The sequence below is a fragment of the Oncorhynchus kisutch genome, linkage group LG3 (genome assembly GCF_002021735.2).
Source record: "Oncorhynchus kisutch isolate 150728-3 linkage group LG3, Okis_V2, whole genome shotgun sequence".
NCBI lineage: Eukaryota > Metazoa > Chordata > Actinopteri > Salmoniformes > Salmonidae > Oncorhynchus > Oncorhynchus kisutch.
The window spans coordinates 811,724-883,812 of NC_034176.2; the positions used below are offsets into that span (position 1 = coordinate 811,724).

A 72,089-nucleotide genomic window follows, 5' to 3' on the forward strand; every position below is an offset into this window, starting at 1 on the left:
GCATCCTTCTAGCATGGACATGTCTTACTGCATCCTTCTAGCATGGACATGTCTTACTGCATCCTTCTAGCATGGACATGTCTTACTGCATCCTTCTAGCATGGACATGTCTTACTGCATCCTTCTAGCATGGACATGTCTTACTGCATCCTTCTAGCATGGACATGTCTTACTGCATCCTTCTAGCATGGACATGTCTTACTGCATCCTTCTAGCATGGACATGTCTTACTGCATCCTTCTAGCATGGACATGTCTTACTGCATCCTTCTAGCATGGACATGTCTTACTGCATCCTTCTAGCATGGACATGTCTTACTGCATCCTTCTAGTCATGGACATGTCTTACTGCATCCTTCTAGCATGGACATGTCTTACTGCATCCTTCTAGCATGGACATGTCTTACTGCATCCTTCTAGCATGGACATGTCTTACTGCATCCTTCTAGCATGGACATGTCTTACTGCATCCTTCTAGCATGGACATGTCTTACTGCATCCTTCTAGCATGGACATGTCTTACTGCATCCTTCTAGCATGGACATGTCTTACTGCATCCTTCTAGCATGGACATGTCTTACTGCATCCTTCTAGCATGGACATGTCTTACTGCATCCTTCTAGCATGGACATGTCTTACTGCATCCTTCTAGCATGGACATGTCTTACTGCATCCTTCTAGCATGGACATGTCTTACTGCATCCTTCTAGCCATGGACATGTCTTACTGCATCCTTCTAGCATGGACATGTCTTACTGCATCCTTCTAGCATGGACATGTCTTACTGCATCCTTCTAGCATGGACATGTCTTACTGCATCCTTCTAGCATGGACATGTCTTACTGCATCCTTCTAGCATGGACATGTCTTACTGCATCCTTCTAGCATGGACATGTCTTACTGCATCCTTCTAGTATGGACATGTCTTACTGCATCCTTCTAGCATGGACATGTTACGTGCACCTTCTAGCATGGACATGTCTACTGCATCCTTCTAGCATGGACATGTCTTACTGCATCCTTCTAGCATGGACATGTCTTACTGCATCCTTCTAGCATGGACATGTCTTACTGCATCCTTCTAGCATGGACATGTCTTACTGCATCCTTCTAGCATGGACATGTCTTACTGCATCCTTCTAGCATGGACATGTCTTACTGCATCCTTCTAGCATGGACATGTCTTACTGCATCCTTCTAGCATGGACATGTCTTACTGCATCCTTCTAGCATGGACATGTCTTACTGCATCCTTCTAGCATGGACATGTCTTACTGCATCCTTCTAGCATGGACATGTCTTACTGCATCCTTCTAGCATGGACATGTCTTACTGCATCCTTCTAGTATGGACATGTCTTACTGCATCCTTCTAGCATGGACATGTCTTACTGCATCCTTCTAGCATGGACATGTCTTACTGCATCCTTCTAGCATGGACATGTCTTACTGCATCCTTCTAGCATGGACATGTCTTACTGCATCCTTCTAGCATGGACATGTCTACTGATCCTTCTAGCTGCATTCTTACTGCATCCTTTTAGCATGGACATGTCTTACTGCATCCTTCTAGCATTGAACTTCTGTCTTAGAAAGTCCAGACACACACAAAATAATAAAATGCAAATTAATGACTTAAAAATCATACAATGTGATTTTCTGGATTTTTGTTTTAGATTCCGTCTCCCACAGTTGAAGTGTACCTATGATAAAAATGACAGACCTCTACATGCTTTGTAAGTAGGAAAACCTGCAAAATCAGCAGTGTATCAAATACTTGTTCTCCCCACTGTACATATCCGTCTGTCTGTGCCCAAAGGTTTGCTTCCACTCTATACCCTTCTCTACTCTCCCCCTGTACTGCCATCACAAATATAACCTCGGCGTTCAGCCATGCTGCTGGAATGAGGTTGACCTTCTCTGTTAACAGCTGCTCTCTCCCTCTCTCTCACACACACACAGCCTGACCCTCTCACTCACTCATACACCTCTCACAGACACAGTCGTGCTTCTCTACCCAGGAGTATCAGCCTAACCCGGACCCAACGAGGTAGGACCCCAACACGGCTACAACATGTCGGATAATAGCTCTAAGATCGACACGGACGTGTGGACCCTAACTCGGTTTGTGATGGAGACGGGGCGCCAGGTCAAGGGGTCAACAGGAGAGCTGACCCAACTGATTAACAGTCTGCTGACATCCATCAAAGCTATCTCCTGCGCCGTGCGTAAGGCCGGACTCGCACACCTGTAAGTACTGCACTGTCTCCCTGACTACAGCACACCTGTAAGTACTACACTGTCTCCCTGACTACAGCAGACCTGTAAGTACTACACTGTCTCCCTGACTACAGCACACCTGTAAGTACTACACTGTCTCTCTGACTACAGCACACCTGTAAGTACTACACTGTCTCTCTGACTACAGCACACCTGTAAGTACTACACTGTCTCCCTGACTACAGCACACCTGTAAGTACTACACTGTCTCCCTGACTACAGCACACATGTAAGTACTACACTGTCTCTCTGCACCTCCACCTGTAAGTACTACACTGTCTCTCTGACTACAGCACACCTGTAAGTACTACACTGTCTCTCTGACTACAGCACACCTGTAAGTACTACACTGTCTCTCTGACTACAGCACACCTGTAAGTACTACACTGACTCTCTGACTACAGCACACCTGTAAGTACTACACTGTCTCTCTGACTACAGCACACCTGTAAGTACTACACTGTCTCTCTGACTACAGCACACCTGTAAGTACTACACTGTCTCTCTGACTACAGCACACCTGTAAGTACTACACTGTCTCTCTGACTACAGCACACCTGTAAGTACTACACTGTCTCCCTGACTACAGCACACCTGTAAGTACTACACTGTCTCCCTGACTACAGCACACATGTAAGTACTACACTGTCTCTCTGCACCTCCACCTGTAAGTACTACACTGTCTCTCTGACTACAGCACACCTGTAAGTACTACACTGTCTCTCTGACTACAGCACACCTGTAAGTACTACACTGTCTCTCTGACTACAGCACACCTGTAAGTACTACACTGACTCTCTGACTACAGCACACCTGTAAGTACTACACTGTCTCTCTGACTACAGCACACCTGTAAGTACTACACTGTCTCTCTGACTACAGCACACCTGTAAGTACTACACTGTCTCCCTGACTACAGCACACCTGTAAATACTACACTGTCTCTCTGACTACAGCACACCTGTAAGTACTACACTGTCTCTCTGCACCTCAACCTGTACCTTTGAAACATAATTCAAAAGTTATTGGAAAGTCCTGATTGAAAGTTATGAACCATTTTCAATTCATTCATGCAACATGGATGGCAGAAGAGATTGACAGACAGACAGTGTTTGTAATAGAGACAGTATATAGTGTTAATTAAGGACGTTCCCCTCTGCAGTGTGACATGTTTCTACAGTACTCCCCTCTCAGTTGAATCAGAGCAACAGGATGTTAAAGTTATTTAGCTAACTACTGGTTGAGAGTAACCTACAGGCTGCAGCATGTGAATGAAATGGGTGTGGTGAGTTGAATGCATTGGGACACATGCTTCTGCCATGACCTGTGATATTTAAGGCTGAATGTACTGTATGCTCCAGCAGGAGATAGCTGTTCTCTGGGACAGTACAGGATGTTCTATTCAGTAGGAGATAGCATTTTTAAAGCCCTTTTTTGCATCAGCCGATGTCACAAAGTGCTATTCAGAAACCCAGCCTAAAACCCCAAACAGCAAGCAATGCAGATGTAGAAGCCTGGTGGCTAGGAAAAACTCCCTAGAAAGGCAGGAACTTAGGAAGAAATCTAGAGAGGAACCAGGGGCTGAGGGGTGGCCAGTGCTCTTCTGGCTGTGCCGGGTGGAGATTATAAAAGTACATGGCCAAGATGTTCATAGATGACCAGCAGGGTAAAATAATAATATTCACAGTGGTTGTAGAGGGGGCAACAGGTCAACACCTCATGAGTAAATGTCAGTTGGCTTTTCATAGCTGATCATTCAGAGTTAGAGACAGCAGACGCAGTAGAGAGAGAGTCGGAAACAGCAGGTCTGGGACAGGTAGCACGTCCGGTGAACAGGTCAGGGTTCCATAGCCACAGGCAAAACAGTTGAAACTGGAGCAGCAGCACGACCAGGTAGACTGGGGACAGGAGTCATCATGCCAGGTAGTCCTGAGGCATGGTCCTAGGGCTCAGGTCCTCTGAGAGAAGAGAGAAAAGAGAGAAAGAGAGAAAGAAAGAGAATTAGAGAGCATACTTAAATTCACACAGGACACCAGATAAGACAAGAGAAATACTCCAGATATAACAGACTGACCCTAGCCCCCCGACACATAAACTACTGCAGCATAAATACTGGAGGCTGAGACAGGAGGGGACTGGAGGCACTGTGGCCTCGTCCGACGATACCCACAGGACAGGGCCAACCAGGCAGAATATAACCCCACCTACTTTGCCAAAGCACATCCCCCACACCACTAGAGGGATATCTTCAAACCACCAACTTACTACCCTGAGATAAGGCTGAGTATAGCCCACGAAGATCTCCCCCACAGCAGGAACCCGAGGGGGGCGCCAACCCGGACAGGAAGATCACATCATTGACTCAAACCACTCACCCCTCCAAGTTACAGCATGGAAGAGCACCAGTAAGCCCGTGACTCAGCCTCTGTAATAAGGTTAGAGGCAGAGAATCCCGGTGGAGAGAGGGGAACCATCCAGGCAGACACAGCAAGGGCGAATCGTTGCTCTAGTGCCTTTCCGTTCACCTTCACACCCCTGGACCAGACTACACTCAATCATATGATCCACTGAAGAGATGTCTTCAATAAAGACTTAAAGGTTGAGACCGAGTCTGCGTCTCTCACATGGATAGGCAGATCATTCCATAAAAATGTAGCTCTATAGGAGAAAGCCCTAGCTCAAGCTGTTTGCTTTGAAGGTTAGCAGTAAAACCTTGAAATCAGCCCTTGCCTTAACAGGAAGCCAGTGTAGAGAGGCTAGCACTGGAGTAATATGATCACATTTTTTGGTTCTAGTCAAGATTCTAGCAGCCGTGTTTAGAACTTGTTTAGATCTTATTGTTTATTGGGATGTAGAACATCTCTGTTTTGTTAGAGTTTAAAAGTAGCACATGTTCCTTATGTCTGAAACACATGCTTCTAGGGAGGGCAACTTTAGGGCTTCACCATGTTTCATCGAAATGTACAGCTGTGTATCATCCGCATAGCAGTGAAAGTTAACATTGTTTCCAAATGACATCACCAAGAGGTAAAATATATAATGAAAACAATAGTGGTCCTAAAACGGAACCTTGAGGAACACCGACATTTACAGTTGATTTGTCAGAGGACAAACCATCCACAGAGACAAACTGATATCAAAAGCAGCATTAAGGTCTAGGAGCACAATGACAGATGCAGAGCCTCGGTCTGACGCCATTAAAAGGTCATTTACCACCTTCACGACTGCAGTCTCAGTGCTATGATGGGGTCTAAAACCAGACTGAAGCATTTTGTATACATTGTTTGTCTTCAGGAAGGCAATGAGTTGCTGCGCAACAGCTTTTTCAAGAATGTTTGAGAGGAATTGGAGATTCGATATAGGCCGATAGTTTTTATATTTTCTCGTCAAGGTTTGGCTTTTTCAAGAGAGGCTTTATTACTGCCACTTTTAGTGAGTTTGGTACACCTTCGGTGGATAGAGAGACGTTTATTATGTACAACATAGGAGGACCAAGCACAGTAGCAGCTCTTTCCGTAGTTTAGTTGGAATAGGGTCCAGTATGCAGCTTGAAGGTTTTGAGGCCATGATTATTTTCATCAATGTGTCAAGAGATATAGTACTAAAACACTTGAGTGTTTCCCTTGATCCTAGGTCCTGGCAGTGTTGTGCAGACTCAGGACAACTGAGCTTTGGAGGAATACGCAGATTTAAAGAGGAGTCCGCAATTTGCTTCCTAATGATCATGATCTTTGTGAAAGCCATCCTCTCTTGGGGAATGCTGTTTTTAGTTAGCTTTGCTACAGCAACAAACATTTATTTTGGATTGTTCTTATACTCCTCAATTAAGTTGGAAAAATAGAATGATGGAGCAGCAGTGAGGGCTCTTCGATAACTCACGGTACTGTCTTTCCAAGCTAATTGGAAGACTTCCAGTTTGGTGCAGCGCCATTTCCTTTCCAATTTTCTGGAAGCTTGCTTCAGGGCTTGGGTTTTTCTGTATACCAGGGAGCTAGTTTTTATGACAAATGTTTTAGGGGTGCGACTGCATCTAGGCTATTACGCAAGGTTACATTTAATTCCTCAGTTAGGTGGTTAACCAATTTTTGGTTAGGTGGAGGGAGTCTGAAAGGGCATCTAGGAATCTTTGGGTTGTCTGAGAATTTGTATCCGGTGGGTAGGGAGGCGTTCATTATATTGAACATAGGAGGGCCAAGCACAGGAAGCAGCCAGTTAGGTGGTTAACCGATTTTATAGCACCGCTTTTTCCCTGGTTGGGGTCTGAGCAGATTATTTGTTGCGATTGCAAACATAAAAAAATGGTGGTCCAACAGTCCAGGATTATGAGGAAAAACATTAAGATCCACAATATTTATTCCACTGGACAAAACTAGGTCCAGACTGTGGCAGTGAGTCGGTCTGGAGACATGTTGGACAAAACTAGATCCACTTTTCCATGTGAATATTAAAGTCACCAAAAGTCACCAAAAATGTTTATATTATCTGCCATGACAAGGTTCGATAGGAATTCAGGGAACTCAGTGAGGAATGCTGTATACAGCCCAGGAGGCCTGTAAACAGTAGCTGTAACAAGTGTTTGATTAGGCTGCATAGATTTCATGACTAGAAGCTCAAACCGAAAACGCAGCTTCATTAACTAACCTCAAACACGAGGCCAGCATCCCGCAGTCGCCTCTTCACTGTTGACGTTGAGACTGGACAGAGGAACTCTGCCTAGAAGGCCAGCATCCCGCAGTCGCCTCTTCACTGTTGACGTTGAGACTGGACAGAGGAACTCTGCCTAGAAGGTCAGCATCCCGCAGTCGCCTCTTCACTGTTGACGTTGAGACTGGACAGAGGAACTCTGCCTAGAAGGCCAGCATCCCGCAGTCGCCTCTTCACTGTTGACGTTGAGACTGGACAGAGGAACTCTGCCTAGAAGGCCAGCATCCCGCAGTCGCCTCTTCACTGTTGACGTTGAGACTGGACAGAGGAACTCTGCCTAGAAGGCCAGCATCCCGCAGTCGCCTCTTCACTGTTGACGTTGAGACTGGACAGAGGAACTCTGCCTAGAAGGCCAGCATCCCGCAGTCGCCTCTTCACTGTTGACGTTGAGACTGGACAGAGGAACTCTGCCTAGAAGGCCAGCATCCCGCAGTCGCCTCTTCACTGTTGACGTTGAGACTGGACAGAGGAACTCTGCCTAGAAGGCCAGCATCCCGCAGTCGCCTCTTCACTGTTGACGTTGAGACTGGACAGAGGAACTCTGCCTAGAAGGCCAGCATCCCGCAGTCGCCTCTTCACTGTTGACGTTGAGACTGGACAGAGGAACTCTGCCTAGAAGGCCAGCATCCCGCAGTCGCCTCTTCACTGTTGACGTTGAGACTGGTGTTTTGCGGGTACTATTTAATGAAGCTGCCAGTTGAGGACTTGTGAGGCGTCTGTTCTCAAACTAGACACTCTAATATACTTGTCCTCTTGTTCAGTTGTGCACTCTTTCTATTCTCCCACTCTTTCTATTCTGGTTAGATCCAGTTCACGCAGTTCTGTGAAGGGAGTTGTACACAGCACTGTACGGGATCTGCAGTTTCTTGGCAATTTCTCACATGGAATAGCCTTCATTTCTCAGAACAAGAATAGACTGACGAGTTTCAAAAGAAAGTCCTTTGTTTCTGTCCATTTTGACCCACAAATGCTGATGCTCCAGATACTCAACTAGTCTAAAGAAGGCCAGTTTTATTACTTCTTTAAATCAGAACAACAGTTTTCAGCTGTGCTAACATAATTGCAAAAGGGTTTTCTAATGATCAACCAGCCTTTTAAAATTATCAACTTGGATTAGCTAACACAACGTGCCATTGGAACACAGCAGTGATGGTTGCTGATAATGGGCCTCTTTACGCCTATGTAGATATTCCATAAAAAATCTGCCGTTTCCAGCTACAATAGTCATTTACAACATTAACAATGTTACACTGTATTTCTGATCAATTTGCTCTTATTGTAATGGACAGAAAATGCTTTCCGTTCAAAAACAAAGACATTTCTAAGTTGAACAGTAGTCTAGATGTCCTGGTCAGCCCCATTGATGTACTGGGCCGTACGCACCACCGTCTGAACAGTAGTCTAGATGTCCTGGTCAGCAGGGAGCCCCATTGATGTACTGGGCCGTACGCACCACCGTCTGAACAGTAGTCTAGATGTCCTGTTCAGCAGGGAGCCCCATTGATGTACTGGGCCGTACGCACCACCGTCTGAACAGTAGTCTAGATGTCCTGGTTAGCAGGGAGCCCCATTGATGTACTGGGCCGTACGCACCACCGTCTGAACAGTAGTCTAGATGTCCTGGTCAGCAGGGAGCCCCATTGATGTACTGGGCCGTACGCACCACCGTCTGAACAGTAGTCTAGATGTCCTGGTCAGCAGGGAGCCCCATTGATGTACTGGGCCGTACGCACCACCGTCTGAACAGTAGTCTAGATGTCCTGGTCAGCAGGGAGCCCCATTGATGTACTGGGCCGTACGCACCACCGTCTGAACAGTAGTCTAGATGTCCTGGTCAGCAGGGAGCCCCATTGATGTACTGGGCCGTACGCACCACCGTCTGAACAGTAGTCTAGATGTCCTGGTCAGCAGGGAGCCCCATTGATGTACTGGGCCGTACGCACCACCGTCTGAACAGTAGTCTAGATGTCCTGGTCAGCAGGGAGCCCCATTGATGTACTGGGCCGTACGCACCACCGTCTGTAGCGCCTGGTTAGATGCCAAGCAGTTGCCGTACCAAGAGGTGGTGCAGCCAGTCAAGATGCTCTCAATGGTGCAGCTCTAGAACTTTTTGAAGATCTGAGATCAGAAAATGTTTCAGCCTCCTGAGGGAGAAGAGGTGTTGTCGTGCCTTCACATGTGGCGAATACAACGTGAAATCCGTGTGTGGATATAAAGATATATATTATAATTCCTTAGTGATGGAAGGAGGGAGGGAGAGAAGAGAGGGGGAGAGGAGAGAGAGAGGGGGAGGGAAGAGAGAGAGGGGGAGAGAGAGAGAGAGATTCAGATTTCGAAAACTTTAATGTCCTCAAAGAGGCAATTCATCTTGCAGCAGTCATAAAATATAAAACATCTAAAAATCTTAAATAAATAGCAAAGGATATTTACAAACAAATAAGCAGGGCAAGTGCAATTAGTCCAACATTTGTTAAGTTGCAGAATTGCATTTGGAATAAAAGAGAACTTGGCACTTTTTTAACGTTAGGTAGTCTGTACCTGCAACCAGAGGGAAGGAGCTGGAATTCAGGGTGGAGTGGATGGGAAGAGTCAACCTCTATTGTATTTGTCTGGTGAGGACCTGTCTTACAACAGGCCTACAAGCCCTCAGTCTCTCTCAGCCTATTGCGGACAGTCTGAGCACTGATGGAGGGATTGTGCTTTCCTGGTGTAACTCGGGCAGTTGTTGTTGCCATCCTGTACCTGTCCCGCAGGTGTGATGTTCGGATGTACCGATCCTGTGCAGGTGTTGTTACACGTGGTCTGCCACTGCGAGGATGATCAGCTGTCCGTCCTGTCTCCCTGTTGCGGTGTCTTAGGCGTCTCACAGTATGGACATTGCGATTTATTGCCCTGGCCACATCTGCAGTCCTCATGCCTCCTTGCAGCATGCCTAAGGCACGTTCACGCAGATGAGCAGGGACCCTGGGCATCTTTCTTTTGGTGTTTTTCAGAATCAGTAGAAGGCCTCTTTAGTGCCCTAGGTTTTCATGACTGTGACCTTAATTGCCTACTGTCTGTAAGCTGTTAATGTCTTAACGACCGTTCAGCAGATGCATGTTCATTAAATGTTTTATGGTTCATTGAACAATTATGGGAAACAGTGTTTAAACCCTTTACAATGAATCTTTATGAATGATCTTGGAAAGACAGGGTCCTGAAAAAGGGACGTTTCTTTTTTTGCTGAGTTTATTTAATATTAGATGGGATGACTCACACCAGACAGTAAAATCATTCAGAGCCAGTCCGTGCGCCGTCTCATCCCCTTCGAGAAGACTGACCAAAGCAGTATGGCCAGCATATTTGATCAGCTGTCGCCCTGGGAACCCGACTCCGGCAGCTGTCTATATACAGTATGTATAGTATTGGTGAAAGAACACTGCCCTGTGGGGTTCCAACTGAAGCAGTGCACACCTCAGAGAGTGTATTGCCAACTTGTACCAGCTGAGACCTATCAGTTAGGAAGTTGGTGATCCATGTGATGAGCATCAAGTCCCAAGTCTCCTCTCAGTCTGTCCGCGAGGACCAACGGATTGAATGTGTTAAATGCCGAGGCGAAATCTGCAAATATAATACGCACATGGGTTTTACTGCCCTCCAAATGATTGATACGCACATGGGTTTTACTGCCCTCAAAATGATTGATACACACGTGGGTTTTACTGCCCTCAAAATGATTGATACACACATGGGTTTTACTGCCCTCAAAATGATTGATATACACATGGGTTTTACTGCATGTTCACCAGATGTAAGACTGAGAGGATGGCATCATCTGTCCCTCTCTGACCAGTATGCAAATTGGAGGGGATCAACAAGGTGACTGGTGGTGTTGATGATGTATGCAGATTGGAGGGGTCAACAAGGTGACTGGTAGTGTTGATGATGTATGCAGATTTGAGGGGGTCAACAAGGTGACTGGTGGTGTTGAGGATGTATGCAGATTGGAGGGGTCAACAAGATGACTGGTAGTGTTGAGGATGTATGCAGATTGGGTCAACAAGGTGACTGGTAGTGTTGATGATGTATGCAGATTGGAGGGGGTCAACAAGGTGACTGGTGGTGTTGAGGATGTATGCCTTGATGATCTTTTCAAGAGATTTAATCAAGAGAGAGGTCATAGTGACAGGTCTGTAATCATTTGATGCAGATGGATGATAGGTTTTTGGGACAGGTACAACAATAGATTGTTTGAAATGTATCCAGGGACCACTGAAAGAGGGAGCAGAAGACACCTCTCAGCTGAACAGTGTTTCAAGACACGACCACTGATGTTATCAGGCTCTTTCGTGCTCCAATGCTTTTGAACACTCGTTGTACGACTTCCTCATTGATGATAAGTGCGCTCTTGGTTGCCATGACATCCTCCTCAAGACAGGCCAGGGGAGCGGGGGCGACCCCTGTTTCAACGCGGGTGAAAAACTTGTTTAGTTCATTGGCTGTAGAGGGGCACACCCTCTCGTCCAGGCAGGGATCGACATGTTGCCTCCCTTTGAAGGGGGCGTTTGCCATATTCTTAATTCCCAACCAGGCAGACAGTCTCCCTGTAACATTGTCTGTTACACCTTATCCTGTACTGGAGAGTCTCCCTGTAACATTATCGGTTACACCTTATCCTAGTACTGGAGAGTCTCCCTGTAACATTGTCTGTTACACCTTATCCTGTACTGGAGAGACTGTCTGTAACATTGTCTGTTACACCTTATCCTGTACTGGAGAGTCTCCCTGTAACATTGTCTGTTACACTTTATCCTGTACTGGAGAATCTCCCTGTAACATTGTCTGTTACACCTTATCCTGTACTGGAGAGTCTCCCTGTAACATTGTCTGTTACACCTTATCCTGTACTGGAGAGTCTCCCTGTAACATTGTCTGTTACACCTTATCCTGTACTGGAGAGTCTCCCTGTAACATTATCTGTTACACCTTATCCTGTACTGGAGAGTCTCCCTGTAACAGTGTCTGTTACACCTTATCCTGTACTGGAGAGTCTCCCTGTAACATTGTCTGTTACACCTTATCCTGTACTGGAGAGTCTCCCTGTAACATTGTTTATGACAAATCCTTCATGGATTTAAACCACAGCATCTTTGACTGACTGACAGCTAATGTTGCATGTCGCTCTGCACGGACACCCACAGACACAGAAGGCATCTGCTCCAGCAGGTAGACTTCTCACAGTGCAGTGAAGGTGGCAGGAGACGTGGTAACAAGGGTGTGTGTGTGTGTGTGTGTTCCAGCCAGGGCATTGCAGGGACAGTGAACACGACAGGTGATGACCAGAAGAAGCTGGACATCCTCTCTAATGACCTGGTCATTAATATGCTGAGGTCTTCATACGGAACCTGCTGCATGGTGTCAGAGGAGAACGAACATGCCATCATCACACCCAAGGAAAAGAGGGTATCTTTTCATCTTCTCTCTAATTGTTTAGATAAAAGTTTGGAAGACTATTCTCTTTCACAGTTAATCTTTCATCGATTCCTCACATTCACTCTCCTTGCCTCTTCTAAAGGCCATTGAGGCTCCTTGGACCTTCTCCTCCAACACGGGTGACGAGGAGGCAAAAAGATGGGATTTGAGGAGTCGCAGAAAGACAAATTGAGAAAGAGACATAAAAATGTGCTAGAAGCCTACAGTACAGTCCCTAACAGCCTTCGAACACGCATTTAATGACCCTGGTGGGAAGTCATGTAATTTAATAACCCTGGTGGGAAGTCATGTAATTTAATGACCCAGATGGGAAGTCATGTAATTGAATAACCCTGGTGGGAAGTCATGTCATTTAATGACCCAGATGGGAAGTCATGTAATTTAATGACCCTGATGGAAATCATGTAATTTAATAACCCTGGTGGGAAGTCATGTAATATTAGTGTAGCAATATACATGTCCCCTTACCTCTACCCTCAGTTGGCCCCCCTGGTCTCTCCTCCAGGGTAAATATATGGTGTGTTTTGACCCTCTGGTCTCTCCTCCAGGGTAAATACGTGGTGTGTTTTGACCCTCTGGTCTCTCCTCCAGGGTAAATACATAATGTGTTTTGACCCTCTGGTCTCTCCTCCAGGGTAAATACGTGGTGTGTTTTGACCCTCTGGTCTCTCCTCCAGGGTAAATACGTGGTGTGTGTTGACTCCTCTGGTCTCTCCTCCAGGGTAAATACGTGGTGTGTTTTGACCCTCTGGTCTCTCCTCCAGGGTAAATACGTGGTGTGTTTTGACTCCTCTGGTCTCTCCTCCAGGGTAAATACGTGGTGTGTTTTGACTCCCCTGGTCTCTCCTCCAGGGTAAATACGTGGTGTGTTTTGACTCCCCTGGTCTCTCCTCCAGGGTAAATACGTGGTGTGTTTTGACTCCTCTGGTCTCTCCTCCAGGGTAAATACGTGGTGTGTTTTGACCCTCTGGTCTCTCCTCCAGGGTAAATACGTGGTGTGTGTTGACTCCTCTGGTCTCTCCTCCAGGGTAAATACGTGGTGTGTTTTGACCCTCTGGTCTCTCCTCCAGGGTAAATACGTGGTGTGTTTTGACTCCCCTGGTCTCTCCTCCAGGGTAAATACGTGGTGTGTTTTGACTCCCCTGGTCTCTCCTCCAGGGTAAATACGTGGTGTGTTTTGACTCCCCTGGTCTCTCCTCCAGGGTAAATACGTGGTGTGTTTTGACTCCCCTGGTCTCTCCTCCAGGGTAAATACGTGGTGTGTTTTGACTCCCCTGGTCTCTCCTCCAGGGTAAATACGTGGTGTGTTCTGACTCCCCTGGTCTCTCCTCCAGGGTAAATACGTGGTGTGTTTTGTCTCTCCTCCAGGGTAAATATGTGGTGTGTTTTGACTCCCCTGGTCTCTCCTCCAGGGTAAATACGTGGTGTGTTTTGACTCCCCTGGTCTCTCCTCCAGGGTAAATACGTGGTGTGTTTTGACTCCCCTGGTCTCTCCTCCAGGGTAAATACGTGGTGTGTTTTGACTCCCCTGGTCTCTCCTCCAGGGTAAATACGTGGTGTGTTTTGACTCCCCTGGTCTCCCCTCCAGGGTAAATACGTGGTGTGTTTTGATCCTCTGGATGGCTCCTCTAACATCGACTGCTTGGCTTCCATCGGCACCATCTTCGCAATCTACAAAAGGGTGAGTATGTCTGTCGTACAGTACACAGCATGTCAACACATTAAATCGTTTTTAGACATTTGTGTGTTCAACTATACAGTATGGAAATACTTTTTAAGAAACAGATATTCCTGACAGAAGTGTAGAAACAGATCAAATCAAATCAAATGTTATAGGTCACATACACATGGTTAGCAGATGTTAGTACTTCTAGTTCCGACAGCACAGCAATATCTAATAAGTAATCTAACAATTCCACAACAACTGCCTAATATGCTTCTGTCAGGTATATCTGTTTCTACACTTCTGTCAGGTATATCTGTTTCTACACTTCTGTTAGGTATATCTGTTTCTACACTTCTGTTAGGTATATCTGTTTCTACACTTCTGTTAGGTATATCTGTTTCTACACTTCTGTTAGGTATATCTGTTTCTACACTTCTGTTAGGTATATGTGTATTTCTTTGTTATCTGTGATTGTTTTGTTTGTCTTGTTTAGTTTTTTAATCATTGTACCTAAACTGTATGTGTAAACATGTATACGCAGGGCCCAGCTGTAAAAGAGACCTTGGTCTCAGTCTGTGTTCCTTGTTGAAATAAAGGTATAATAAGACTAAATCTAAAGAGATGGAATATATAAATATTTGGATGGGCCCTGACCTAGCAGCATAGACAAGATGCAATAGATGGTATAAAATACAGTATATACATCTGGGATGAGTAGTGAAAGATATGTAAACATCATTATTAAAGTGGCATTAATAAAGTGACTAGTGATCCATTTATAAAAGTGGCCAATGATTTCAAGTATGTATGTAGGCAGCAGCTTCTCTGTGCTAGTGATGGCTGTTTAACAGTCTGATGGCCTTGAGATAGAAGCTATTTTTCAGTCTCTCAGTCCCTGCTTTGATGCACCTGTACTGACCTCGCCTTCTGAATGGTAGTGAGGTGAACAGGCAGCGGCTCGGGTGGTTGATGTCCTTGATGATCTTTTTGACCTCCTGTGACATCGGGTGCTGTAGGTGTCCTGGAGGGCAGGTAGTTTTCCTCCGTTGATGCGTTGTGCAGACCACACCACCCTCTGGAGAGCCTTGTGGTTGTGGGCGGTGCAGTTGCCGTACCAGGCGGTGATACAGCCCAACAGGATGCTCTCAATTGTGTATCTATATAAGTTTGTGAGGGATTTAGGTGACAAGCCAAATATTTTCAGCCTCCTGGCGCTGTTGCACCTTCTTCACCACACAGTCTGTGTGGGTGGACCATTTCAGTTTGTCCATGATGTGTATGCCGAGTAGCAGAAGTGTAGAAACAGATATGCCTCACAGAAGTGTAGTGTATTTGTGACATTCAATACATGCTGAGTGGCAATTTAGTATGGGTAAATCTGTTGTTCATATGCACTCTGTCTGTGTCTGTTCTCTGACGTGTGTCTCCTTGTGTCTCTCTCCATGTGCCTCTCCAGATTGACGAGGTAACAGCCCCACTTATCACCAGCCTGATCATATGCACCAGCTAAGCTATGGAATTATATTATGGAACTGTTAAAGCTAGGATTGACACATTCCTTAGACATTAGACACTAGCATGAACACATTCTTTAGACATTAGTCATTAGGATTGACACATTCCTTAGACATTAGAATGAACACATTCTTTAGACATTAGTCATTAGGATTGACACATTCCTTAGACATTAGTCACTAGCATGAACACATTCTTTAGACATTAGTCATTAGGATTGACACATTCCTTAGACATTAGACACTAGCATGAACACATTCTTTAGACATTAGTCATTAGGATTGACACATTCCTTAGACATTAGTCACTAGCATGAACACATTCTTTAGACATTAGTCATTAGGGTTGACACATTCCTTAGACATTAGACACTAGCATGAACACATTCTTTAGACATTAGTCATTAGGATTGACACATTCTTTAGACATTAGTCATTAGGATTGACACATTCTTTAGACATTAGTCATTAGGATTGACACATTCTTTAGACATTAGTCGTTAGGATTGACACATTCTTTAGACATTAGTCGTTAGGATTGACACATTCTTTAGACATTAGTCATTAGGATTGACACATTCTTTAGACACTAGTTAGGATTGACACATTCTTTAGACGTATCAGGACTCAGGCTAAGACACAGATCCAGACACAGGAGGTGGATTGTACAAGCCTCAGAGTTTATTATAGTACAAGGGGCAGGCAAAAGGTAAGTCAAGGCAGGCAAAGAGTTGAGATCCAAATCAGAGTCAGGCAGGATCAGGACAGGCAGAAAGGTCAGAACTGGGAAGACTAAGAAAAACAAAAACACAGGAACACGCTGTTAGGACATGACAAAACGAACTTGGAACAGACAAACAGAAAACGTAGGTATTAATACACAGGAGAGAATGGGGACAAATGGGAGACACCTGGTGGGGGGTGGAGACACCTGGTGGGGGGTGTCAAGCACAAGACAGGTGAAACAGATCAGGGTGTGACAAGACATTAGACACAAGGATTGACACATTCTTTAGACATTAGACACTAACAACATGATTCTTAGTATCATAGTATCAGACATAGTATTAGTATCAGACATGCATAATTGACAGAGATATTCAGTCCAAGCTGTGGTTGAGTTGAAGGAGCTACAACAGATGAAGGATCCATCCATGCTCCAGCACCAGCAGGCTTAGAAGACCGCAGTTACAATAACCAACAATAGAGGGTGCTGTTGTTGCACAGACCTGACATGCAATAATCATATCACGCTCAACATTTACACAAATACTTTATTTTATGGTAGTAGTAGATTTTATTTCACTGACTCAAGTTAGCATGTTATATCCAGTGTGTATAGCTCTATCAGGGGGATATTCAGCTGGCCATAGTTAGCATGTTAGCATGTTATATCCAGTGTGTATAGCTCTATCAGGGGGATATTCAGCTGGCCATAGTTAGCATGTTAGCATGTTATATCCAGTGTGTATAGCTCTATCAGGGGGAATATCCAGCTGGCCATAGTTAGCATGTTAGCATGTTATATCCAGTGTGTATAGCTCTATCAGGGGGATATTCAGCTGGCCCATGTAATATCCAGTGTGTATAGGTCTATTAGGGGGAATATCCAGCTGGCCATAGTTAGCATGTTAGCATGTTATATCCAGTGTGTATAGCTCTATCAGGGGGATATTCAGCTGGCCCATGTAATATCCAGTGTGTATAGGTCTATTAGGGGGAATATCCAGCTGGCCATAGTTAGCATGTTAGCATGTTATATCCAGTGTGTATAGGTCTATCAGGGAGGAATATCCAGCTTGCCCATGTTCTATCCAGTTCGTATAGGTCTATTAGGGGGAATATCCAGCTGGCCATAGTTAGCATGTTAGCATGTTATATCCAGTGTGTATAGCTCTATCAGGGGGATATTCAGCTGGCCCATGTAATATCCAGTGTGTATAGGTCTATTAGGGGGAATATCCAGCTGGCCATAGTTAGCATGTTAGCATGTTATATCCAGTGTGTATAGGTCTATCAGGGAGGAATATCCAGCTTGCCCATGTTCTATCCAGTGTGTATAGGTCTATTAGGGGGAATATCCAGCTGGCCCATGTAATATCCAGTGTGTATAGGTCTATTAGGGGGAATATCCAGATGACCCATGTTAGCATGTTATATCCAGTGTGTATAGCTCTATTAGGGGGATTATCCAGCTGGCCCATATTCTATCCAGTGTGTATAGGTCTAGCCAATATAGGTCTAGCCAGTGGACACAGCCAGTGTGTAGTTTATGTTCTAATTCATGTCTACTTGGCAGAATCACAATCATGAAAATTTAGACTGTTCTCAGGGCAGGTCTGATTGTAGCTAGATATGTTCGAGCCGTGTCAGGAACAATTTTAGCTAACCCTAACTGTTTTCCTACCTAATTCTCCTAACCGTAACCTAATTATCCTAACGTACCACGTTAATTCTCCTAACCTTAACCTAATTCTCCTAACCTGGCATGTTAATTCTCCTAAACTGACATGTAAATTCCTGTAACTTCTTAAGGATCGGACCCTTTTTTTCAATGACATACCCAAATCTAACTGCCTGTAGCAATGACATACCCCAAATCTAACTGCTTATAGCAATGACATACCCCAAATCTAACTGCCTGTAGCAATGACATACCCCTAATCTAACTGCCTATAGCAATGACATACCTAAATCTAACTGCCTATAGCAATGACATACCGCAAATCTAACTGCCTGTAGCAATGACATACCCCAAATCTAACTGCCCTGAAGCAGGGATATGCATATTCTTGGTACCATTTGAAAGGACACTCTTTTTTAGTTTGCGGAAATGTAGGAGAATATGACACATTAGATCTGGTAAAAGACAATACAAAGAAAAAATAACTGTTTTTTGTATTATTTTTGTACCATCATCTTTGAAATGCAAGAGAAAAGCCATAATGTATTATTCCAGCCCATGTGTAATTTAGATTTTGGCCACAAGATGGCAGCAGTGCATGTGCAAAGTTTTAGACTGATCCAATGAACCATTGCATTTCTGTTCAAAATGTTGTATCAAGACTGCCCAAATGTGCCTAATTTGTTTATTAATAACTTTTCAAAGTTAAAAACTGTGCACTCTCCTCAAACAATAGCATGGTATTATTTCATTGTAATGGCTACTGTAAATTGGACAGTGCAGCTAGATTAACAAGAATGTAAGCTTTCTGACAATATCAGATATGTCTATGTCCTGGGAAATGTTCTTGTTACTTACAACCTCATGCTAATCGCATTAGCTTACGTTAACTCAACCGTCACGCAGGGGACCCACCAATCCTGAAGAAGTTTCTCCTAACCTTAACCTAATTCTCCTAACCTGACACGTTCATTCTCCTAACATTAACCTAATTCTCCTAACCTGCTACTAAAAGTCAGTGATCGTCAAAACCGGCAGACTTGCCCTGAGAGTAGTGTGAATATCCACTAATATGATACAATGTCTATTTTTGTCAGACATCAACTAACGACGCCACAGAGAAGGATGCGCTGCAGCCTGGCAGCAAGATTGTTGCCGCGGGATATGCACTCTATGGTAGTGCCACCTTGGTTGCCCTCTCCACCGGACAGGGCCTCAACTTCTTTATGCTGGACCCTGTGAGTTTGTGGAAGTAATAGCCCCATATTCAAAGTTAATTCATAGGAGTTTCCTTAGCGCAGGCTAATCCACCACCCACACTGTGCAACAGTGTTTACTCAGACTCGAGGACAGATATAGAGGACAGAGAACAGAGACAGAGGCAGAGGACAGAGACAGAGGTCAGAGACAGAAGAAAGAGGACAGAGACAGAGGACATAGAGAGGACAGAGACAGACAGAGGTCAGAGACAGAAGAGAAACAAAGTAAAAAGACAGGACAGAGACAGAGGCCAGAGGGCAGTGGACAGTGACAGAGGACAGTGGACAGAGGACAGAGGGCAGTGGACAGTGACAGTGACAGAGGAGAGAGAACAGTGACAGAGGACAGAGGACAGTGGACAGTGGACAGTGACAGAGGACAGTGGACAGTGACAGAGGACAGAGGCCAGTGTCGGTAAAATAACAAGTGAATGTTCTTAACTAACTGTGTTGTTTGGTTTCCAGGCGATTGGAGAGTTTATCCTGACAGAGAAAAATGTGAAGATCAAGCCCAAAGGAAAGATCTACAGTCTGAACGAGGGATACGCCAAATACATGCACCCATCCATCAACGCCTACCTGAAGCACAAGAAATACCCAGAGGTACACACATACACACACACACACACACGCAAACATGATCATCACCTGACACCTTGAGTTTTGGAACCACAAATAACTTTTAGCGATCGTCCATTTCCCCATTAAACACACTAGCCTTATGGAACCCATTACACACACTAGCCTTATGGAACCCATTAAACACACTAGCCTTATGGAACCCATTAAACACACTAGCCTTATGGAACCCATTAAACACACTAGCCTTATGGAACCCATTAAACACACTAGCCTTATGGAACCCATTACACACACTAGCCTTATAGAACCCATTAAACACACTAGCCTTATGAAACCCATTAAACACACTAGCCTTATGGAACCCATTAAACACACTAGCCTTATGGAACCCATTAAACACACTAGCCTTATGGAACCCATTAAACACACTAGCCTTATGGAACCCATTACACACACTAGCCTTATGGAACCCATTAAACACACTAGCCTTATGAAACCCATTAAACACACTAGCCTTATGGAACCCATTAAACACACTAGCCTTATGGAACCCATTACACACACTAGCCTTATAGAACCCATTAAACACACTAGCCTTATAGAACCCATTAAACACAATAGCCTTATAGAACCCATTAAACACACTAGCCTTATAGAACCCATTAAACACACTAGCCTTATAGAACCCATTAAACACACTAGCCTTATAGAACTCATTAAACACACTAGCCTTATTGAACCCATTAAACACCCTAGCCTTATAGAACCCATTAAACACACTAGCCTTATGTATTCTTGCTTACAGTGAGTCCAGTAGTCAGTTAGCCTCACAGTAACCTCTCTGTCTAGCCTTATGGAACCCATTAAACACACTAGCCTTATGAAACCCATTACACGCACTAGCCTTATGGAACCCATTACACACACTAGCCTTATGGAACCCATTAAACACACTAGCCTTATGGAACCCATTAAACACACTAGCCTTATGGAACCCATTACACACACTAGCCTTATGGAACCCATTAAACACACTAGCCTTATGAAACCCATTAAACACACTAGCCTTATGGAACCCATTAAACACACTAGCCTTATGGAACCCATTAAACACACTAGCCTTATGGAACCCATTAAACACACTATCCTTATGAAACCCATTACACGCACTAGCCTTATGGAACCCATTACACACACTAGCCTTATGGAACCCATTAAACACACTAGCCTTATGAAACCCATTACACGCACTAGCCTTATGGAACCCATTACACACACTAGCCTTATGGAACCCATTAAACACACTAGCCTTATGGAACCCATTAAACACACTAGCCTTATGGAACCCATTACACACACTAGCCTTATGGAACCCATTAAACACACTAGCCTTATGAAACCCATTACACACACTAGCCTTATAGAACCCATTAAACACACTAGCCTTATGAAACCAATTAAACACACTAGCCTTATGAAACCCATTAAACACACTAGCCTTATGGAACCCATTAAACACACTAGCCTTATGAAACCCATTACACGCACTAGCCTTATGGAACCCATTACACACACTAGCCTTATGGAACCCATTAAACACACTAGCCTTATGAAACCCATTACACGCACTAGCCTTATGGAACCCATTACACACACTAGCCTTATGGAACCCATTAAACGCACTAGCCTTATGGAACCCATTAAACACACTAGCCTTATGGAACCCATTACACACACTAGCCTTATGGAACCCATTAAACACACTAGCCTTATGAAACCCATTAAACACACTAGCCTTATGGAACCCATTAAACACACTAGCCTTATGAAACCCATTAAACACACTAGCCTTATGGAACCCATTAAACACACTAGCCTTATGGAACCCATTAAACACACTAGCCTTATGGAACCCATTAAACACACTAGCCTTATGGAACCCATTACACACACTAGCCTTATAGAACCCATTAAACACACTAGCCTTATGGAACCCATTACACACACTAGCCTTATGGAACCCATTAAACACACTAGCCTTATAGAACCCATTAAACACACTAGCCTTATAGAACCCATTAAACACACTAGCCTTATAGAACCCATTAAACACACTAGCCTTATAGAACCCATTAAACACACTAGCCTTATAGAACCCATTAAACACACTAGCCTTATAGAACCCATTAAACACACTAGCCTTATTGAACCCATTAAACACCCTAGCCTTATAGAACCCATTAAACACACTAGCCTTATGTATTCTTGCTTACAGTGAGTCCAGTAGTCAGTTAGCCTCACAGTAACCTCTCTGTCTAGCCTTATGGAACCCATTAAACACACTAGCCTTATGAAACCCATTACACGCACTAGCCTTATGGAACCCATTACACACACTAGCCTTATGGAACCCATTAAACACACTAGCCTTATGGAACCCATTAAACACACTAGCCTTATGGAACCCATTACACACACTAGCCTTATGGAACCCATTAAACACACTAGCCTTATGAAACCCATTACACACACTAGCCTTATAGAACCCATTAAACACACTAGCCTTATGAAACCCATTAAACACACTAGCCTTATGGAACCCATTAAACACACTAGCCTTATGGAACCCATTAAACACACTAGCCTTATGGAACCCATTAAACACACTAGCCTTATGAAACCCATTACACGCACTAGCCTTATGGAACCCATTAAACACACTAGCCTTATGGAACCCATTAAACACACTAGCCTTATGGAACCCATTACACACACTAGCCTTATGGAACCCATTAAACACACTAGCCTTATGAAACCCATTACACACACTAGCCTTATAGAACCCATTAAACACACTAGCCTTATGAAACCAATTAAACACACTAGCCTTATAGAACCCATTAAACACACTAGCCTTATAGAACCCATTAAACACACTAGCCTTATTGAACCCATTAAACACCCTAGCCTCATAGAACCCATTAAACACACTAGCCTTATGTATTCTTGCTTACAGTGAGTCCAGTAGTCAGTTAGCCTCACAGTAACCTCTCTGTCTAGCCTTATGGAACCCATTAAACACACTAGCCTTATGAAACCCATTACACGCACTAGCCTTATGGAACCCATTACACACACTAGCCTTATGGAACCCATTAAACACACTAGCCTTATTGAACCCATTAAACACACTAGCCTTATAGAACCCATTAAACACACTAGCCTTATGTATTCTTGCTTACAGTGAGTCCAGTAGTCAGTTAGCCTCACAGTAACCTCTCTGTCTAGCCTTATGGAACCCACCATAAGTGTATTCTTGCTGACAGTGATTCCAGTAGTCAGTTACTCTCACCTCACGGTACCACTCACTCGCTCATACTACAGGTAAAGGGGGGTCAAACACAACCCCATTCACATCGAGGAGGCTGTAGTGGAGTGGGTCGAGAGTTTCTTTGTGTCCACATCACCAACAAACTATCATGTTCAAAAACTCACCAAGAAAGTCGTGAAGAGGGCACCTTTTCCCCCTCAGGAGACTGAAAAGATTTGGCATGGGTCCCCAGATCCTCAAAAATGTCTACAGCTGCACCATCGAGAGCACACTGACCAGTTGTATGGTAACTGCTCGGCATCCGACCATACGGCGCTACAGAGGGTAGTGCGTATGGCCCAGGATATTCACTGGGGCCAAGCTTCCTGCCATCCCGTACCTATATACCAGGCAGTGTCAGAGAAAGGCCCAAAAGATTGTCACCCAATACTCCAGTCACCTAAGTCATAGACTGTTCTTTCAGCTACGGCAAGCGGTACCAGAGCGCCAAGTCCAGGTCCAAAAGGCTCCTTAACAGCTTCTACCCCCAAGCCATAAGACTGCTGAACAACTAATCAAATGGCCACCTGGACTATTTACATTGACCCCACCATTTGTTTTGTACACTGCTGCTACACGCTGTTTATTATCATCAAATCAAATGTATTTATAAAGCCCTTCTTACATCAGCTGATATCTCAAAGTGCTGTACAGAAACCCAGCCTAAAACCCCAAACCGTAAGCAATGCTGTTTGGCACCTCAGGAGTAAATGTCAGTTGACTTTTCATAGCCGATCCTTCAGAGTATCTCTACCGCTCCTGCTGTCTCTAGAAAGTTGAAAACAGCAGGTCTGGGACAGGTAGCACGTCAGGTACTATGCATATTATCTATGCATAGTCACTTTACCCTTACCTACATGTACAAATGACCTTGTTTTACAAACCTGTACTTATGCACAATGACTTGGCACCGGTACCCCCTGTATATAACCTTATTTATATAGCCTCATCATTGTTATCATTATTATCATCTTTACTTAACTCTATTTTCCTAAAACTGCATTGTTGGTTAAGGGTTTGTAAGTAAGAATTTCACGGTAAGGTCTACTACACCTGTTGTATTCGGCTCATGTGACAAATAACATGTGATTTGATTTGATTATATTATATTTGATCTGTGTGAGGATGCATCAATCAAATGTATTTTTAAAGCCCTTTTTACATCAGCCGATATCTCAAAGTGCTGTACAGAAACCCAGCCTAAAACCCCAAACAGCAAGCAATGCAGGTGTAGAAGCACGGTGGCTAGGAAAAACTCCCTAGAAATGCAGGAACCTAGGAAGAAACCTAGAGAGGAACCAGGCTCTGAGGGGTGGCCAGTCATCTTCTGGCTGTGCCGGGTGGAGATTATAACAGTACATGGCCAAGATTTTCAAATGTTCAAAGATGACCTGCAGGGTCAAATAATAATAATAATCACAGTGGTTGTAGAGGGGGCAACAGGTCAGCACCTCATGAGTAAATGTCAGCTGGCTTTTCATAGCCGAGCATTTAGAGTTAAAGACAGCAGGTGCGGAAGAGAGAGAGAGTTGAAAACAGCAGGTCTGGGACATTTAGCATGTCCGGTGAACAGGTCAGGATTCCATAGCCGCAGGCAAAACAGTTGAAACTGGAGCAGCAGCACGGCCAGGTGGACTGGGGACCGCAAGGAGCCATCAGGCCAGGTAGTCCTGGGGCATGGTCCTCCGAGAGAAAGAGAGAGAGAATTAGAGAGCATACTTAAATTCACACAGGACACCGGATACGATAGAAGTACTCCAGATATAACAAACTGACCCTAGCCCCCCGACACAAACTACTGCAGCATAAATACTGGAGGCTGAGACAGGAGGGGTCAGGAGACACCAGTCCGATGATACCCCCAGACAGGGCCAACCAGGCAGAATATAACCCCACCCACTTTGCCAAAGCACAGTCCCCACACCACTACAAGGATATCTTCAACCACCAACATACCACCCTGAGACAAGACTGAGTATTGATCACGAAGATCTCCCCCACGGCACAACCCAAGGGAGGGCGCCAACCCAGACAGGAAGATCACATCAGTGACTCAACCCATTCAAGTGACGCACCCCTCCTAGCGATGGCATGGAAGAGCACCAGTAAGCCAGTGACTTAGCACCCGTAATAGGGTTTGAGGCAGAGAATCAGGGTGGAGAGAGGGGAACCGGCCAGGCAGGGACAGCAAGGGCTGTTCGTCGCTCCAGTGCCTTTCCGTTCACCTTCATACCCCTGGTCCAGACTACACTCAATCATAGAACCTACTGAAGAGAGGAGTATTCAATGAAGACTTACAGGTCGAGACCGAGTCTGTGTCTCTCACTTGGATAGGCAGACCATTCTGTAAAAATTGAGCTCCATAGGAGAAAGTCCTGCCCCCAGCTGATTGCTTAGACATTCTAGGGACAATAAAGGAGGCCTGTGTCTTGTGATCGTAGCGTACGTGTAGGTATGTACGGCAGGACCAAATCGGAGAGATAGGTAGGAGCAAGCCCATGTAATGCTTTGTAGGTTAGCAGTAACCTACTTAAAATCATCCCTAGCCTTAACAGGAAGCCAGTGTAGAGAGGCTAGCACTGGAGTAATATGATCACATCTTTTGGTTCTTGTCAAGATTCTAGCAGCCGTGTTTAGCACGAACTGAAGTTTATTTAGTGCTTTATCCGGGGAGCAGAGCATAGCAGTAGTCTAATCTAGAAGTGACAAAAGCATGGACTAATTTTTCTGCATCATTCTTGGACAGAAAGTTTCAGATTTTTGCAATGTTATGAAGATGGAATAAAGCTGTCCTTAAAACAGTCTTGAAATGTTCGTCAAAAGAGAGATCAGGGTCCAGGGTAACGCGGAGGTCCTTCACAGTATTATTTGAGACGACTGTACAACCATCAAGATTAATTAGCAGATCCAACAGAAGATCTCTTTGTTTCTTGGGACCTAGAACAAGCATCTCTGTTTTGTCTGAGTTTAAAAGTAGAACATTGGCAGCCATCCACTTCCTTATGTCTGAAACACAGGCTTCTAGCGAGGGCAATTTTGGGGCTCCACCATGTTTCATTGAAATGTACAGCTGTGTGTCATCCGCATAGCAGGGAAAGTTAACATTATGTTTCCAAATGACATCACCAAGAAATAAAATATATAGTGAAAATCATAGTGGTCCTAAAACGGAACCTTGAGGAACACCGAAATTTACAGTTGATTTGTCAGAGGACAAACCATCCACAGAGACAAACTGATATCTCTCCGACAGAGAAGATCTAAACCAGGCCAGAACTTGTCCTTATAGACCAATTTGGGTTTCCAATCTCTCCAAAAGAATGTGGTGATCGATGGTGTCAAAAGCAACACTAAGGTCTAGGAGCACGAGGACAGATGCAGAGCCTCAGTCTGATGCCATTAAAAGGTCATTTACCAACTTCACGAGTGCAGTCTCAGTGCTATGATGGGGTCTAAAACCAGACTGAAGTGTTTCGTGTACATTGTTTGTTTTCAGGAAGTCAATGAGTTGCTGTACAACAGTTTTTTCTAAACATTATGAGAGGAATGGGAGATTCGATATAGGCTGATTATGTTTCATATTTTCTGGGCCAAGGTTGGGCTTTTTCAAGATTGGCTTTATTACTGCCACTTTTAGTGTGTTTGGTACACATCCGGTGGATAGGGAGGCGTTCGTTATGTTCAACATAGGATGGCCGAGCACAGGAAGCAGCTCAGATAGGTGGTTAACCAAGTTTATAGCACGGCTTTAGATGATCCTTGGTTGGGGTCTAAGCAAAATATTTGTTGCGATTGCAAACTTGATAAAATGGGGGTCCGATAGTCCAGGATTATGAGGAAAAACATTAAGATCCACAATATTTATTCCACGGGACAAAACTAGGTCCAGAGTATGACTGTGGCAGTGAGTAGGTCCGGAGACATTTTGGACAAAACCCAGACATGTTGGATGATGACTCCGAAAGCCTTTTGGAGTGGGTCTGTGGACTTTTCCATGTGAATATTAAAATCACCACAAATGTGAATATTACCTGCCATGACTACAAGGTCCGAAAGGAATTCAGGGAACTCAGTGAGGAATGCTGAGTTGCCTGCATAGATTTCATGACTAGAAGCTCAAAAGATGAAAACGCAGTAATTTTTGTTTGTTGTAAATTGAAATTTGCTATCGTAAATGTTAGCAACACCTCCGTCTCTTTCTTTGTCACTCAACATCTAGGTTGACCTCCACTATACTCACATCCTACCATACCCTAGTCTGTACATTATGCCCTGAATCTATTCTATCTAGTCTGCTCCTTTAATTATCTGTTCCCAGTGCACTAGACGACCAGTTCTTTTAGCCTTTAGACGTACCCTTATCCTATTCCCCCTCTGTTCCTCTGGTGATGTAGAGGTTAACCCAGGCCCTGTAGCCCCCAGTACCACACGTACTCCCCAGGCACTCTCATTTGTTGACTTCTGTAACCTTAAAAGCATTGGTTTCATGCATGTTAATTAACATCAGAAGCCTCCTCCCTAAGTTTGTTTTATTCACTGCTTTAGCACACTCCGCCAACCCTGATGTCCTTGCCGTGTATGAATCCTGGCTTAGGAAGGCCACCAGAAATTCAGAAATGTCCATCCCTAACTACAACATATTCCGTCAAGATAGAACTGCCAAAGGCTGCGGAGTTACAATCCACTGCAGAGATAGCCTGCAGAGTTCTATCATACTATCCAGGTCTGTGCCCAAACCATTCGAGCTTCTACTTTTAAAAATCCACCTTTCCAGAAACAAGTCTCTCACCGTTGCCGCTTGTTATTGACCCCCTTCAGCTCACAGCTGTTCCCTGGACACCGTGAATTGATTATCCCCCATTTATCTTCAGAACTCGTGCTGCTAGGTGACCTAAACTGGGACATGCTTAACACAATCTCACACAAATTATCAAGGAACCTACCAGTTACAAGCCAAAATCTGTAACCATGGGCACCCTCTTAGATAACATCCTGACCAACTTGCCCTCTAAATACACCTCTGCTGTCTTCAACCAGGATCTCAGCGTCACTGCCTCATTGCCTGCGTCCGTAATGGGTCCGCGGTCAAACGACCACCCCTCATCACTGTCAAACGCTCCCTAAAACACTTCTGCAAGCAGGCCTTTCTAACCAACCTGGCCTGGGTATCCTGGAAGGATATTGACCTCATCCCGTCAGTAGAGGATGCTCTTCTAAAGTGCTTTCCTCTCCATCTTAAATAAGCATGCCCCATTCAATAAATGTAGAACTAAGATCCGAAAAAGCCCTTGGTTCACCCCAGACCAGCACAAAAACATCCTGTGGCGTTCTGCATTAGCATCGAATAGCCCCCATGATATGCAACATTTCAGGGAAGTTAGGAACCAATATACACCGTCAGTTAGGAAAGCAAAGGCTAACTTTTTCAAACTGAAATTTGCATCCAGTTGCACAAATTCCAAAAAGTTTTGGGACAGTGTAAAGTCCATGGAGAATAAGAGCACCTCCTCCCAGCTGCCCACTGCACTGAGGCTAGGAAATACTGTCACCACCAATAAACACCTCGCGACACAACGCCTCTCCCGTATTTGACCTAGATAGTTTGTATGTATGTATTGATATGTAGGCCACGTGTGCATTTTAAAAATGTATAAAGTTCTGTCCTTGAGCTGTTCTTGTCTAATGATGTTCTGTATTATGTCATTCTGTATTGTTTCATGTTCTGTGTGGACCCCAGGAAGAGTAGCTGCTGCTTTTGCAACAGCTAATGGGGATCCTAATAAAATACCAAATACCAAAATTGCATATTTCCCAGCATGCTTTTGAAGTGAATGTGAGAGATGTCCACCTATGTGATGTTTGTTAGTGACAGAGACATAGTTGTTACATTAATACATTTGCAGCACTGGATCCTTCACCAAGTGACTGTATTTGAATTTAAATTGAACTCTTTGTGACTTATACATTATACAGAAGGCCTTTAGTTATGTACTAGTTATCCTGAAAATCGTGTTCTGAAAATCCTGGCTCATTAGACCTGCAAGTCACAATACGCTGGTGTGTGAAGTGATATGTCCAACAATTGGAATGTTTTATCCCCCACCACCTGCATTCAGCCTGACTGCTATTGTGAAGGACAACCAATACTACCTAAACCATGTAATCTGGAGTATCTCAGTAACAGGTGTAATAAGTCCAACCCCTTACAGATTGGATTAGTTTGGAAACATTTCAGTTATTTATCTTTGTATAGTATAAGAATAATGAATCAATGTGCATGCAGAAACATAGATATTAAAATAAAAAATTCTAAAAATCAACCTGCAACAAAGCATCCTGGGAAATGTGATAGAGGCCCTTCAACATGTTCTTTCACTCCGAGAGTTAAGGGAAATGAACTCAACACAGTCGATTAACCAACACTACGCAGTGTTGATACCACTGTAATTCAAATAACACTTTATTTATTCACCGCAGGTGGTATCAATTTTAATCCCAGTGGTGTTAATCCCAGTAATCCTAGTTAACACCACTAGAATCAACACTCAGATATAACACTGGTATTAACACCACTAGAATCAACACTCAGATATAACACTGGTATTAACACCACTAGAATCAACACTCAAATATAACACTGGTGTTAACACCACTAGAATCAACACTCAGATATAACACTGGTGTTAACCCATTAGACTCAACACTCAGATATAACACTGGTGTTAACCCCATTAGACTCAACACTCAGATATAACACTGGTGTTAACCCAACTAGAATCAACACTCAGATATAACACTAGTGTTAACCCCATTAGAATCAACACTCAGATATAACACTGGTGTTAACCCCATTAGACTCAACACTCAGATATAACACTCACAACACTTTTTACCTTAACACTGAGATTTTAACACGTGCAAATGTGCTGTGTAGCTGTGCATAGCTTCCTGTTGCTTGCTACTGTAGCTTCATCTATGGCTCTGGCAAACGAATATGGTTGTGACGGTATCAATCAAAACTGTACATCAATCAATCAAAGTTGTTTTGATAACAGTGTATGGTGATGAGAGTGAGTTCAGTGTCTTGTTGTCTCTGCCCCTATAGGACGGGAGCGCCCCCTATGGAGCAAGGTATGTGGGCTCTATGGTGGCAGACGTCCATCGCACCATCGCATATGGAGGAATCTTCATGTACCCTGCCAATGAAAAGAGCCCTAAGGGAAAGGTAGGTTTAGCCTTAACCATTGACCTCTAACCCCTAACCCCTAACCTTTAGCCCTAACCCTATCAACAAGAAGAGCCCCAAGGGCTAGGTAGGCAGGCCCTGACCCTAAAAGTATCCCTTGACCTCTAATCCCTGACCTCTAACCTCTAACCATGCCAGTGAAAAGATGAATTGAATTATAGACTCTATAGATTTAACTCATCCACAGACCACAGAAAACAAGTTACGTGGTTATTTTTGGATTATTATTATTTATCTTTTGGGTGAGGGGGGGTCAAGGTGAGGAGGGGGATTATTTAAGATAATGTTTGAAGGGTTTCAGATGTTTTCAGAAGATGAGCAGGGACTCTGATGTCCTAGATTCAGGGGGAAGCTGGTTCCACCATTGGGGTGCCAGAACAGAGGAGGAGCATGGACTGGGCTGAGACAGGAGCTGCCCTCCCGTGGGGGTTGGAGGGCCAAGGGACCTGAGGTGACAGAACGGAGTGCTCGGGTTGGGGTGTAGGGTTTGAGCCTGAAGGTAGGAAGGGGCAGTTCCCCTTGCAGTTCTGTAGGTAAGCATCATGGTCTGGTAGTGGAGCTTCAACTGGAGGCCAGTGGAGAGTGCGGAGGAGCGGCGTGACATGAGAGAACTTGGGTTCAAAACCAGGCGGCCTGCTGCAATCTCAGCCAACAGAGAGTTGCAGATGTCCAGACGGGAGATGACAAGTCCCTGTATTAGGACCTGCGCCACTTCCTGTGTGAGGGGGGGGTCATACTCTACGGTTGTTGTTGAGCATGAACCTGCAGGAGTCACTGCTTTGATGTTTGCAGAGAACAACAGAGTGTCGTCCAGGGTCACGCCAAGGTTCTTTGTACTCTGGGAGGGCGACACTGTGGAGTCAACCGTGATGTAGAGGTCTTTAATTGAGCGGGGAGGCCTTCCCTGGGAGGAAGAGCAGCGCCGTCTTGTTGAGGTGGTGGGACGACATCCAAGCTGAGATATCAGCCAGGCACGCAGAGATTCGTTTCGCCACCTGCGTGTCAGAAGGGGGGAAGAAGAAAAGTAGTTGAGTGTCATCCGCATAGCAATGACAGGAGAGACCATGTGAGGATATAGCTGTAGTAATACCATTACAGCTGTAGTAATACCATTACAGCTGTAGTAATACCATTACAGCTGTAGTAATACCATTACAGCTGTAGTAATACCATTACAGCTGTAGTAATACCATTACAGCTGTAGTAATACCATTACAGCTGTGGTAATACCATTACAGCTGTAATAATATCATTGCAGCTGTGGTAATACCATTATAGCTGTAGTATTACCATTACAGCTGTGGTAATACCATTACAGCTGTAACAATATCATTGCAGCTGTAGTAATACCATTACAGCTGTAGTAATACCATTACAGCTGTAGTAATACCATTACAGCTGTAGTAATACCATTGCAGCTGTAGTAATACCATTACAGCTGTAGTAATACCATTACAGCTGTAGTAATACCATTACAGCTGTAGTAATACCATTACAGCTGTGGTAATACCATTGCAGCTGTAGTAATACCATTGCAGCTGTAGTAATACCATTGCAGCTGTAGTAATACCATTACAGTCTATGGGGAAACAGGGCCCAGGTCTCTCCGGCTATGGGGAAACAGGGCCCAGGTCTCTCCGGATGTGGGGAAACAGGGCCCAGGGCTCTCTGGCTAAGAGACGGAAAGTTAAGAAAGGTATAAACAATAGCTAATCCAGTTAAATAGGTTGAAGCTGTGTATCACTCCTTCACATTCCCTCCTCTAATCTTGGTGTGTGCATTCCTTTCCCTTCCCTAGCTGCGTTTGCTGTATGAGTGCAACCCCATCGCCTTCCTGATCGAGCAGTGTGGAGGCGTGGCGACTACGGGAGAAGGGCGTGTCCTAGACGTGGTTCCAACCAACATCCACCAGAGAGTTCCGTTTATTGTGGGTTCACCTGATGACGTCAACGAATATCTCGACTTTGTCAAGAAGCACAAGTAGAACGACAACAAAACTTGAATAAAAGTGAAATACCAACAACAACAAAAAACATGAGTAACTACATGTCTGTCCATCAGCAAGAAGAGCATATAGCACCCTCTTCCTTATATACTGCACTGCTTTTGACCAGGGCCAATATTTCAGGATTCAGATATTCCACTCTTCCTGTTCATGTAACCCTATCCTCAACTCTACTAGAACCAGAACTCTGACAGCTGTTTGTCTCATGCAGTTTCCTTTCTCCTTATTTAGGCTCGCTTTATACTCTAGAGAGCAGCCTGCCAGTAGTGAGACACAGTATCAATAATATCAGCCTAAAGCCAAACTAACCTGAAGTATTGAGAGACATCCGTGAGACTGGGCTGACTTGTCTGTGTTTTGTGATGTGTGCTAAAGATTAGCTTGCGCTGCCAACGGTCCACCCTGGCAATCAGAGATCAGAAAGAGAAGGAAAGGAGGGAAGAAGGAAATAGAGACAAAGCTAAGTCTGCATAAAGCAGACAACAAGCTCCTCTCCTATCCGACTAGGAACTACACAATAACACTGATCTAGGTCTGATGAACAACAAGCTCCTCTCCTATCCGACTAGGAACTACACAATAACACTGATCTAGGTCTGATGAACAACAAGCTCCTCTCCTATCCAACTAGGAACTACACAACAACACTGATCTAGGTCTGATGAACAACAAGCTCCTCTCCTATCCAACTAGGAACTACACAATAGCACTGATCTAGGTCTGATGAACAACAAGCTCCTCTCCTCTCCAACTAGGAACTACACAACAACACTGATCTAGGTCTGATGAACAACAAGCTCCTCTCCTATCCAACAAGGAACTACACAATAACACTGATCTAGGTCTGATGAACAACAAGCTCCTCTCCAACTAGGAACTACACAATAACACTGATCTAGGTCTGATGAACAACAAGCTCCTCTCCTATCCGACTAGGAACTACACAATAACATTGATCTAGGTCTGATGAACAACAAGCTCCTCTCCAAGTAGGAACTACACAATAACACTGATCTAGGTCTGATGAACAACAAGCTCCTCTCCTATCCAACTAGGAACTACACAATAACACTGATCTAGGTCTGATGAACAACAAGCTCCTCTCCTATCCAACTAGGAAGTACACAATAACACTGATCTAGGTCTGATGAACAACAAGCTCCTCTCCAACTAGGAACTACACAACAACACTGATCTAGGTCTGATGAACAACAAGCTCCTCTCCTCTCCAACTAGGAACTACACAATAACACTGATCTAGGTCTGATGAACAACAAGCTCCTCTCCTATCCAACTAGGAACTACACAATAACACTGATCTAGGTCTGATGAACAACAAGCTCCTCTCCAACTAGGAACTACACAATAACACTGATCTAGGTCTCATGAACAACAAGCTCCTCTCCTATCCGACTAGGAACTACACAATAACATTGATCTAGGTCTGATGAACAACAAGCTCCTCTCCAACTAGGAACTACACAATACCACTGATCTAGGTCTGATGAACAACAAGCTCCTCTCCTATCCGACTAGGAACTACACAATAACACTGATCTAGGTCTGATGAACAACAAGCTCCTCTCCTATCCAACTAGGAACTACACAATAACACTGATCTAGGTCTGATGAACAACAAGCTCCTCTCCTATCCGACTAGGAACTACACAATAACATTGATCTAGGTCTGATGAACAACAAGCTCCTCTCCAAGTAGGAACTACACAATAACACTGATCTAGGTCTGATGAACAACAAGCTCCTCTCCTATCCAACTAGGAACTACACAATAACACTGATCTAGGTCTGATGAACAACAAGCTCCTCTCCTATCCAACTAGGAACTACACAATAACACTGATCTAGGTCTGATGAACAACAAGCTCCTCTCCAACTAGGAACTACACAACAACACTGATCTAGGTCTGATGAACAACAAGCTCCTCTCCAACTAGGAACTACACAACAACACTGATCTAGGTCTGATGAACAACAAGCTCCTCTCCTATCCAACTAAGAACTACACAATAACACTGATCTAGGTCTGATGAACAACAAGCTCCTCTCCAAGTAGGAACTACACAATAACACTGATCTAGGTCTGATGAACAACAAGCTCCTCTCCTATCCAACTAGGAACTACACAATAACACTGATCTAGGTCTGATGAACAACAAGCTCCTCTCCAACTAGGAACTACACAATACCACCGATCTAGGTCTGATGAACAACAAGCTCCTCTCCTATCCGACTAGGAACTACACAATAACACTGATCTAGGTCTGATGAACAACAAGCTCCTCTCCTATCCAACTAGGAACTACACAATAACACTGATCTAGGTCTGATGAACAACAAGCTCCTCTCCTATCCGACTAGGAACTACACAATAACATTGATCTAGGTCTGATGAACAACAAGCTCCTCTCCAAGTAGGAACTACACAATAACACTGATCTAGGTCTGATGAACAACAAGCTCCTCTCCTATCCAACTAGGAACTACACAATAACACTGATCTAGGTCTGATGAACAACAAGCTCCTCTCCTATCCAACTAGGAACTACACAATAACACTGATCTAGGTCTGATGAACAACAAGCTCCTCTCCTATCCAACTAGGAACTACACAATAACACTGATCTAGGTCTGATGAACAACGAGCTCCTCTCCAACTAGGAACTACACAACAGCACTGATCTAGGTCTGATGAACAACAAGCTCCTCTCCTATCCAACTAGGAACTACACAATAACACTGATCTAGGTCTGATGAACAACAAGCTCCTCTCCAACTAGGAACTACACAATAACACTGATCTAGGTCTGATGAACAACAAGCTCCTCTCCAACTAGGAACTACACAACAGCACTGATCTAGGTCTGATGAACAACAAGCTCCTCTCCTATCCAACTAGGAACTACACAACAACACTGATCTAGGTCTGATGAACAAAAGGCTCCTCTCCTATCCAACTAGGAACTACACAATAACACTGATCTAGGTCTGATGAACAACAAGCTCCTCTCCTATCCAACTAGGAACTACACAATAACACTGATCTAGGTCTGATGAACAACAAGCTCCTCTCCTATCCAACTAGGAACTACACAATAACACTGATCTAGGTCTGATGAACAACAAGCTCCTCTCCTATCCAACTAGGAACTACACAATAACACTGATCTAGGTCTGATGAACAACGAGCTCCTCTCCAACTAGGAACTACACAACAGCACTGATCTAGGTCTGATGAACAACAAGCTCCTCTCCTATCAAACTAGGAACTACACAATAACACTGATCTAGGTCTGATGAACAACAAGCTCCTCTCCAACTAGGAACTACACAATAACACTGATCTAGGTCTGATGAACAACAAGCTCCTCTCCAACTAGGAACTACACAACAGCACTGATCTAGGTCTGATGAACAACAAGCTCCTCTCCTATCCAACTAGGAACTACACAACAACACTGATCTAGGTCTGATGAACAAAAGGCTCCTCTCCTATCCAACTAGGAACTACACAATAACACTGATCTAGGTCTGATGAACAACAAGCTCCTCTCCTATCCAACTAGGAACTACACAATAACACTGATCTAGGTCTGATGAACAACAAGCTCCTCTCCAACTAGGAACTACACAACAACACTGATCTAGGTCTGATGAACAACAAGCTCCTCTCCAAGTAGGAACTACACAATAACACTGATCTAGGTCTGATGAACAACAAGCTCCTCTCCAACTAGGAACTACACAATAACACTGATCTAGGTCTGATGAACAACAAGCTCCTCTCCTCTCCGACTAGGAACTACACAATAACATTGATCTAGGTCTGATGAACAACAAGCTCCTCTCTTATCTGACTAGGAACTACACAATAACACTGATCTAGGTCTGATGAACAACAAGCTCCTCTCCAACTAGGAACTACACAATAACACTGATCTAGGTCTGATGAACATCAAGCTCCTCTCCTATCCGACTAGGAACTACACAATAACATTGATCTAGGTCTGATGAACAACAAGCTCCTCTCCAACTAGGAACTACACAATAACACTGATCTAGGTCTGATGAACAACAAGCTCCTCTCCAACTAGGAACTACACAACAACACTGATCTAGGTCTGATGAACAACAAGCTCATCTCCTATCCAACTAGGAACTACACAACAACACTGATCTAGGTCTGATGAACAACAAGCTCCTCTCCTATCTGACTAGGAACTACACAATAACATTGATCTAGGTCTGATGAACAACAAGCTCCTCTCCAAGTAGGAACTACGCAATAACACTGATCTAGGTCTGATGAACAACAAGCTCCTCTCCTCTCCAACTAGGAACTACACAACAACACTGATCTAGGTCTGATGAACAACAAGCTCCTCTCCTATCCAACTAGGAACTACACAATAACACTGATCTAGGTCTGATGAACAACAAGCTCCTCTCCAACTAGGAACTACACAATAACACTGATCTAGGTCTGATGAACAACAAGCTCCTCTACAACTAGGAACTACACAACAACACTGATCTAGGTCTGATGAACAACAAGCTCATCTCCTATCCAACTAGGAACTACACAACAACACTGATCTAGGTCTGATGAACAACAAGCTCCTCTCCTATCTGACTAGGAACTACACAATAACATTGATCTAGGTCTGATGAACAACAAGCTCCTCTCTTATCTGACTAGGAACTACACAATAACACTGATCTAGGTCTGATGAACAACAAGCTCCTCTCCAACTAGGAACTACACAATAACACTGATCTAGGTCTGATGAACAACAAGCTCCTCTCCTATCCGACTAGGAACTACACAATAACATTGATCTAGGTCTGATGAACAACAAGCTCCTCTCCAAGTAGGAACTACACAATAACACTGATCTAGGTCTGATGAACAACAAGCTCCTCTCCAACTAGGATATACACAACAACACTGATCTAGGTCTGATGAACAACAAGCTCCTCTCCTATCCAACTAGGAACTACACAATAACACTGATCTAGGTCTGATGAACAACAAGCTCCTCTCCAACTAGGAACTACACAATAACACTGATCTAGGTCTGATGAACAACAAGCTCCTCTCCAACTAGGAACTACACAACAACACTGATCTAGGTCTGATGAACAACAAGCTCATCTCCTATCCAACTAGGAACTACACAACAACACTGATCTAGGTCTGATGAACAACAAGCTCCTCTCCTATCTGACTAGGAACTACACAATAACATTGATCTAGGTCTGATGAACAACAAGCTCCTCTCCAAGTAGGAACTACGCAATAACACTGATCTAGGTCTGATGAACAACAAGCTCCTCTCCTCTCCAACTAGGAACTACACAACAACACTGATCTAGGTCTGATGAACAACAAGCTCCTCTCCAACTAGGAACTACACAATAACACTGATCTAGGTCTGATGAACAACAAGCTCCTCTACAACTAGGAACTACACAACAACACTGATCTAGGTCTGATGAACAACAAGCTCATCTCCTATCCAACTAGGAACTACACAACAACACTGATCTAGGTCTGATGAACAACAAGCTCCTCTCCTATCTGACTAGGAACTACACAATAACATTGATCTAGGTCTGATGAACAACAAGCTCCTCTCCAAGTAGGAACTACACAATAACACTGATCTAGGTCTGATGAACAACAAGCTCCTCTCCTATCCAACTAGGAACTACACAATAACACTGATCTAGGTCTGATGAACAACAAGCTCCTCTCCTATCCAACTAGGAACTACACAATAACACTGATCTAGGTCTGATGAACAACAAGCTCCTCTCCAAGTAAGAACTACACAATAACACTGATCTAGGTCTGATGAACAACAAGCTCCTCTCCTATCCAACTAGGAACTACACAATAACACTGATCTAGGTCTGATGAACAACAAGCTCCTCTCCTATCCAACTAGGAACTACACAATAACATTGATCTAGGTCTGATGAACAACAAGCTCCTCTCCAAGTAGAAACTACACAATAACACTGATCTAGGTCTGATGAACAACAAGCTCCTCTCCTATCCAACTAGGAACTACACAATAACACTGATCTATTTCTGATGAACAACAAGCTCCTCTCCTATCCAACTAGGAACTACACAATAACACTGATCTAGGTCTGATGAACAACAAGCTCCTCTCCAACTAGGAACTACACAATAACACTGATCTAGGTCTGATGAACAACAAGCTCCTCTCCTCTCCGACTAAGAACTACACAATAACATTGATCTAGGTCTGACGAACAACAAGCTCCTCTCTTATCTGACTAGGAACTACACAATAACACTGATCTAGGTCTGATGAACAACAAGCTCCTCTCCAACTAGGAACTACACAATAACACTGATCTAGGTCTGATGAACAACAAGCTCCTCTCCTATCCGACTAGGAACTACACAATAACATTGATCTAGGTCTGATGAACAACAAGCTCCTCTCCAAGTAGGAACTACACAATAACACTGATCTAGGTCTGATGAACAACAAGCTCCTCTCCTATCCAACTAGGAACTACACAATAACACTGATCTAGGTCTGATGAACAACAAGCTCCTCTCCTCTCCAACTAGGAACTACACAACAACACTGATCTAGGTCTGATGAACAACAAGCTCCTCTCCTATCCAACTAGGAACTACACAATAACACTGATCTAGGTCTGATGAACAACAAGCTCCTCTCCAACTAGGAACTACACAATAACACTGATCTAGGTCTGATGAACAACAAGCTCATCTCCTATCCAACTAGGAACTACACAATAACACTGATCTAGGTCTGATGAACAACAAGCTCCTCTCCAACTAGGAACTACACAATAACACTGATCTAGGTCTGATGAACAACAAGCTCCTCTCCAACTAGGAACTACACAACAACACTGATCTAGGTCTGATGAACAACAAGCTCCTCTCCTATCCAACTAGGAACTACACAACAACACTGATCTAGGTCTGATGAACAAAAGGCTCCTCTCCTATCCAACTAGGAACTACACAATAACACTGATCTAGGTCTGATGAACAACAAGCTCCTCTCCTATCCAACTAGGAACTACACAATAACACTGATCTAGGTCTGATGAACAACAAGCTCCTCTCCAAGTAAGAACTACACAATAACACTGATCTAGGTCTGATGAACAACAAGCTCCTCTCCTATCCAACTAGGAACTACACAATAACACTGATCTAGGTCTGATGAACAACAAGCTCCTCTCCTATCCAACTAGGAACTACACAATAACATTGATCTAGGTCTGATGAACAACAAGCTCCTCTCCAAGTAGAAACTACACAATAACACTGATCTAGGTCTGATGAACAACAAGCTCCTCTCCTATCCAACTAGGAACTACACAATAACACTGATCTATTTCTGATGAACAACAAGCTCCTCTCCTATCCAACTAGGAACTACACAATAACACTGATCTAGGTCTGATGAACAACAAGCTCCTCTCCAACTAGGAACTACACAATAACACTGATCTAGGTCTGATGAACAACAAGCTCCTCTCCTCTCCGACTAAGAACTACACAATAACATTGATCTAGGTCTGACGAACAACAAGCTCCTCTCTTATCTGACTAGGAACTACACAATAACACTGATCTAGGTCTGATGAACAACAAGCTCCTCTCCAACTAGGAACTACACAATAACACTGATCTAGGTCTGATGAACAACAAGCTCCTCTCCTATCCGACTAGGAACTACACAATAACATTGATCTAGGTCTGATGAACAACAAGCTCCTCTCCAAGTAGGAACTACACAATAACACTGATCTAGGTCTGATGAACAACAAGCTCCTCTCCTATCCAACTAGGAACTACACAATAACACTGATCTAGGTCTGATGAACAACAAGCTCCTCTCCTCTCCAACTAGGAACTACACAACAACACTGATCTAGGTCTGATGAACAACAAGCTCCTCTCCTATCCAACTAGGAACTACACAATAACACTGATCTAGGTCTGATGAACAACAAGCTCCTCTCCAACTAGGAACTACACAATAACACTGATCTAGGTCTGATGAACAACAAGCTCATCTCCTATCCAACTAGGAACTACACAATAACACTGATCTAGGTCTGATGAACAACAAGCTCCTCTCCAACTAGGAACTACACAATAACACTGATCTAGGTCTGATGAACAACAAGCTCCTCTCCAACTAGGAACTACACAACAACACTGATCTAGGTCTGATGAACAACAAGCTCCTCTCCTATCCAACTAGGAACTACACAACAACACTGATCTAGGTCTGATGAACAAAAGGCTCCTCTCCTATCCAACTAGGAACTACACAATAACACTGATCTAGGTCTGATGAACAACAAGCTCCTCTCCTATCCAACTAGGAACTACACAATAACACTGATCTAGGTCTGATGAACAACAAGCTCCTCTCCAACTAGGAACTACACAACAACACTGATCTAGGTCTGATGAACAACAAGCTCCTCTCCTATCCAACTAGGAACTACACAATAACACTGATCTAGGTCTGATGAACAACAAGCTCCTCTCCAACTAGGAACTACACAATAACACTGATCTAGGTCTGATGAACAACAAGCTCCTCTCCTATCCGACTAGGAACTACACAATAACATTGATCTAGGTCTGATGAACAACAAGCTCCTCTCCAAGTAGGAACTACACAATAACACTGATCTAGGTCTGATGAACAACAAGCTCCTCTCCTATCCAACTAGGAACTACACAACAACACTGATCTAGGTCTGATGAACAACAAGCTCCTCTCCTCTCCAACTAGGAACTACACAACAACACTGATCTAGGTCTGATGAACAACAAGCTCCTCTCCTATCCAACTAAGAACTACACAATAACACTGATCTAGGTCTGATGAACAACAAGCTCCTCTCCAAGTAGGAACTACACAATAACACTGATCTAGGTCTGATGAACAACAAGTTCCTCTCCAACTAGGAACTACACAATAACACTGATCTAGGTCTGATGAACAACAAGCTCCTCTCCTCTCCGACTAGGAACTACACAATAACATTGATCTAGGTCTGATGAACAACAAGCTCCTCTCTTATCTGACTAGGAACTACACAATAACACTGATCTAGGTCTGATGAACAACAAGCTCCTCTCCAACTAGGAACTACACAATAACACTGATCTAGGTCTGATGAACAACAAGCTCCTCTACAACTAGGAACTACACAACAACACTGATCTAGGTCTGATGAACAACAAGCTCATCTCCTATCCAACTAGGAACTACACAACACTGATCTAGGTCTGATGAACAACAAGCTCCTCTCCTATCTGACTAGGAACTACACAATAACATTGATCTAGGTCTGATGAACAACAAGCTCCTCTCTTATCTGACTAGGAACTACACAATAACACTGATCTAGGTCTGATGAACAACAAGCTCCTCTCCAACTAGGAACTACACAATAACACTGATCTAGGTCTGATGAACAACAAGCTCCTCTCCTATCCGACTAGGAACTACACAATAACATTGATCTAGGTCTGATGAACAACAAGCTCCTCTCCAAGTAGGAACTACACAATAACACTGATCTAGGTCTGATGAACAACAAGCTCCTCTCCTCTCCAACTAGGAACTACACAACAACACTGATCTAGGTCTGATGAACAACAAGTTCCTCTCCTATCCAACTAGGAACTACACAATAACACTGATCTAGGTCTGATGAACAACAAGCTCCTCTCCAACTAGGAACTACACAATAACACTGATCTAGGTCTGATGAACAACAAGCTCCTCTCCAACTAGGAACTACACAACAACACTGATCTAGGTCTGATGAACAACAAGCTCATCTCCTATCCAACTAGGAAGTACACAACAACACTGACCTAGGTCTGATGAACAACAAGCTCCTCTCCTATCTGACTAGGAACTACACAATAACATTGATCTAGGTCTGATGAACAACAAGCTCCTCTCCAAGTAGGAACTACACAATAACACTGATCTAGGTCTGATGAACAACAAGCTTCTCTCCTATCCAACTAGGAACTACACAACAACACTGATCTAGGTCTGATGAACAACAAGCTCCTCTCCTATCCGACTAGGAACTACACAATAACATTGATCTAGGTCTGATGAACAACAAGCTCCTCTCCAAGTAAGAACTACACAATAACACTGATCTAGGTCTGATGAACAACAAGCTCCTCTCCTATCCAACTAGGAACTACACAATAACACTGATCTAGGTCTGATGAACAACAAGCTCCTCTCCTATCCGACTAGGAACTACACAATAACATTGATCTAGGTCTGATGAACAACAAGCTCCTCTCCAACTAGGAACTACACAATACCACTGATCTAGGTCTGATGAACAACAAGCTCCTCTCCTATCCGACTAGGAACTACACAATAACACTGATCTAGGTCTGATGAACAACAAGCTCCTCTCCAACTAGGAACTACACAATAACACTGATCTAGGTCTGATGAACAACAAGCTCCTCTCCTATCCGACTAGGAACTACACAATAACATTGATCTAGGTCTGATGAACAACAAGCTCCTCTCCAAGTAGGAACTACACAATAACACTGATCTAGGTCTGATGAACAACAAGCTCCTCTCCAACTAGGATATACACAACAACACTGATCTAGGTCTGATGAACAACAAGCTCCTCTCCTATCCAACTAGGAACTACACAATAACACTGATCTAGGTCTGATGAACAACAAGCTCCTCTCCAACTAGGAACTACACAATAACACTGATCTAGGTCTGATGAACAACAAGCTCCTCTCCAACTAGGAACTACACAACAACACTGATCTAGGTCTGATGAACAACAAGCTCATCTCCTATCCAACTAGGAACTACACAACAACACTGATCTAGGTCTGATGAACAACAAGCTCCTCTCCTATCTGACTAGGAACTACACAATAACATTGATCTAGGTCTGATGAACAACAAGCTCCTCTCCAAGTAGGAACTACGCAATAACACTGATCTAGGTCTGATGAACAACAAGCTCCTCTCCTCTCCAACTAGGAACTACACAACAACACTGATCTAGGTCTGATGAACAACAAGCTCCTCTCCAACTAGGAACTACACAATAACACTGATCTAGGTCTGATGAACAACAAGCTCCTCTACAACTAGGAACTACACAACAACACTGATCTAGGTCTGATGAACAACAAGCTCATCTCCTATCCAACTAGGAACTACACAACAACACTGATCTAGGTCTGATGAACAACAAGCTCCTCTCCTATCTGACTAGGAACTACACAATAACATTGATCTAGGTCTGATGAACAACAAGCTCCTCTCCAAGTAGGAACTACACAATAACACTGATCTAGGTCTGATGAACAACAAGCTCCTCTCCTATCCAACTAGGAACTACACAATAACACTGATCTAGGTCTGATGAACAACAAGCTCCTCTCCTATCCAACTAGGAACTACACAATAACACTGATCTAGGTCTGATGAACAACAAGCTCCTCTCCAAGTAAGAACTACACAATAACACTGATCTAGGTCTGATGAACAACAAGCTCCTCTCCTATCCAACTAGGAACTACACAATAACACTGATCTAGGTCTGATGAACAACAAGCTCCTCTCCTATCCAACTAGGAACTACACAATAACATTGATCTAGGTCTGATGAACAACAAGCTCCTCTCCAAGTAGAAACTACACAATAACACTGATCTAGGTCTGATGAACAACAAGCTCCTCTCCTATCCAACTAGGAACTACACAATAACACTGATCTATTTCTGATGAACAACAAGCTCCTCTCCTATCCAACTAGGAACTACACAATAACACTGATCTAGGTCTGATGAACAACAAGCTCCTCTCCAACTAGGAACTACACAATAACACTGATCTAGGTCTGATGAACAACAAGCTCCTCTCCTCTCCGACTAAGAACTACACAATAACATTGATCTAGGTCTGACGAACAACAAGCTCCTCTCTTATCTGACTAGGAACTACACAATAACACTGATCTAGGTCTGATGAACAACAAGCTCCTCTCCAACTAGGAACTACACAATAACACTGATCTAGGTCTGATGAACAACAAGCTCCTCTCCTATCCGACTAGGAACTACACAATAACATTGATCTAGGTCTGATGAACAACAAGCTCCTCTCCAAGTAGGAACTACACAATAACACTGATCTAGGTCTGATGAACAACAAGCTCCTCTCCTATCCAACTAGGAACTACACAATAACACTGATCTAGGTCTGATGAACAACAAGCTCCTCTCCTCTCCAACTAGGAACTACACAACAACACTGATCTAGGTCTGATGAACAACAAGCTCCTCTCCTATCCAACTAGGAACTACACAATAACACTGATCTAGGTCTGATGAACAACAAGCTCCTCTCCAACTAGGAACTACACAATAACACTGATCTAGGTCTGATGAACAACAAGCTCATCTCCTATCCAACTAGGAACTACACAATAACACTGATCTAGGTCTGATGAACAACAAGCTCCTCTCCAACTAGGAACTACACAATAACACTGATCTAGGTCTGATGAACAACAAGCTCCTCTCCAACTAGGAACTACACAACAACACTGATCTAGGTCTGATGAACAACAAGCTCCTCTCCTATCCAACTAGGAACTACACAACAACACTGATCTAGGTCTGATGAACAAAAGGCTCCTCTCCTATCCAACTAGGAACTACACAATAACACTGATCTAGGTCTGATGAACAACAAGCTCCTCTCCTATCCAACTAGGAACTACACAATAACACTGATCTAGGTCTGATGAACAACAAGCTCCTCTCCAAGTAAGAACTACACAATAACACTGATCTAGGTCTGATGAACAACAAGCTCCTCTCCTATCCAACTAGGAACTACACAATAACACTGATCTAGGTCTGATGAACAACAAGCTCCTCTCCTATCCAACTAGGAACTACACAATAACATTGATCTAGGTCTGATGAACAACAAGCTCCTCTCCAAGTAGAAACTACACAATAACACTGATCTAGGTCTGATGAACAACAAGCTCCTCTCCTATCCAACTAGGAACTACACAATAACACTGATCTATTTCTGATGAACAACAAGCTCCTCTCCTATCCAACTAGGAACTACACAATAACACTGATCTAGGTCTGATGAACAACAAGCTCCTCTCCAACTAGGAACTACACAATAACACTGATCTAGGTCTGATGAACAACAAGCTCCTCTCCTATCCGACTAGGAACTACACAATAACACTGATCTAGGTCTGATGAACAACAAGCTCCTCTCCTATCCGACTAGGAACTACACAATAACATTGATCTAGGTCTGATGAACAACAAGCTCCTCTCCAAGTAGGAACTACACAATAACACTGATCTAGGTCTGATGAACAACAAGCTCCTCTATTTAACCAGGCAAGTCAGTTAAGAACACATTCTTATTTTCAATGACGGCCTGGGAACAGTGGGTTAACTGCCTGTTCAGGGGCAGAACGACAGATTTGTACCTTGTCAGCTCGGGGGTTTGAACTCGCAACCTTCCGGTTACTAGTCCAATGCTCTAACCACTAGGCTACGCTGCCGCCCGAGCTGACAAGCTCATCTCCTATCCAACTAGGAACTACACAATAACACTGATCTAGGTCTGATGAACAACAAGCTCCTCTCCAACTAGGAACTACACAATAACACTGATCTAGGTCTGATGAACAACAAGCTCCTCTCCAACTAGGAACTACACAACAACACTGATCTAGGTCTGATGAACAACAAGCTCCTCTCCTATCCAACTAGGAACTACACAACAACACTGATCTAGGTCTGATGAACAAAAGGCTCCTCTCCTATCCAACTAGGAACTACACAATAACACTGATCTAGGTCTGATGAACAACAAGCTCCTCTCCTATCCAACTAGGAACTACACAATAACACTGATCTAGGTCTGATGAACAACAAGCTCCTCTCCAACTAGGAACTACACAACAACACTGATCTAGGTCTGATGAACAACAAGCTCCTCTCCTATCCAACTAGGAACTACACAATAACACTGATCTAGGTCTGATGAACAACAAGCTCCTCTCCAACTAGGAACTACACAATAACACTGATCTAGGTCTGATGAACAACAAGCTCCTCTCCTATCCGACTAGGAACTACACAATAACATTGATCTAGGTCTGATGAACAACAAGCTCCTCTCCAAGTAGGAACTACACAATAACACTGATCTAGGTCTGATGAACAACAAGCTCCTCTCCTATCCAACTAGGAACTACACAACAACACTGATCTAGGTCTGATGAACAACAAGCTCCTCTCCTCTCCAACTAGGAACTACACAACAACACTGATCTAGGTCTGATGAACAACAAGCTCCTCTCCTATCCAACTAAGAACTACACAATAACACTGATCTAGGTCTGATGAACAACAAGCTCCTCTCCAAGTAGGAACTACACAATAACACTGATCTAGGTCTGATGAACAACAAGTTCCTCTCCAACTAGGAACTACACAATAACACTGATCTAGGTCTGATGAACAACAAGCTCCTCTCCTCTCCGACTAGGAACTACACAATAACATTGATCTAGGTCTGATGAACAACAAGCTCCTCTCTTATCTGACTAGGAACTACACAATAACACTGATCTAGGTCTGATGAACAACAAGCTCCTCTCCAACTAGGAACTACACAATAACACTGATCTAGGTCTGATGAACAACAAGCTCCTCTACAACTAGGAACTACACAACAACACTGATCTAGGTCTGATGAACAACAAGCTCATCTCCTATCCAACTAGGAACTACACAACACTGATCTAGGTCTGATGAACAACAAGCTCCTCTCCTATCTGACTAGGAACTACACAATAACATTGATCTAGGTCTGATGAACAACAAGCTCCTCTCTTATCTGACTAGGAACTACACAATAACACTGATCTAGGTCTGATGAACAACAAGCTCCTCTCCAACTAGGAACTACACAATAACACTGATCTAGGTCTGATGAACAACAAGCTCCTCTCCTATCCGACTAGGAACTACACAATAACATTGATCTAGGTCTGATGAACAACAAGCTCCTCTCCAAGTAGGAACTACACAATAACACTGATCTAGGTCTGATGAACAACAAGCTCCTCTCCTCTCCAACTAGGAACTACACAACAACACTGATCTAGGTCTGATGAACAACAAGTTCCTCTCCTATCCAACTAGGAACTACACAATAACACTGATCTAGGTCTGATGAACAACAAGCTCCTCTCCAACTAGGAACTACACAATAACACTGATCTAGGTCTGATGAACAACAAGCTCCTCTCCAACTAGGAACTACACAACAACACTGATCTAGGTCTGATGAACAACAAGCTCATCTCCTATCCAACTAGGAAGTACACAACAACACTGACCTAGGTCTGATGAACAACAAGCTCCTCTCCTATCTGACTAGGAACTACACAATAACATTGATCTAGGTCTGATGAACAACAAGCTCCTCTCCAAGTAGGAACTACACAATAACACTGATCTAGGTCTGATGAACAACAAGCTTCTCTCCTATCCAACTAGGAACTACACAACAACACTGATCTAGGTCTGATGAACAACAAGCTCCTCTCCTATCCGACTAGGAACTACACAATAACATTGATCTAGGTCTGATGAACAACAAGCTCCTCTCCAAGTAAGAACTACACAATAACACTGATCTAGGTCTGATGAACAACAAGCTCCTCTCCTATCCAACTAGGAACTACACAATAACACTGATCTAGGTCTGATGAACAACAAGCTCCTCTCCTATCCGACTAGGAACTACACAATAACATTGATCTAGGTCTGATGAACAACAAGCTCCTCTCCAACTAGGAACTACACAATACCACTGATCTAGGTCTGATGAACAACAAGCTCCTCTCCTATCCGACTAGGAACTACACAATAACACTGATCTAGGTCTGATGAACAACAAGCTCCTCTCCAACTAGGAACTACACAATAACACTGATCTAGGTCTGATGAACAACAAGCTCCTCTCCTCTCCGACTAGGAACTACACAATAACATTGATCTAGGTCTGATGAACAACAAGCTCCTCTCTTATCTGACTAGGAACTACACAATAACACTGATCTAGGTCTGATGAACAACAAGCTCCTCTCCAACTAGGAACTACACAATAACACTGATCTAGGTCTGATGAACAACAAGCTCCTCTCCTATCCGACTAGGAACTACACAATAACATTGATCTAGGTCTGATGAACAACAAGCTCCTCTCCAAGTAGGAACTACACAATAACACTGATCTAGGTCTGATGAACAACAAGCTCCTCTCCTCTCCAACTAGGAACTACACAACAACACTGATCTAGGTCTGATGAACAACAAGCTCCTCTCCTATCCAACTAGGAACTACACAATAACACTGATCTAGGTCTGATGAACAACAAGCTCCTCTCCTATCCAACTAGGAACTACACAATAACACTGATCCAGGTCTGATAAACATGATGAAAGGTAACCTTTCAGAGTGTGCCATGACTTCTGACCTCTACCATAACAGACATTCTGTTAGCTCGGAGCTCAGTGGTAAGGGAAAACACAAACACATCATATGCCCACAACAGGGTCACGAAGGCACGAGGGCATGCCAGAGATATCCCAATTACATCTTCAACACTCCACAGTGTGAGGGGGTCTGGACAAGGAAAACCACTGCTTGTATAAATACTGTATACATACAGATACACAATATACACACCCAGTTATGTTATAAAACACACCCAGTTCTGTTGTTATAAACCACACCCAGTTCTGTTGTTATAACACACACCCAGTTCTGTTGTTATAAAACACACCCAGTTATGTTATAAAAACACCCAGTTATGTTATAAAACACACCCAGTTATGTTATAAACCACACCCAGTTCTGTTGTTATAACACACACCCAGTTCTGTTGTTATAACACACACCCAGTTCTGTTGTTATAACACACACCCAGTTATGTTATAAAACACACCCAGTTCTGTTGTTATAACACACACCCAGTTCTGTTGTTATAACACACACCCAGTTCTGTTGTTATAACACACACCCAGTTCTGTTGTTATAACACACACCCAGTTCTGTTGTTATAAACCACACCCAGTTCTGTTGTTATAACACACACCCAGTTCTGTTGTTATAAACCACACCCAGTTCTGTTGTTATAAACCACACCCAGTTCTGTTGTTATAAAACACACCCAGTTCTGTTGTTATAAACCACACCCAGTTCTGTTATAAAACACACCCAGTTCTGTTGTTATAAACCACACCCAGTTATGTTATAAACTACACCCAGTTATGTTATAAACCACACCCAGTTCTGTTGTTATAAAACACACCCAGTTCTGTTGTTATAAACCACACCCAGTTCTGTTATAAAACACACCCAGTTCTGTTGTTATAAACCACACCCAGTTATGTTATAAACCACACCCAGTTCTGTTATAAAACACACCCAGTTCTGTTGTTATAAACTACACCCAGTTATGTTATAAACTACACCCAGTTCTGTTGTTATAAACCACACCCAGTTCTGTTATAAAACACACCCAGTTCTGTTGTTATAAAACACAGCCAGTTCTGTGGTGCGGGAGATGCGGGAATTGACTGTGGAGTTTTATAAAAAATTCTGGGGAATAATTGGACTGGACTTTTGCGTGTTGCGTGAGTGCGTCGGGGTAGGAGAGTTGACTCTCCTGCCCAAGAAAGGGGACTTGTGTTTACTTAAGAACTGGAGGCCTGTGGCATTACTCTGCTGCGGACTACAGGATATTTGCCAAGGTCCTCATTAACTGACTGAAGTCCCATCTGGACTCTATAGTACACAACGACCAGGCATATTGTGTACCGGTACTCTCAATCACAGACAACTTGTTCTGAATCAGGGACATGTTGGACTTGTCGAGTTTCTAATGTGAACTTTGGACTGGTCTCTTTAGACCAGGAGGAGGGGAGGGTGGAGAAGGCTTTTGATAGAGTGGACCATGAGAATATGTTTAATGTGATGTCTGTGTTTGGGTTTGGCGTAAGGCTTGTGGCCTGTGTGTAGATGTTGTAAGCTGGGGCGTCATGTATGGTCAAGGTGGGAGAGTGGCTCAGTAGGCCAGTCTGGATGAGACGGGCATTAGACAAGGATGCCCTCTATCGGGGCAGTTATATACACTAGCCATTGGACCTTTTTTGGGCCTGCTACGCAGGAGACTGCAGGGAGTGTGCTGGACAGGCATGGGTGTGTTGACAGGCATAGCAGTGTCGGCGTATGCAGATGACATTTCTATGATGGTCAGGGATGGGCAGGATATGCAGGCACTAGAGATTAGTCTGAAGGTGTACGACGGAGCTTTGTCAGCTAAGGTGAAGTGGGGCAAGAGCAAAACTCTGTTATGTGGGGCATGGAGAGATAGGGCCCCCCCTCTTCTTCCAGGAGGTTTGCAGTGGGGTTGTGAAGGGCTTAACATTTTGGAGGTGTACCTGGGCTCGAAGAGGTGGGTCAGGAAGAACTGGGAGGGGCTTTCACAGGCAGTGGTGTCAAGACTGGCCAGGTGGAGGTGGCTCCTGTCCCAAGTGTCATAATCAACAAACTAGTGGCATCCTCACTGTGGCATAAACTGGCAGTCCTCAACCCCCCTGCGGGTCTGCTCACAGACCTGCAACTCAAGCTGGTGGATTTTTTCTGGTCGGGACATCACTGGCTGAGGCCGGCAGTGTTGTATATGTCTGTCCACTAGGAAGGACAGGGCCTGGTGGAACTGGAGAGCAGGGTGGCTGCATGACTAACAGCGGCAGAAAGACTGCTGTGCCATACTGATGTCGGCAGGAAGGGGCCCAGCAGGAGGGAGCCAGCAGGAGGGACCCAGCATGCGCGCTGCTGAGGAGAGCTGGTGGACTAGGGTTGGACCGGTGGCTGTTCCTCATAAGGCTGGAGAAGCTGAATACAGCAGGTCTCTCAGATTTTGACTCTGTGGTGCTGAGGGCCTGGCAGCTGCTAAGACCCACATGAGAAGGAGGTGTGGGAGGAGCCTATCTTCCACAACCCAGCCATCCTTTTGAGATCGGTTCAGTCTGCCACCCTGCAGAGGAGACTGATGACACTGGGTTTACTAAGGCTGGGTGACCTGCAGCTGCGGGGGGAGGAGGGGTGGAAAACCCTGGAAGTCCTAGCACAACAAACAGGACTAGATAGATTTCGGCGGAAGGTCCAGGAGGCACTGTCTGAGCCGGTAAGGGGGTGTTTGAGCGGCCAAAGAGGGATGGGGCACCAATATTTCCGCCACTGCAGGTGATGGCAGGACACTAGGGACTGGCAAGGGGGTCTGGAGGAATTATATATTTTGTTTGTTAATACGTTATTTTACCAGGTAAATTGACTGAGAACACGTTCTCATTAACAGCAACGACCTGGGGAATAGTTACAGGGGAGAGGAGGGGGATGAATGAGCCAATTGTAAACTGGGGATTATTAGGTGACCGTGATGGTTTGAGGGCAGATTGGGAATTTAGCCAGGACACCGGTAAAATTTTAACAATCTAAGCCTGAGGAAGTTTAAGGTGGTGGAAGGTAAAGCCCTCTACCACCTCTGCATTAAGGTGCGGAACATTAGGAGCCTAACAGGAGTGAAGGCGGAGAGACCTCCAGTGGAAGGCTCTACATGGAGTCCTGGCCACTAACAGTGGTAACGGTGTGGCTGCAATACGGTCAGCGTAACAACCCTAGGTATGACTGGATTATTTGGTGTGACTGGATTATCTGGTGTAACTGGATTATCTGGTGTGACTGGGTTGTCTGGTGTGACTGGATTATCTGGTGTGACTGGATTATCTGGTGTGACTGGGTTGTCTGGTGTGACTGGGTTGTCTGGTGTGACTGGGTTGTCTGGTGTGACTGGGTTGTCTGGTGTGACTGGGTTGTCTGGTGTGACTGGGTTGTCTGGTGTGACTGGGTTGTCTGGTGTGACTGGGTTGTCTGGCGTGACTGGGTTGTCTGGCTTGACTGGGTTGCCTGGCGTGACTGGGTTTGCCTGGCGTGACTGGGTTGTCTGGTGTGTGCGCATGCATGTGTATGTTTGTTTGTTTGTGTGTGTGACAGATGTCTGCTGACAATCAGAGACTCTGGCGGATCCAGACTGGAGGGGGACTCTGGCGGATCCAGACTGGAGGGGGACTCTGGCGGATCCAGACTGGAGGGGGACTCTGGCGGATCCAGACTGGAGGGGGACTCTGGCGGATCCAGACTGGAGGGGGACTCTGGCGGATCCAGACTGGAGGGGGACTCTGGCGGATCCAGACTGGAGGGGGACTCTGGCGGATCCAGACTGGAGGGGGACTCTGGCGGATCCAGACTGGAGGGGGACTCTGGCGGATCCAGACTGGAGGGGGACTCTGGCGGATCCAGACTGGAGGGGGACTCTGGCGGATCCAGACTGGAGGGGGACTCTGGCGGATCCAGACTGGAGGGGGACTCTGGCGGATCCAGACTGGAGGGGGACTCTGGCGGATCCAGACTGGAGGGGGACTCTGGCGGATCCAGACTGGAGGGGGACTCTGGCGGATCCAGACTGGAGGGGGACTCTGGCGGATCCAGACTGGAGGGGGACTCTGGCGGATCCAGACTGGAGGGGGACTCTGGCGGATCCAGACTGGAGGGGGACTCTGGCGGATCCAGACTGGAGGGGGACTCTGGCGGATCCAGACTGGAGGGGGACTCTGGCGGATCCAGACTGGAGGGGGACTCTGGCGGATCCAGACTGGAGGGGGACTCTGGCGGATCCAGACTGGAGGGGGACTCTGGCGGATCCAGACTGGAGGGGGACTCTGGCGGATCCAGACTGGAGGGGGACTCTGGCGGATCCAGACTGGAGGGGGACTCTGGCGGATCCAGACTGGAGGGGGACTCTGGCGGATCCAGACTGGAGGGGGACTCTGGCGGATCCAGACTGGAGGGGGACTCTGGCGGATCCAGACTGGAGGGGGACTCTGGCGGATCCAGACTGGAGGGGGACTCTGGCGGATCCAGACTGGAGGGGGACTCTGGCGGATCCAGACTGGAGGGGGACTCTGGCGGATCCAGACTGGAGGGGGACTCTGGCGGATCCAGACTGGAGGGGGACTCTGGCGGATCCAGACTGGAGGGGGACTCTGGCGGATCCAGACTGGAGGGGGACTCTGGCGGATCCAGACTGGAGGGGACTCTGGCGGATCCAGACTGGAGGGGGACTCTGGCGGATCCAGACTGGAGGGGGACTCTGGCGGATCCAGACTGGAGGGGGACTCTGGCGGATCCAGACTGGAGGGGGACTCTGGCGGATCCAGACTGGAGGGGGACTCTGGCGGATCCAGACTGGAGGGGGACTCTGGCGGATCCAGACTGGAGGGGGACTCTGGCGGATCCAGACTGGAGGGGGACTCTGGCGGATCCAGACTGGAGGGGGACTCTGGCGGATCCAGACTGGAGGGGGACTCTGGCGGATCCAGACTGGAGGGGGACTCTGGCGGATCCAGACTGGAGGGGGACTCTGGCGGATCCAGACTGGAGGGGGACTCTGGCGGATCCAGACTGGAGGGGGACTCTGGCGGATCCAGACTGGAGGGGGACTCTGGCGGATCCAGACTGGAGGGGGACTCTGGCGGATCCAGACTGGAGGGGGACTCTGGCGGATCCAGACTGGAGGGGGACTCTGGCGGATCCAGACTGCGACCCTTCGTAGGAGGTTCCGGACTGCGACCCGTCGTAGGAGGTTCCGGTCTGTAGACTATCGCCGGACGCTCTGGACTGGGTCCTGGCGCTGGACGCTCTGGACTGGGTACTGGCGCTGGACTCTCTGGACTGGCGAGGCGCACTGTAGGCCTGTGCGTGGTGCCGGCACTGGTGGTACCGGGCTGGGGACATGCACCTCATGGTGAGTGCGGGAAGGAGGAACAGGGCGTACTGGACTGCCGAGGGGCACTATAGGCATGGTGCATGGTGCCGGCACTGGTGGTACAGGGCTGGAGACACGCACCTCAGGGCGAGTGCGGGGAGGAGGCATTGGACGTACTGGGCTGTGGAGGCGTACTGGAGGTCTGGAGTGTAGAGCTGACCCAACCCATCCTGGCTGGATGATTATACTTGCCCGCTGGCACAGGACGCACAGGGCTGTGCAGACTCACAGGACGCAGAGCCGGCGCAGGATATCCTGGTCCATGGAGGTATACTGGATACCAGGAGCGCTGAGCCGGCACCCTCCTTCCAGGCTGGATGCTCATTTTAGCCCAGCCAATGCGAGGAGCTGGAATATGGCGCACTGGGCTAGAAATGCACACTGGAGACACCGTGGGCATCTCTGCATAACACGGTGCCTGAGCAGTTACACGCTCCCCATGGTAAGCACGAGGAGTTGGCTCAGGTCTCCTACCGGACTCAGCCAATCTCCTTGTGTGCCCCCCCCCAAAACAATTATTGGAGCTGTCTCTCGGGCTTCCGTGCTAGCCGTGTACCCTTATATCGTCGCCGTTCCTCCATTCACCTGTATCCCTCCTCGCACTGTTCCATCGAATCCCAGGCGGGCACTGGCACTCTCTCTCTCTATCTCCTCCCAGGTTGTTACCCACTCATCCTTCTCTCGGGTCCATTCTTCCCCAAAGCGCTGTTCCTCCTTATCACGCTGCTTGGTCCTTTTACGGTGGGTTATTCTGTCACGTTCGTTGAATGGAGGAGACCAAGGCGCAGCGTGATATGAATACATGTTACTTTAATGACGACGCAGAAACACAAACAAACTACAAAACAACAAAACAAACGTGAAGCTAAATATAGTGCTGACACAGGCAACTAACACATAGACAATAACCCACAAAATACCCAAAGAAGATGGCTGCCTAAATATGGTTCCCAATCAGAGACAACGATAAACAGCTGCCTCTAATTGAGAACCAATCTAGGCAACCATAGACATACATAAACACCTAGATGGTAACAACCCCATAAACATACAAAACCCCTAGACAGTTCAAAAACACATACATCACCCATGTCAAACCCTGACCTAACCAAAATAATAAAGAAAACAAACTGGACATAACAACTGGAGCTGTAGAGAAACAGCCAGTAATATACTGGAGCTGTAGAGAAACAGCCAGTAATATACTGGAGCTGTAGAGAAACAGCCAGTAATATACTGGAGCTGTAGAGAAACAGTCAGTAATATACTGGAGCTGTAGAGAAACAGTCAGTAATATACTGGAGCTGTAGAGAAACAGTCAGTAATATACTGGAGCTGTAGAGAAACAGCCAGTAATATACTGGAGCTGTAGAGAAACAGCCAGTAATATACTGGAGCTGTAGAGAAACAGTCAGTAATATACTGGAGCTGTAGAGAAACAGTCAGTAATATACTGGAGCTGTAGAGAAACAGTCAGTAATATACTGGAGCTGTAGAGAAACAGCCAGCAATGTACTGGAGCTGTAGAGAAACAGCCAGTAATATACTGGAGCTGTAGAGAAACAGCCAGTAATATACTGGAGCTGTAGAGAAACAGTCAGTAATATACTGGAGCTGTAGAGAAACAGCCAGCAATGTACTGGAGCTGTAGAGAAACAGTCAGTAATATACTGGAGCTGTAGAGAAACAGTCAGTAATATACTGGAGCTGTAGAGAAACAGCCAGCAATGTACTGGAGCTGTAGAGAAACAGCCAGTAATATACTGGAGCTGTAGAGAAACAGTCAGTAATATACTGGAGCTGTAGAGAAACAGTCAGTAATATACTGGAGCTGTAGAGAAACAGCCAGTAATATACTGGAGCTGTAGAGAAACAGTCAGTAATATACTGGAGCTGTAGAGAAACAGCCAGCAATGTACTGGAGCTGTAGAGAAACAGCCAGTAATATACTGGAGCTGTAGAGAAACAGTCAGTAATATACTGGAGCTGTAGAGAAACAGTCAGTAATATACTGGAGCTGTAGAGAAACAGCCAGCAATGTACTGGAGCTGTAGAGAAACAGCCAGTAATATACTGGAGCTACTCTCTGTTGTAGAGAAACAGTCAGTAATATACTGGAGCTGTAGAGAAACAGCCAGCAATGTACTGGAGCTGTAGAGAAACAGCCAGTAATATACTGGAGCTGTAGAGAAACAGCCAGTAATATACTGGAGCTGTAGAGAAACAGTCAGTAATATACTGGAGCTGTAGAGAAACAGCCAGCAATGTACTGGAGCTGTAGAGAAACAGCCAGTAATATACTGGAGCTGTAGAGAAACAGTCAGTAATATACTGGAGCTGTAGAGAAACAGCCAGCAATGTACTGGAGCTGTAGAGAAACAGCCAGTAATATACTGGAGCTACTCTCTGTTGTAGAGAAACAGTCAGTAATATACTGGAGCTGTAGAGAAACAGTCAGTAATGTCCAGGAGCTGTAGAGAAACAGTCAGTAATGTCCAGGAGCTGTAGAGAAACAGTCAGTAATGTCCAGGAGCTGTAGAGAAACAGTCAGTAATGTACTGGAGCTGTAGAGAAACAGTCAGTAATGTACTGGAGCTGTTGAGAAACAGTCAGTAATGTACTGGAGCTGTTGAGAAGCAGTCAGTAATATACTGGAGCTGTTGAGAAACAGTCAGTACAGTAATGTACTGGAGCTGTAGGGAAACAGTCAGTAATATACTGGAGCTGTTGAGAAGCAGTCAGTAATATACTGGAGCTGTTGAGAAACAGTCAGTACAGTAATGTACTGGAGCTGTAGAGAAACAGTCAGTAATATACTGGAGCTGTTGAGAAACAGTCAGTAATGTACTGGAGCTGTAGAGAAACAGTCATGTCACACCCTGATCTCTTTCATCTGTCTTTGTGATTGTCTCCACCCACCTCCAGGTGTCCCCCATCTTCCCCATTATCCCATAGGTATTTATACCTGTGTTCTCTGTTTGTCTGTTACCAGTTTGTCTTCTTTGTTCAAGTTAACAAACATTTTGTGTCTCAGCTCCTGCTTTTTCCAGTCTCTCCTTTCTCCCCCTCCTGGTTTTGACCCTTGCCTGTCCTGTCTCCGAGCCCGCCTGCCTGACCCCTCTGCCTTACCCTGACCCTGCCTGCCATCCAGTACCGTTGCCCCACCTCTGGTTTATTGACCTCTGCCTGACTTCTCTATTGCCTGCCCCTGTTGGATTATAAAACCATTGTTTATTCGACATTGTTTGCATTTGGGTCTTACCTTCATAGCTGATAAGTAATTTGAACATCTTGAAGAACAATCTGACCTTAATGGCCATGTATTCTTATAATCTCCACCCGGCACAGCCAGAAGAGGACTGGCCACCTCTCAGAGCCTGGTTCCTCTCTAGGTTTCTTCCCAGGGAGTTTTTTCTAGCCACCAGGCTTCTACATCTGCATTGCTTGATGTTTTGGGTTTTAGGCTGAGTTTCTGTATAGCACTTTGTAACACCTGTGGATCTAAGAAGGGCTCAAAAAATACATTTGATAGATTTTTAGGTGTTATTACATAAACACGGAAGTTTTGGCTATCAGAGCAGCGGTAACTCACCAGTATTCTGACCAGAAATATGACTTTCCCGAATTGGATCCTTTGTTGGTAAGGCAATTTAACTTATCCCAGAGTCTGCTCCAAGATCCCGCAGCTGGAGAAGAGCTGGAGAAGAGGTATTCGGAGTGGACTTCTAGTCCGCCTCAGGAGGCGTGCACACCATCCACCACTTCCGAGTATATTACTCGCTAATGTTCAGTCGCTTTATAATAAAGTAGTCAAGCTCAGGGCGAGGATCTCCTTCCAGATAGACATCAGGGACTGTAACATACTCTCATTCATGGAATCATGGCCCTCTCCGGATATACTGTCCCTGTCCAAACAGCCAGCTGGGTTCTCAGTACATCACACAGACAGGAATAAAGAACTCTCCGGGAAGAAGAAAGGGGGTGGTGTATGTTTCATGATTAACTACTCATGGTGTGATTGTAATAACGTACAGGAACTCAAGTATTTTTGTTCACCCGACCTAGAACATCTCACAATCAAAGGCCGACCTTATTACCTCTATTTCCTACACTAGACTTTCTGTAAACCACATATCCTGAGGCCGCTTAAAAAAAAAATAAAAAAAAATAAATAAATAAATAAATAAATATATATATATATATACACATACTGTATATATCTATATATATATATATATATATATCTATATATATATATATATATATATATATATATATATATATATATATATATATATATATATATATATATATATATATATATATATATATTACCTTTATTTAATTAGGCAAGTCAGTAAGAACAAATTCTTATTTACAATGACGGCCTACCCCAGCCAAACCCAGACGATGCTGGGCCAATTGTGTGCCGCCCTATGGGACTCCCAATCACAGCCGGATGTGATTCAGCCTGAATTCGAACCAGGGACTGTATTTACGGTGGGTGGGGACTTGAACAGGAAATTTGAGGAAAATGCTACCAAAGTTTTATCAACACATTACCTGTAGTACTCACTCTTCAAAAACTCTCAACCATTGTTACTCTCCCTTCCGGGATGGCTATGAGGCCCTCCCCCGCCCTAACTCTAACCCCCAACCTCCCTCCCTAACTCTAACCCCCATCCTCCCTCCCTGAACTCTAACCCCCCAGCCTCCCTCCCTAACTCTAACCCCCAAACTCCCTCCCTAAATCTAACCCCCTCCCTAACACTAACCACCCAACCTCCCTCCCTAACCCCCCAACCTCCCTCCCTAACTCTAAGCCCCCAACCTCCCTCCCTAACTCTAAACCCCCTCCCTAACTCTAACCTCCCTAACTCTAACCCCCAACCTCCATCCCTAACTCTAACCCCTCAATCTCCCTCCCTAACTCTAACCCCTCAACCTTCCTCCCTAACTCTAACCCCGAACCTCCCTCCCAAACCTCCCTAACTCTAAACCACCCTCCCTAACTCTAACCCCCAACCTCCCTCCCTAACTATAACCCCCAACCTCCCTCCCTAACTCTAACCCCCAACCTCCCTCCCTAACTCTAACCCCCAACCTCCCTCCCTAACTCTAACCCCCAACCTCCCTCCCTAACTCTAACCCCCCATCTCAATCTTTCTTCCTCTCCTCGACTATCTGTGATCTCCCCAACTACCCTCCCTCCGAAACTCTAACTCCACACACACACACACACACACACACACACACACACACACACACACACACACACACACACACACACACACACACACACACAGTGATCAGTCATGGGCGGCAGCTGCTGTTGTCACTTACCGCAGGCCTCTCCCACTGGCCTCATTGGTAATGCCAGGGCCTCACAGCGGACATTCCTCTAGCCGGCTCAGTCAAGACAGATGTATCTTAATAATCTCAACATGTGCTGCATGGACAGAGTGAGGGGGGAAAAAACAATGTTGTTGTTTAGGTTAGCACACACGTATGACCAGGGGAGTGCTGTTCTGAGAACTGCACACTAGGTTCCCGCTTCCTAGGTGTAGAGTTTAGTTTATTCTTTATGGTGGTAACATGTCTAGGTCTGCCTCTGTGGTTTACCCATCATACTCTATGCCTCATGCTGTAATAGGAGAGGGCAGGTGAGTCCCTAAGGGGGTATGACCGAACAGACACAGAACCCCTAGCAGGCATGCCGAAGGTGCATCACATAGTTGGCCTCTGGTTGTGAGGTATTCTGCAGGAATGTGGAAGAGGATCTGTGTCAGGAGGGAGGCCAACCTGTCCCCTGATGCACTGCCCTGTCCAGAGTAAGGAGGACATCACCATGTAGCATAACTGTGTACACTCTCATACACACAAATATTCAGACACTTCTACTTCTCTTCCGCATCCTACTTCTATTCCTCCTCATCCTCCATCTCATATATAGATGCGAGGAGAGACATGACAACTCTAGACGTGAGGAGAGGAGAGACATGACAACTCTAGACGTGAGGAGAGGAGAGACATGACAACTCAAAACGTGAGGAGAGGAGAGACATGACAACTCAAAACGTGAGGAGAGGAGAGACATGACAACTCTAAACGTGAGGAGAGGAGAGACATGACAACTCTAGACGTGAGGAGAGGAGAGACATGACAACTCTAGACGTGAGGAGAGGAGAGACATGACAGCTCTAGACGTGAGGAGAGGAGAGACATGACAACTCTAGACGTGAGGAGAGGAGAGACATGACAGCTCTAGACGTGAGGAGAGGAGAGACATGACAACTCTAGACGTGAGGAGAGGAGAGACATGACAACTCTAGACGTGAGGAGAGGAGAGACATGACAACTCTAGACGTGAGGAGAGGAGAGACATGACAACTCTAGACGTGAGGAGAGGAGAGACATGACAACTCTAGACGTGAGGAGAGGAGAGACATGACAGCTCTAGACGTGAGGAGAGGAGAGATATGACAACTCTAGACGTGAGGAGAGGAGAGGCAACTCTAGACGTGAGGAGAGGAGAGACATGACAACTCTAGACGTGAGGAGAGACATGACAACTAGACGTGAGGAGAGGAGAGACATGACAACTCTAGACGTGAGGAGAGGAGAGACATGACAACTCTAGACGTGAGGAGAGGAGAGACATGACAACTCTAGACGTGAGGAGAGGAGAGACATGACAACTCTAAACGTGAGGAGAGGAGAGATATGACAACTCTAGACGTGAGGAGAGGCAACTCTAGACGTGAGGAGAGGAGAGACATGACAACTCTAGACGTGAGGAGAGACATGACAACTCTAGACGTGAGGAGAGGAGATACATGACAACTCTAGACGTGAGGAGAGGAGAGACATGACAGCTCTAGACGTGAGGAGAGGAGAGACATGACAGCTCTTGACGTGAGGAGAGGAGAGACATGACAACTCTAGACGTGAGGAGAGGAGAGACATGACAACTCTAAACGTGAGGAGAGGAGAGACATGACAACTAGACGTGAGGAGAGGAGAGACATGACAACTCTAAACGTGAGGAGAGACATGACAACTAGACGTGAGGAGAGGAGAGACATGACAACTCTAAACGTGAGGAGAGGAGAGATATGACAACTCTAGACGTGAGGAGAGGAGAGGCAACTCTAGACGTGAGGAGAGGAGAGACATGACAACTCTAGACGTGAGGAGAGGAGAGACATGACAGCTCTAGACGTGAGGAGAGGAGAGACATGACAACTCTAGACGTGAGGAGAGGAGAGACATGACAACTCTAGACGTGAGGAGAGGAGAGACATGACAACTCTAGACGTGAGGAGAGGAGAGACATGACAACTCTAGACGTGAGGAGAGGAGAGACATGACAGCTCTAGACGTGAGGAGAGGAGAGACATGACAACTCTAGACGTGAGGAGAGGAGAGACATGACAACTCTAGACGTGAGGAGAGGAGAGACATGACAACTCTAGACGTGAGGAGAGGAGAGACATGACAACTCTAGACGTGAGGAGAGGAGAGACATGACAACTCTAGACGTGAGGAGAGGAGAGACATGACAGCTCTAGACGTGAGGAGAGGAGAGATATGACAACTCTAGACGTGAGGAGAGGAGAGGCAACTCTAGACGTGAGGAGAGGAGAGACATGACAACTCTAGACGTGAGGAGAGACATGACAACTAGACGTGAGGAGAGGAGAGACATGACAACTCTAGACGTGAGGAGAGGAGAGACATGACAACTCTAGACGTGAGGAGAGGAGAGACATGACAACTCTAGACGTGAGGAGAGGAGAGACATGACAACTCTAAACGTGAGGAGAGGAGAGATATGACAACTCTAGACGTGAGGAGAGGAGAGGCAACTCTAGACGTGAGGAGAGGAGAGACATGACAACTCTAGACGTGAGGAGAGACATGACAACTCTAGACGTGAGGAGAGGAGAGACATGACAGCTCTAGACGTGAGGAGAGGAGAGACATGACAGCTCTTGACGTGAGGAGAGGAGAGACATGACAACTCTAAACGTGAGGAGAGACATGACAACTAGACGTGAGGAGAGGAGAGACATGACAACTCTAAACGTGAGGAGAGGAGAGATATGACAACTCTAGACGTGAGGAGAGGAGAGGCAACTCTAGACGTGAGGAGAGGAGAGACATGACAACTCTAGACGTGAGGAGAGGAGAGACATGACAGCTCTAGACGTGAGGAGAGGAGAGACATGACAACTCTAGACGTGAGGAGAGGAGAGACATGACAACTCTAGACGTGAGGAGAGGAGAGACATGACAACTAGACGTGAGGAGAGGAGAGACATGACAACTATAGACGTGAGGAGAGGAAACTCTAGACGTGAGGAGAGGAGAGACATGACAACTCTAGACGTGAGGAGAGGAGAGGCAACTCTAGACGTGAGGAGAGGAGAGGCAACTCTAGACGTGAGGAGAGGAGAGACATGACAGCTCTAGACGTGAGGAGAGGAGAGACATGACAACTCTAGACGTGAGGAGAGGAGAGGCAACTCTAGACGTGAGGAGAGGAGATACATGACAACTCTAGACGTGAGGAGAGGAGAGACATGACAACTAGACGTGAGGAGAGGAGAGACATGACAACTATAGACGTGAGGAGAGGAAACTCTAGACGTGAGGAGAGGAGAGACATGACAACTCTAGACGTGAGGAGAGGAGAGGCAACTCTAGACGTGAGGAGAGGAGAGGCAACTCTAGACGTGAGGAGAGGAGAGACATGACAGCTCTAGACGTGAGGAGAGGAGAGACATGACAACTCTAGACGTGAGGAGAGGAGAGGCAACTCTAGACGTGAGGAGAGGAGATACATGACAACTCTAGACGTGAGGAGAGGAGAGACATGACAGCACTAGACGTGAGGAGAGGAGAGACATGACAACTCTAGACGTGAGGAGAGGAGAGACATGACAACTCTAGACGTGAGGAGAGGAGAGACATGACAACTCTAGACGTGAGGAGAGGAGAGACATGACAACTCTAGACGTGAGGAGAGGAGAGACATGACAACTCTAGACGTGAGGAGAGGAGAGACATGACAACTCTAGACGTGAGGAGAGGAGAGACATGACAGCTCTAGACGTGAGGAGAGGAGAGACATGACAACTCTAGACGTGAGGAGAGGAGAGACATGACAACTCTAGACGTGAGGAGAGGAGAGACATGACAACTCTAGACGTGAGGAGAGGAGAGACATGACAACTCTAGACGTGAGGAGAGGAAACTCTAGACGTGAGGAGAGGAGAGACATGACAACTCTAGACGTGAGGAGAGGAGAGGCAACTCTAGACGTGAGGAGAGGAGATACATGACAACTCTAGACGTGAGGAGAGGAGAGACATGACAGCTCTAGACGTGAGGAGAGGAGAGACATGACAACTCTAGACGTGAGGAGAGGAGATACATGACAACTCTAGACGTGAGGAGAGGAGAGACATGACAGCACTAGACGTGAGGAGAGGAGAGACATGACAACTCTAGACGTGAGGAGAGGAGAGACATGACAACTCTAGACGTGAGGAGAGGAGAGACATGACAACTCTAGACGTGAGGAGAGGAGAGACATGACAACTCTAGACGTGAGGAGAGGAGAGACATGACAACTCTAGACGTGAGGAGAGGAGAGACATGACAACTCTAGACGTGAGGAGAGGAGAGACATGACAACTCTAGACGTGAGGAGAGGAGAAGACATGACAACTCTAGACGTGAGGAGAGGAGAGACATGACAACTCTAGACGTGAGGAGAGGAGAGACATGACAACTCTAGACGTGAGGAGAGGAGAGACATGACAACTCTAGACGTGAGGAGAGGAGAGACATGACAACTCTAGACGTGAGGAGAGGAGAGACATGACAACACTAGACGTGAGGAGAGGAGAGACATGACAACTCTAGACGTGAGGAGAGGAGAGACATGACAACACTAGACGTGAGGAGAGACATGACAGCTCTAGATGTGAGGAGAGACATGACAACTCTAGACGTGAGGAGAGACATGACAACTCTAGACGTGAGGAGAGGAGAGACATGACAACTCTAGACGTGAGGAGAGGAGAGACATGACAACTCTAGACGTGAGGAGAGGAGAGACATGACAACTCTAGACGTGAGGAGAGGAGAGACATGACACTCTAGACGTGAGGAGAGGAGAGACAACTCTAGATGTGAGGAGAGGAGAGACATGACAACTCTAGACGTGAGGAGAGGAGAGACATGACAGCTCTAGACGTGAGGAGAGGAGAGACATGACAGCTCTAGACGTGAGGAGAGGAGAGACATGACAACTCTAGACGTGAGGAGAGGAGAGACATGACAGCTCTAGACGTGAGGAGAGATAGGAGAGATATGACAACTCTAGACGTGAGGAGAGATAGGAGAGATATGACAACTCTAGACGTGAGGAGAGGAGAGACATGACAACTCTAGACGTGAGGAGAGGAGAGACATGACAACTCTAGACGTGAGGAGAGGAGAGACATGACAACTCTAGACGTGAGGAGAGACATGACAACTCTAGACGTGAGGAGAGGAGAGACATGACAGCTCTAGACGTGAGGAGAGGAGAGACATGACAGCTCTAGACGTGAGGAGAGGAGAGACATGACAACTCTAGACGTGAGGAGAGGAGAGACATGACAACTCTAGACGTGAGGAGAGGAATGACAACTCTAGACGTGAGGAGAGGAGAGACATGACAACTCTAGACGTGAGGAGAGGAGAGACATGACAACTCTAGACGTGAGGAGAGGAGAGACATGACAACTCTAGACGTGAGGAGAGGAGAGACATGACAACTCTAAACGTGAGGAGAGGAGAGATGACAACTCTAGACGTGAGGAGAGGAGAGACATGACAGCTCTAGACGTGAGGAGAGGAGAGACATGACAACTCTAGACGTGAGGAGAGGAGAGACATGACAGCTCTAGACGTGAGGAGAGATAGGAGAGATATGACAACTCTAGACGTGAGGAGAGACATGACAACTCTAGACGTGAGGAGAGGAGAGACATGACAACTCTAGACGTGAGGAGAGGAGAGACATGACAACTCTAGACGTGAGGAGAGGAGAGACATGACAACTCTAGACGTGAGGAGAGGAGAGACATGACAACTAGACGTGAGGAGAGGAGAGACATGACAACTCTAGACGTGAGGAGAGGAGAGACATGACAGCTCTAGACGTGAGGAGAGGAGAGACATGACAACTCTAGACGTGAGGAGAGGAGAGACATGACAACTCTAGACGTGAGGAGAGGAGAGACATGACAACTCTAGACGTGAGGAGAGGAGAGACATGACAACTCTAGACGTGAGGAGAGGAGAGACATGACAACTCTAGACGTGAGGAGAGGAGAGACATGACAACTCTAGACGTGAGGAGAGGAGAGACATGACAACTCTAGACGTGAGGAGAGGAGAGACATGACAACTCTAGACGTGAGGAGAGGAGAGACATGACAACTCTAGACGTGAGGAGAGGAGAGACATGACAACTCTAGACGTGAGGAGAGGAGAGACATGACAACTCTAGACGTGAGGAGAGGAGAGACATGACAACTCTAGACGTGAGGAGAGGAGAGACATGACAACTCTAGACGTGAGGAGAGGAGAGAGACATGGAGAGACTAACACTAGACGTGAGGAGAGGAGAGACATGACAACTAACTCTAGACGTGAGGAGAGGAGAGACATGACAACACTAGACGTGAGGAGAGACATGACAGCTCTAGATGTGAGGAGAGACATGACAACTCTAGACATGAGGAGAGACATGACAACTCTAGATCGTGAGGAGAGGAGAGACATGACAACTCTAGACGTGAGGAGAGGAGAGACATGACAACTCTAGACGTGAGGAAGAGGAGAGACATGACAACTCTAGACGTGAGGGAGAGGAGAGACATGACAACTCTAGACGTGAGGAGAGGAGAGACATGACAACTCTAAACGTGAGGAGAGGAGAGATGACAACTCTAGACGTGAGGAGAGGAGAGACATGACACTCTAGACGTGAAGGAGAGGAGAGACATGACAACTCTAGACGTGAGGAGAGGAGAGACATGACAACTCTAGACGTGAGGAGAGGAGAGACATGACAGCTCTAGACGTGAGGAGAGGAGAGACATGACAACTCTAGACGTGAGGAGAGGAGAGACATGACAACTCTAGACGTGAGGAGAGGAGAGGCAACTCTAGACGTGAGGAGAGGAGATACATGACAACTCTAGACGTGAGGAGAGGAGAGACATGACAGCTCTAGACGTGAGGAGAGGAGAGACATGACAACTCTAGACGTGAGGAGAGGAGATACATGACAACTCTAGACGTGAGGAGAGGAGAGACATGACAGCACTAGACGTGAGGAGAGGAGAGACATGACAACTCTAGACGTGAGGAGAGGAGAGACATGACAACTCTAGACGTGAGGAGAGGAGAGACATGACAACTCTAGACGTGAGGAGAGGAGAGACATGACAACTCTAGACGTGAGGAGAGGAGAGACATGACAACTCTAGACGTGAGGAGAGGAGAGACATGACAACTCTAGACGTGAGGAGAGGAGAGACATGACAACTCTAGACGTGAGAGAGAGGAGAGACATGACAACTCTAGACGTGAGGAGAGGAGAGACATGACAACTCTAGACGTGAGGAGAGGAGAGACATGACAACTCTAGACGTGAGGAGAGGAGAGACATGACAACTCTAGACGTGAGGAGAGGAGAGACATGACAACACTAGACGTGAGGAGAGGAGAGACATGACAACTCTAGACGTGAGGAGAGGAGAGACATGACAACACTAGACGTGAGGAGAGACATGACAGCTCTAGATGTGAGGAGAGACATGACAACTCTAGACGTGAGGAGAGACATGACAACTCTAGACGTGAGGAGAGGAGAGACATGACAACTCTAGACGTGAGGAGAGGAGAGACATGACAACTCTAGACGTGAGGAGAGGAGAGACATGACAACTCTAGACGTGAGGAGAGGAGAGACATGACAACTCTAGACGTGAGGAGAGGAGAGACAACTCTAGATGTGAGGAGAGGAGAGACATGACAACTCTAGACGTGAGGAGAGGAGAGACATGACAGCTCTAGACGTGAGGAGAGGAGAGACATGACAGCTCTAGACGTGAGGAGAGGAGAGACATGACAACTCTAGACGTGAGGAGAGGAGAGACATGACAGCTCTAGACGTGAGGAGAGATAGGAGAGATATGACAACTCTAGACGTGAGGAGAGATAGGAGAGATATGACAACTCTAGACGTGAGGAGAGGAGAGACATGACAACTCTAGACGTGAGGAGAGGAGAGACATGACAACTCTAGACGTGAGGAGAGGAGAGACATGACAACTCTAGACGTGAGGAGATACATGACAACTCTAGACGTGAGGAGAGGAGAGACATGACAGCTCTAGACGTGAGGAGAGGAGAGACATGACAGCTCTAGACGTGAGGAGAGGAGAGACATGACAACTCTAGACGTGAGGAGAGGAGAGACATGACAACTCTAGACGTGAGGAGAGGAATGACAACTCTAGACGTGAGGAGAGGAGAGACATGACAACTCTAGACGTGAGGAGAGGAGAGACATGACAACTCTAGACGTGAGGAGAGGAGAGACATGACAACTCTAGACGTGAGGAGAGGAGAGACATGACAACTCTAAACGTGAGGAGAGGAGAGATGACAACTCTAGACGTGAGGAGAGGAGAGACATGACAGCTCTAGACGTGAGGAGAGGAGAGACATGACAACTCTAGACGTGAGGAGAGGAGAGACATGACAGCTCTAGACGTGAGGAGAGATAGGAGAGATATGACAACTCTAGACGTGAGGAGAGACATGACAACTCTAGACGTGAGGAGAGGAGAGACATGACAACTCTAGACGTGAGGAGAGGAGAGACATGACAACTCTAGACGTGAGGAGAGGAGAGACATGACAACTCTAGACGTGAGGAGAGGAGAGACATGACAACTAGACGTGAGGAGAGGAGAGACATGACAACTCTAGACGTGAGGAGAGGAGAGACATGACAGCTCTAGACGTGAGGAGAAGGAGAGACATGACAACTCTAGACGTGAGGAGAGGAGAGACATGACAACTCTAGACGTGAGGAGAGGAGAGACATGACAACTCTAGACGTGAGGAGAGGAGAGACATGACAACTCTAGACGTGAGGAGAGGAGAGACATGACAACTCTAGACGTGAGGAGAGGAGAGACATGACAACTCTAGACGTGAGGAGAGGAGAGACATGACAACTCTAGACGTGAGGAGAGGAGAGGACATGACAACTCTAGACGTGAGGAGAGGAGAGACATGACAACTCTAGACGTGAGGAGAGGAGAGACATGACAACTCTAGACGTGAGGAGAGGAGAGACATGACAACTCTAGACGTGAGGAGAGGAGAGACATGACAACTCTAGACGTGAGGAGAGGAGAGACATGACAACTCTAGACGTGAGGAGAGGAGAGACATGACAACTCTAGACGTGAGGAGAGGAGAGACATGACAACACTAGACGTGAGGAGAGGAGAGACATGACAACTCTAGACGTGAGGAGAGGAGAGACATGACAACACTAGACGTGAGGAGAGACATGACAGCTCTAGATGTGAGGAGAGACATGACAACTCTAGACGTGAGGAGAGACATGACAACTCTAGACGTGAGGAGAGGAGAGACATGACAACTCTAGACGTGAGGAGAGGAGAGACATGACAACTCTAGACGTGAGGAGAGGAGAGACATGACAACTCTAGACGTGAGGAGAGGAGAGACATGACAACTCTAGACGTGAGGAGAGGAGAGACATGACAACTCTAAACGTGAGGAGAGGAGAGATGACAACTCTAGACGTGAGGAGAGGAGAGACATGACAACTCTAGACGTGAGGAGAGGAGAGACATGACAACTCTAGACGTGAGGAGAGGAGAGACATGACAACTCTAGACGTGAGGAGAGGAGAGACATGACAGCTCTAGACGTGAGGAGAGGAGAGACATGACAGCTCTAGACGTGAGGAGAGATAGGAGAGATATGAAACTCTAGACGTGAGGAGAGATAGGAGAGATATGACAACTCTAGACGTGAGGAGAGGAGAGACATGACAACTCTAGACGTGAGGAGAGGAGAGACATGACAACTCTAGACGTGAGGAGAGGAGAGACATGACAACTCTAGACGTGAGGAGATACATGACAACTCTAGACGTGAGGAGAGGAGAGACATGACAGCTCTAGACGTGAGGAGAGGAGAGACATGACAACTCTAGACGTGAGGAGAGGAGAGACATGACAACTCTAGACGTGAGGAGAGGAATGACAACTCTAGACGTGAGGAGAGGAGAGACATGACAACTCTAGACGTGAGGAGAGGAGAGACATGACAACTCTAGACGTGAGGAGAGGAGAGACATGACAACTCTAGACGTGAGGAGAGGAGAGACATGACAACTCTAAAACGTGAGGAGAGGAGAGACATGACAACTCTAGACGTGAGGAGAGGAGAGACATGACAGCTCTAGACGTGAGGAGAGGAGAGACATGACAACTCTAGACGTGAGGAGAGGAGAGACATGACAGTTCTAGACGTGAGGAGAGGAGAGACATGACAACTCTAGACGTGAGGAGAGGAGAGACATGACAACTCTAGACGTGAGGAGAGACATGACAATCTAGACGTGAGGAGAGGACATGACAACTCTAGACGTGAGGAGAGACATGACAACTCTAGACGAGAGGAGAGACATGACAACTCTAGACGAGAGGAGAGAACATGACAACTCTAGACGAGAGGAGAGACATGACAACTCTAGATCGTGAGGAGAGACATGACAACTCTAGACGAGAGGAGAGACATGACAACTCTAGACGTGAGGAGAGGAGAGACATGACAACTCTAGACGTGAGGAGAGGAGAGACATGACAACTCTAACGTGAGGAGAGGAGAGACATGACACTCTAGACGTGAGGAGAGACATGACAACTCTAAACGTGAGGAGAGGAGAGACATGACAACTCTAAACGTGAGGAGAGGAGAGACATGACAACTCTAAACGTGAGGAGAGACATGACAACTCTAGACGTGAGGAGAGACATGACAACTCTAGACGTGAGGAGAGGAGAGACATGACAACTCTAAACGTGAGGGAGGAGAAGGCAACTCTAGACGTGAGGAGGAGAGGCAACTCTAGACGTGAGGAGAGGAGAGACATGACAACTCTAAACGTGAGGAGAGGAGAGGCAACTCTAGACGTGAGGAGAGGAGAGACATGACAACTCTAAACGTGAGGAGAGGAGAGACATGACAACCTAGACGTGAGGAGAGGAGAGACATGACAACTCTAGACGTGAGGAGAGGAGAGGCAACTCTAGACGTGAGGAGAGGAGAGACATGACAACTCTAAACGTGAGGAGAGGAGAGACATGACAACTCTAAACGTGAGTAGAGGAGAGGCAACTCTAGACGTGAGGAGAGGAGAGACATGACAACTCTAGACGAGAGGAGAGACATGACAACTCTAGACGAGAGGAGAGACATGACAACTCTAGACGAGAGGAGAGACATGACAACTCTAGACGAGAGGAGAGACATGACAACTCTAGACGTGAGGAGAGGAGAGACATGACAACTCTAAACGTGAGGAGAGGAGAGACATGACAACTAGACGTGAGGAGAGGAGAGACATGACAACTCTAGACGTGAGGAGAGGAGAGACATGACAACTCTAGACGTGAGGAGAGACATGACAACTAGACGTGAGGAGAGGAGAGACATGACAACTCTAGACGTGAGGAGAGGAGAGACATGAACACTCTAGACGTGAGGAGAGGAGAGACATGACAACTCTAGACGTGAGGAGAGGAGAGACATGACAACTCTAGACGTGAGGAGAGGAGAGACATGACAACTCTAGACGTGAGGAGAGGAGAGACATGACAACTCTAGACGTGAGGAGAGGAGAGACAAGACAACTCTAAACGTGAGGAGAGGAGAGATATGACAACTCTAGACGTGAGGAGAGACATGACAACTCTAGACGTGGGGAGAGACATGACAACTCTAAACGTGAGGAGAGGAGAGACATGACAACTCTAGACGTGAGGAGAGACATGACAACTAGACGTGAGGAGAGACATGACAACTCTAGACGTGAGGAGAGACATGACAGCTCTAGACGTGAGGAGAGACATGACAGCTCTAGACGTGAGGCGAGGAGAGACATGACAACTCTAGACGTGAGGAGAGGAGAGACATGACAACTCTAGACGTGAGGAGAGGAGAGACATGACAACTCTAGACGTGAGGAGATACATGACAACTCTAGACGTGAGGAGAGGAGAGACATGACAGCTCTAGACGTGAGGAGAGGAGACATGACAGCTCTAGACGTGAGGAGAGGAGAGACATGACAACTCTAGACGTGAGGAGA

The 72,089-nt window shown here is 45.7% G+C and overlaps 1 protein-coding gene across 1 annotated transcript; it reads left to right on the forward strand.

The window, feature by feature from the left end:
- The first annotated feature begins 1,951 nt into the window (after positions 1-1,951).
- On the forward strand, positions 1,952-32,528 carry fbp2 (fructose-1,6-bisphosphatase 2). Its single transcript, XM_031816421.1, has 8 exons — positions 1,952-2,248; positions 12,262-12,424; positions 14,043-14,135; positions 15,577-15,585; positions 19,136-19,276; positions 19,763-19,900; positions 30,355-30,474; positions 32,294-32,528. The coding sequence occupies exons 1-8, from the start codon at positions 2,073-2,075 to the stop codon at positions 32,477-32,479; spliced, it is 1,026 nt and encodes a 341-aa protein (XP_031672281.1). The 5' UTR covers positions 1,952-2,072; the 3' UTR covers positions 32,480-32,528.
- The last annotated feature ends 39,561 nt before the right edge of the window (positions 32,529-72,089 follow it).

Excerpts from the sequence above, each read along its gene's own strand:
- fbp2 (XM_031816421.1), top strand. The coding sequence starts at position 2,073 with ATGTCGGATAATAGCTCTAAGATCGACACGGACGTGTGGACCCTAACT. Across the intron at positions 19,901-30,354 it reads AGCACAAGAAATACCCAGAG|GACGGGAGCGCCCCCTATGG; the intron begins GTACACACATAC and ends CTGCCCCTATAG. Across the intron at positions 30,475-32,293 it reads AAAAGAGCCCTAAGGGAAAG|CTGCGTTTGCTGTATGAGTG; the intron begins GTAGGTTTAGCC and ends TCCCTTCCCTAG.